The sequence below is a fragment of the Zingiber officinale genome, chromosome 3A (genome assembly GCF_018446385.1).
Source record: "Zingiber officinale cultivar Zhangliang chromosome 3A, Zo_v1.1, whole genome shotgun sequence".
NCBI classification, from domain to species: Eukaryota; Viridiplantae; Streptophyta; class Magnoliopsida; order Zingiberales; family Zingiberaceae; genus Zingiber; species Zingiber officinale.
In genome coordinates this window covers 117,521,500-117,593,588 of record NC_055990.1, presented here as the reverse complement: position 1 = coordinate 117,593,588, position 72,089 = coordinate 117,521,500, and the positions used below count along the sequence as shown (strand labels likewise).

Here is a 72,089-nt window from a genome sequence, read left to right as displayed (position 1 = left end):
GCTTAACGAAAATCTACATACTAACTTAACAAAAATCTGCATACTATGCTAATCAAAATTCTGCATACTATGCTAACAAAATTCTGCATACTATGCTAATCAAAATTCTGCATACTATGCTAACAAAAATCTGCATACTAAATAAAATTCTGCATACTATGCTAATCAAAATTCTGCACTATAAGCTCCACAAAAATTTGCACAATAAACTCTAAAGGGTTGTTCATGCCCTTTTACAACACAAACCAAAATCATCCATCCTTCTGTTCAGTGTCACGGTAAGGAAACAAAAGCACTCAAAATGCTACACATCATTCGTCCTGTTCAATGCTATGGCTACATAAGGATATTCACATCTATTGACCAAATTAAATAATTTGGGTCTGCATACTAAAGAGAAGAAAATCATCCATACTAAGCTTCATGGTTGTTCTTGTTCGGGTTTAACAGGAAACCTATAGCAGAAATGCTATAACACATACAGTAAGTTCAAAACCGCATGTATGAGGAAACTAATAGCAAAAGATAACTACATATCAAACCTAAACAACTTCCCTTTCATTTCCTTAATGAAACTCACGGCAGAACATCAAGTACTAAGCTTCCTACATCATACTTCAGAAAAACAAGAAGAATCAACTTCCAAAAGCTACCCTTACCGCAGGTGAGAAGCACTTACCTTCGTGCTTGGACTTACAACCCGGAAACAGCTTCTAGGGTTTCAGATAACTCGAATTTCCAGCGACTCCTCGCGCCCATGCGTTCTCCTCACCGAGAGGATCGTAAGGAGGTGAAGAGCTCTCGGATTGGACCCTTGGCTGGCCACCGGAGACAAGCCCTAACTTCTCTTTGTTTTTCGCCCGAGCATAACCGTCGCACGCAGAAGAGGAGAAGAGATTAGGTTTTGGGAAAACTAATTCTAACTCCTCTCTTAATACCTAAAAATTCTTGTTAACTATTACCACATAAATATATTTCACTATCTATTTTATCAGCACAGCCCTGCTGGGTTCTTGGTCATCACGCTTCACTTAAGACTCGGGTTGGGTTGGAGGTTACAGGTTCGAACCTCGGCCGAACCTTTTTATTTTTTGAAACTTCTTTCTTTTGGTAAAAATACTAAACGAACTCCAAAACTTACATAAAAATACTCTAAAAATTTCTAAAAATCTCTAGAATATTTCTAAAGCATTTCTAAATATTTTTAAGCACTATTAGGACTCATAATGAGGAAATTTGGGTTGTTACATATGCAGGAAGCTCTATTAATATGGATGAGCATACACACAAATTGGTAATTTTTTAACTCTCTCACTAATTTTTTTAATCTATTTCATTATTTCTAACAATGTTTTTTTAGACCAAGGAAATGGAAAAGAAGCCTACATTCATAGATACTTTCACTAGCACATTTGAAAAAAAAAAACAAGACTTGAAGTGGAAATAAACCTAAAGAAATAAAGGTTGAATTAATCTTTATTTGATCTAAATTTATAACTTAGATTTTATTCATTATGTACCTAGTCTATCTTTAAAATATTGTTATTGTAATTTTATTATAATTTTTCTAATGATAATATAGGATAAATATGATGAGCTAGAGCTAGCATAGAGATATTCACAAGCTAGTGATGATATTGAGGGATTTGAGCCCTCTGTTGACAATAATATGAGTTTATAGCTGGAGGATAGTGGGAGAGTGAAAGGGGGAAGGATATTAGGAATGAGTTCCTTGAGCAAAACCCATAGAGTTACTGGTATATCTTCTTTCATCACACCAACAGTAAGGACCCAAATAAATAGCTTGACTAAAGAGGATAGCCATTTGAAGGGGATAATATTGCAAAGGGATCAACAAATGTTGCAAATGGATCATGAAATTAGTGATTTGCGCTGACAACAAGACTTCATAATGTGACACTTTCAGTTGAACTCTACTCTAAGTCAGATTCCTCCTCATTCTGGTGATGATGGTGGCGATGACCATGACGATGGTGGTGATGGTTGTTCATGACTTTATTTATGTATATGAATATTATTTATCTCATAATTAGTATTTTTGAATACTAATTATTTAATTGTGAACTTTTCATTTTTGTATTTTTGATTAATAATGTTAATTTGTTTCGAACAGGGTTGGTGAGGCCAAGGAAGATGGTACAAATTGAAAATCCATGTCGGAAGAAGTATTAAGTTTTGTGTTAGTTTATAGTATTTTCTTTCTTTTATAAAAATGATACTTTTTGTTTTTTGTTTTGATGCAGGAAAAGAAGAATAATGAATGGAGAAGAAAGTGTTTGTCATGGAAGAAGAAGATGATTTAGTGATGTAACCTATTGACTTGTATGGATTTGATATGTAACCTATTGACTTGTTTGTATGGATTTGATATGTAAGATGTTTGTTTGTATGGATCTTGTTTATTTGGTTTCATTTTGACAATTTTTAACTTGTACAATTGTAGATTTGGTTTAGAATATAAATAAAATGTGTATATTGTGAAACAGAATGTGTTGGATGTATATATTAAATAGGATGTGTTATATAAACAAGTTTGGAAATGGTTGATGTGTTGTATTAAAATGATAAAATGGAGAAATGACTAGGTTGTTACCAAAATTTTAGCGTTTTGGGACGAATTTGAAAATGAATTATTTTAGTCACCAAATTATTATAAATTTACTATGTATCACAAATTTGTGATGAATCCATGGATTCATCATAAATTTGGAAAATTAGCATATTGGTGATAAATTAGTATTTGTTACAAATATGCGACGAAAATAGTATTCATCGCCAAATCTAGGGCACAATAGAGATTCATTACAAACCAAATTTGATGATAAATACTATTTTCATTACCAAATCTGCGATGAAAACCAGATTAGTTACCAAATTTGGGACAAAAACATAATTTCATCACACATTTGCATTTGGTAATTTTATTACAATATTTATTTTTTGTTGCAAATTTGCAACAAATTTATGATGAAAATAAAATTCATCGCAAATTTTACTAGGAGTTTACATATCGTCGCAAAATTTGGCGCTGCTTAATTTGCAAATTTGCAATGAAAAATTTTTCATCACAGAATTCATCACAAATTAATTTTGCAATGATTTTTTAAAAAAAATCATTGCAAAATTTGTCTCAAAAAGCCTAATTTTTTTTATGATTGGCGCAAACAATTAGGGAGGTCCTTCGATTTAGTTTTAAAAAGATATATGGCTTCTTTCTTTTTGATTTGTGTCAAAGGGGAGAAGAAAGGTTTAAGTTAGAAATCTTTATTCTTTGATTTTAGTATAAGATGCGAGAAATTAGGATAAGTGATTAGCCTAACTTAAATATGTTGGTGCAGGAAGCACTAGACGATTGAACTTGTGTTTTGATAATGGCAAATGGTTCAAAGTTAAGTTATCTTGTGACCTAACAAATGTTGAACCAAGTGTACAAGAAAGTACTAAGTGTACTTAGGTAAAAATCCTAGTGGATTCGAGGTAGTGGAAAACCTTAGGGGGAGATAACCCTAGGTCCTAGGGGCTGGTAACCCTAGGTTATGCAAAATCTTGGTGGGTCATGTATTTTACGTGAAATCCTAGAGTCGGGGACTCTATGTGAAAATCCTGGTGGTTGGAGACTAGGTGAAAGACTGGATGGGTTGGGGATCAAACGTCCAGCAGAAAAGTCTTGAAGTCTTGGGCGCTAAGCAAAACACCAGTCGGTCTAGACGACCAATCTAGCGAAAGGTTTTAGCTAGAGCCCTAGAGCCAATCATTTGATGATTGTATTTTGGACTTATTGAATCATATTCTATATAAATAAAGGCATTTGGATTTTGATTATTATACTTACTTGTATTGGTGCCAAATAAACTAAGTATAATAACGTCCTTGAGTAGATGGTTCTCACCTATATCAATCGGTTAGTTGAACCGATAGTGAGATGATATAGGGAACGCTACTTTTAATCATTCCTAGTCGAGTATTAACATTCAGGGACAATATTAATGCAATAAGACTAGCATGTAGGTCAACTCGATGACTTGATCTCACAAGTCATGGATATAGAGTATCAAGTTGACACATGGGTATACATTAGAAAATGTATACTGAATGACCCGCCATGAGAAAGTATCATGGATCGTTATATGAGTGTCATATACTTTCTCATGTGGCTATTAGTATGACTACTAGTCCTTAGACCTGAAGTCACCATAGATCCCTACATAAGGAGTTATGTACTTTGGTTTCGTCAAACGTCACCCGTAACTGGGTGGACTATAAAGGCGATTACTGGGTATATAACAAATTATGCAGAGGGATGTGAGTGATGTAGATGGGATCTATCCCTCCTATATGACGGGAGAGACATCGGTATACTTGATAGAGTGAGACCACGAAGTGCATGGCCATGCCCAAATGAGTCAATATAGGATATTGAGCTCATTTGATTTAGTGAGTCTACTTGGAGTTCAAGATTTAGATTGGTCAGAGGATGACACGGTCTATGCCTCACATTGACCAATCTAGATGTCTAGGATAGAAGGACACTTGTCATATATTGTGAGGAGTCACAATTAGTAGTCACAAGGTGATGTTGTATCTCAACATTCTTGTAACTTGGGTAGTAATGATGTGTTGCTAGATACCGCTCATTGCTTATGCTCCTAAATGGGTTTAGGGGCATTGCCAACGTTACAAGAACCTATAGGGTCACACACTAAGGGCAATTAGATGGAGACTAGGTTCATTTGATGAACCTAAATGATTAGGTTCATATAATGAACCAAATTGGATTAAGAGTAATCCAAAGTAGGTTAATTGAGTTGGACTCAAGTTGGTTCATGTGTTACGTGAGTCTAATTTGGACTTAGACTCATTTAATTAATTTAATTCAATGAATAGAGATTCATTAAATTAAAATTGGCTTGGACCAATGGTTAGATTAGATCAACCAAGGGATAGAAGTGGTCAAGTTTGACTTGACTTAAGTAGGAAGATGAAGAGTCAAGTTTTAACTTAACTTTGACTTGACCAATGCCACATCATCAAGGCTTCTTCATTTGGTCAAGTTTGACTTGACCAAATGCCACCTCATGGGAGTTACCAAGAGTTGTGACTCTTGATATTCCATGGGGGTTACTAGTCTTAATGTGGCCAGCCACTTTTAGTGTGGATGAAAGTTTTATTTTCATTCAAGGCTAATTGATTTCATCTTCTTCCTCTTGCTCACAATTCTTCTCTCCCTCTCCTCCTTCTTGCCGAGACCTTGCTTGAGTGCTAGAACACTCTAAAGGTTTCTTCTCCATCTCTTGCTTGTGTGGATACACATAGAGAAGTGTCTACTTTGACACTTTCGAGATCCGGCGAACCGAGGAGAAGCGGGATTGCGAAGGGCTTCGCTACAAAGGTATAAAAAGGTTTATCCTTATATAGATCTACTGTAGATTAACGTCAACGTTTAAACTCGTACTCGTATTTTTCGAATGTTTTCTTCGCACGAGATCCAGTGGCTAGGGGGTTTGGGGGTTTCCGCGACGCGGAAAAGTGGTTTTCGCGGCCCGAAAATCCCAACAAAAGGTAACTCTCCTAAAAAGAGTAGGTAAGGACGCATTCCCCAAAGAGGGAACAGTAGGCATCGATTCGACCAAGAGTTTCAGAGAAATCTAAAAGTCAGAACCGGACAGTCCGAAAATTTTCAAAAGTTATCATTTATATTGCTTTTTTATTTGCTATTATTCTAACTTTATTTTACATGAGACTAACACCTTTTGCAGGGCTAGATTCGACCTTGATCGGTTGACTGAACGTCCGGGTTGGTCGACTGAACCTCCAATCAGTAAGATCAGATTTCCAGTGAGTGGACCGAGTTCTACTAGGGGATTGGTCGATCGAACCTCGAGTTCAATCGACCAAATCGATGATAAGGGTTGGCGTGATCAAACCGGGTTGATTGGGTCTGCCAGCAAGGTCAAAGGGATCGGTCGATCGAATAGCATGATCAATGAACCATACGAAGACTTATCTGAGTAGCAGAACCTAGATTGGAAGCCGGGCCAATTTAGACAAAATCGGTCGACCGAACAATGGGATCAGCCGATCGATCAACGACAAGTCAAACCTGATCCCAAGATCAGTGGATCTGGATCAGGTCTGAGGTGGCTATAAAAAGGGATCTCGGCTAGCACTTCAAAACAACAAATTGAGAACAACTTTTGCGCTGCTCCGAGATGATTTGCCAACATCCAAACACTGCTCTGACAATCGACGAACAACTGCTATTCATTTGTTGTCGGTATACTTTATTTTCTTTAAAACTTATACTTGCATATTTGTAAAGAATTTTTAGATCTATAGTGATTGCACAACAAAAGTTATCAATGATCGCAAGCCTTGGAGTAGGAGTCGTCATAGGCTCCAAACCAAGTAAAAGAAACCTTGTTATCATTGCTTTTGTTTTCTCTCTTTATTATGCTGTGTTATTCTGTGTTTTCTAAAACTAGTAAAAAAATTCATGAGGGCTATTCACCCCCCTAGCATGCATCGATCATACAATTGGTATTAGAGCGGAGACGCTTTGAATCGATGAAACCACCATTCAAGCATAATTTTTTTTCATGGTATTAGTTTTTAATTTTTCTGAGTCGATCGGAATCAGTACAACTGCCTCTTTCCGATCAAGTTTTTTTTCGCAATCGAGCTTTCTTCTCAAAGTCGATGCAACACCACTCGAGTATGTTTATTTCTTTTTCTCTCACACTACTAATCCAAGACTCAGTCTTGGAACATTCATTATTTTTATTGTGTACTAGATTTCTCTCTAACAATGGCCCCCCAAGAAGGCTACAGCACACCACTCCCGCCTCTTTTCTCCATCAAAGATTTCAGCTACTAGAAGGGTCGAATGGAGTACCACCTCAAGACACAAGTCGAGATGTGGATGATTATCCAAACAGGCCTTGTGCTCCCACTCAACAACACTGGAAAACCGGAATCATGCAAGAACTAGGACACAAATTTGATGAAAAAGATCGAGGCTGACACGAAAGCAACATGCACTCTACAATGTGGCCTAACAAAAGAGAAGCTAAACCGAGTCAGTCCATTTTCAAGCGCCAAAGACCTATGGGAGAAGCTAATCGAACTACATGAAGGAACTTCTGACACTAAGGTAAGTAAGTGTGACTTGATTTTAAATAAACTCTATAATATAAAAATGCAGGAAGGTGAATCGACGAGTCAACTACACGCACGCATCGTAGACCTTCTCAATAGTCTCCACGTAATTGATCAAAAGGTGGAGAATCACGATGTCATCGGGTATGCACTAAATGCATTTCCAAGGAACACTTTGTGGGCATCTATGGTAGATGCTTACAAAGTTTCTAAGGATCTTTCCTCAATTAGAATAGATGAATTATATTCAGAATTCGAATTACATGAACAGACTAATACACCTTCGGTCGAGAAAAGTATTGCCTTTTTCGTAGGTACAAACAGAACAAAGGAACCAAGAGTCAAGCACCGAACCGAACCTGAGACCGAAGATGAATCAGAGTCAGAAGATGACGATGAGATCACCACTGAGCTCGTCAATCTTGTACAAAAATTATGCAAGAAAAAAGAAGGGCTTCACAAAACACGAGATCAAAAAGGTGATCCAGTTAAAGACGATGCAACCAAGCTCAAACTCAAAAACGACATTTGAAGTCACCTGCTATGGCTGCAACAAAAAGGGACACATTAAGACAAACTATCCAAATCAGAAGGAAGCAATGAAAAAAGAAGGCACTACAAGCAACATGGGACGAATCATCAACGGAAGACTCCAACGAAGATCTCGAACAAACAAACTTCCTCACACTTCTAGCCCGAGAGCAAGTCATCAAATTCGAGTCCAGAACTGAATCAGAAGTTGAATTCGAGCAAAGCCACAGATCCGTATCCGATTCAGAAGGTTCCCAAACCAATGTAAGTATCTCTTTAATTAGATTACATAACTTAATTTCTTACTTGTCGAGAAAGTTAGCTAAGTCCAATCTCCGGGTCAAGTCACTCTAAGAGGAGGTCAAAGCCCTCAAGGAAGTAACTAACCCAAACTCCTTGACTGAATTGGGTCAGACTAGAACCTCAACTCAAGTCCACAAGCTTGAAGAAGAAAATTTCAGCCTGAAAAGCCAAGTCAAGGAACTGAAGGAGGCATTAGAACAGTTAATCATGGGTTCTAAGAATCTTGATTTGATTCTTGGAAAATAAAGAGTCGTATACAATTAATCTAGACTTAGATATAAGGCTAACCATAAGTTTAGATCTTATTTGTCACTTATTAACCGAACAATAGAAAAAATATCCAAACATGGGTCCCCAACTCTAACTTGATTAATCAAGTTAGACTTGGTCAATATTAGATCCCCAAGGGTCAAATCCATTACCTTGATTGACCCTATCGAGGCTATGATCCAGGGGGAGCTAATAGAAAGACCATATTTATTAGATAAATTTGTGTGATGTTTACATTACTGCTTTTTATTATTCATGCTTAGATTAGGATAGATAAGGACTTAGGCCTGATTCACACTTAACTAGTTAGACCTAGGAATTTTAGAAAGAAACTTAAATATTATATTTCTTTAAAAGGCTTTGTCTAGAAGTGGTTGATGATCCAATACCCAAGAAGGCCTAGTGCCTCGCTACAGCCTGGAAATCAATTATTGAAATGAATATTTAATTGACTAACTGTTAAACTGTAGCCTAACTCAAATGTGAATCAATCCTTAGACTTCAATTTAAACTAAAGATAAAATTACCATCTCACAAAAACTTATAAAGCTCCCTGATTGATAATCTAGAAAAGGGTGAGATGGATTTAGGTAAAAATTAGTTAAACTAAAACTTAATCACTTAATCAATTAACCTAATTACTTAATCAATTAACCTAATTACTTAATCAATAAACTTAACTCAAATTTAACCAATTAACTTAAAATAAACTTAACTTAAATCTAACCAATTAACTTAAAAATAATCTTAACTTAAATCTAACCAATTAACTTAAAATAAACTTAACTCAAATCTAACCAATTAACTTAAAATAAAATTAACTCAAATTTAACCAACTAACTTAAAAATAAACTTAACTCAAATCTAACCAATTAACTTAACTCAAATCTAACCAATTTAAACTCAATCAACCATCTCACAATCACCCATAGGTATAATATGATTGACAACTTAGATTGGGTGAGATGAAAAATAAGGGGTTAAACTCAATCAATCTATCTTATCTGTTTTAAATTGGATCCAAATCAAATGCTTTATGTGTAGGAACATAAAGATTTAGATTAATGGATGTTAGATAGTGGATTCTCTAGACACATGATTGGAGATCAATTGAAGTTCACCAAGCTAAAACTCAAAAATCTAGGGTCAGTTGCGTTCGGCAACGACGAAAAACTTAAGATAATCAGAACAGGTAATTTCAAACTAAGTTCTAATTTTATTATTTGAAAAGTCCTATTAGTTGATAAATTCGATTTTAACTTACTTAGCATAAGTCAACTATGTGACTCTAGTTATTTAGTTATCTTTTCTAACTCTGAGTGTGTAATTAGAAATGTTGAATATCCTGAAATCACACTTAAGGGAATTAGAAAAAATAATGTTTATACAATTGACCTATCAATCTCCTCACTAAAGTGTCTTCTAACACAACAAGAAGTAAATAAGTTGTGGCACAGAAGACTGGGTTACACGCATATCAGACTCATTTCAAAAATGAGTCAAAATGGCTTAGTTAGAGGTTTACCTAAATTAAAAAAAATTAGAAAATACAGTTTGTAATGCTTGCCAACAAGATAAACAAACCAAGTCAACACACAAACCAACAAACTTAAATCGAACCAACTCGATACTTGAGCTCCTACACTTAGACATATTTGATTCACATGGAGCCAAATCACTAAGCAGAAACCAATACTGCTTGGTTATAATTGATTATTACTCAAGATTTACTTGGGTAAAATTTCTAAAAAACAAAGACAAAACCTTTGAAATCTTTAATAATTTTTGTAAATTAATAGAAAATGAAAAAGATACCAAAATTAAAAGAATTTAAGTGATCATGGAGGAGAATTGAAAAATCATAAGTTTACTGAATTTTATAAAAGTAATGGATATAATCATGAGTTTTCATGCCCTAGAACTCTCCAACAAAATAGACTAGTAGGACAGAAAAATAGAATGTTACAAGAAGCTGCTAGAACCATGTTAAATGAATATAACCTAAGTAACCAATTTTAGGCTGAAGCAATAACCACAGCATGTTATATTCAAAATAAAATATTAATTAATAAATTTTACAATAAAACCTCTTATGAAATATATTACAATAAAATATCCAATCTAAATTATCTAAAGGTTTTTGGATGTAAAGTCCACATACTAAATACTAAGGACTATTTAGGTAAATTTACATCAAAATCAACAATAGGAATCTTTTTAGGGTATTCCATAACTAGTAGAGATTATAGAGTCTATAATAAAAATACTCTAAAAGTTGAAGAAACAACCAATGTAATTTTTTATGAAGAAAATAATTTACCTAACTCAATCAATGAAAATATTAATCAAAATACAAGAAAATAGAAGATGATGAAAATATTCAAATTAAAACTAAACCTAGTGAATCAGAGGAACCAATTGTTGACACTAACATAAGACCTTCCAGAATAAGGCCCAATCATCCAATTGACTAAACTTTGGGTGATCCAACCCTAGTAGTTCAAACTCGATCATCATATAGAAATCTAAGTCAAATAGCTCTAATTTCCAAAATTAAATCCAAGACTATAGAAGAAGTCCTACCTGACCCAGAATTGATAATGGCAATGTAAGAGGAACTAGCTCAATTGGAAAGAAACCAAGTCTAGGAACTTGCACCTAAACCCACAAATAAATCCATAATTAACACTAAGTGAGTATTTAGAAATAAACTAGATGATAAGGGTGAAATAGTAAGAAATAAGGCTAGACTAGTAGCTAAGGGGCTCAGCCAAGTAGAAGGATTAGATTATGATGAAACCTATGCACCTGTGGCAAGACTTGAATCCATCGGGATGTTGCTAGCATATGCAGCATATAAAGGATTCTAGTTATACCAAATGAATGTAAAATCTGTATTCCTAAATAGGTTCATCAAAGAAAAGTTTATGTAAATCAACCCCAAGGATTTGAGGATTTAGATCACCCAAACCATGTCTTTAGGTTAAAGGAAGCCTTATATGGAGTAAAACAAGTACCTAGGGCTTGGTATGGATGACTATCAACCTACCTAATATCCAAAAGGTTTAACCAAGGTCAAATAGATCAAATCTTATTTTTTTAAAACCTTAGAAAAAGATATTATTATAGCTCAAATTTATGTAGATGACATAATTTTTGGTTTAACTAATACTAAAATTTTAAAAGAATTTACCAAATTAATGAAAAATGAATTTGAAATGAGCCAAGTAGGAGAACTTAATTTTTTTCTTAGGCTTACAAATAAAACAAAAGAAGAAGGAATTTATATATTTTTTTAAACCAAATATGCTAAGGAATTAATTAAAAATTTAGAATAGAAAATTGAAAAAATATAAATACCCCAATGATAACTAATGTTAAAATTGACTCTAATTTAGAAGGAAAACTAGTAGACTTAAAATACTATAGAAGTGCAATAGGAAGTCTACTATACCTAACTACAAGTCAACCTGATATTTTATTTGCAGTAGATATGTGTGCTAGGTATCAATCTTGTGCAAAAGAATCACACTTAACTAATGTAAAAAAAGAATACTTAGATACATTAAGGGAACCTTACGTGTAGGACTTTGGTACCCTAGGGCTAGCACGTTTGACTTAGTTGGATATTTTGACTCAGACTATGCTGGGTGCAAACTAGATAAAAAAAATACAAGTGAAAGATACCAACTTCTAGGTCAGTAAGCTGGTCAAGTAGAAAATAATACTGTGTTGCTTTGCCCACTACTGAAGCAGAGTATATAACCATGAGAGAATGTGCATCTCAATTACTATAGATGATGCACACTTTAAAAGATTATCAATTAGAATATAAAAATATAAAAATTTCAATTGATAATATAAGCTCAATTAATTTAACTAAAAATTCAATTCTCCACCCAAGGATTAAACACATAGAAGTCAAACATCAATTACTTTGTAAGGGATCATATAGCTAACAGTGACAGTATACTTGTCTACATTGAGTTCAAGTCAAACTTAGCTGATATTTTCATAAAACTTACATGAACTTGAGTTCAGTGCACTTAGAAGACAATTAGGTCTATGCTTAGTAGAATAGATTCTAAAACTTTCAAATTATTTCATTTATAGTATTATTTTTTCAAAAGTTTTGTTTTTTTTTTGGGTTTTAAAATTCTAGGAAAAATTAATTACTAATTTTAACTAGTATTTTCAAAAGATTGGACTTAGCCTAGGTATCTACCCCCTAGAAAGCATGTACCCATAGGTTTCAGCTAGAACATCTCACAAGCACACTAGGAATACCTTGCTTCTGTATGAAAAATACTTAAAATAGAGTGAGATGCATAGGGTACTTCCTGGACTTTAGAATGCTTATGTCCGTTCATCAACATAAGTTTGGGCAATAAATACCAAATTAAATTGATCAAGTTAAGTTATCCACTTTAGTCAATCTAACTGGAATACTTGTTTAACTTGACTAACCAAGTTAAAGCTTTATCTCATGGTAAATAGCTAGTAGCTAAAGGTTAGACACTTGTTTAAGGAAAGTAGATATCTGTTTTGAAGATTTTTACTTTAAACTCTCATGCTTGGACTCTAGGACCCTAAAAATTAAAGTATTTAAGCATTATTCAAGGGGGAGTGAAAGGACTTAAGTTCAGTTAATTTTTTTTACTATTTTTTAAAATATCAAAATTTAATATATCTTTAAGTAAAAGTATTTTTCAAAATTTTAAAGTCATTTTAAGTATTTTTTGAAAATGCAATTTAAGTTTTTAATGATTAACTATTTTAAAAAATAAATAAATAAAATTTTAACTATTTTTGAAAAGCAACTTTAAATATTTTATTTGAAAAAAGAAGGTTTTTCTAAAGCTAAGCATTTAGTTAAATTTTTTAAAAGAAAATCTTTCTAAAGCTAAGTATTTAGTTAAAAAAAAATTTAAAGAAAATATTTCTAAAGCTAAGAACCTAACCAAACTTTTATCAAAATATTTTTAAGCCAAGTTTTTATCAAAATTTTTCCAAAAGCTAATTAAGATGTATCCAATTTTTTTGTAGGTTAAGTTGTAATGACCCAAAATTCCTCATTACAAGTCCTAATAGTACGTAAAAATATTTAGAAATGCTTTAGAAAAAATTCTAGAGATTTTTAGAAATTTTTAGAGTATTTTTATGCAATTTTTGGAGGTCGTTTGGTATTTTTACTAAACGAAAGAAGTTTCGACAAAAATAATATCCAAGCCGAGATTCGAACCAGAGACCCCCGACCGAGCCAACTCTTAAGCGAATCCAGCTGACCAAGTGTCCCAGCAAGCGTTGCTGATTAAAAAAGGAACAAAAATCTGTTTAAGTAGTAGTTGAGGAATAGGAAATAAATTGAAATAAAAAGGGGCAACTGAGAAATCAAACCCGCGACCTCTGACCCGGTCAAGATTTAGCAAAACGCGGCTGACCAGGTGGCCCAGCGAGCGTTGCCAATTAAAAAGGGGAATGAAATTTATTTAAGTAATAGTTAATAGGAAACAGAAAATAAATGGGAATAAAAGGGGCGGCTGAGGAATCGAACCCGTGACCTCTGACCCAATCAGAGGTTTCAGCGAATCCAGTAGACCAAGAATCCAAGCAGACGGATCTGTTTAGAAAAGATAGAAAAATTTATTTAAGGAGTTAACAGAAATATTAAGTTATAAAAAGGGATAAGTTGATGCTCTGTTTTCCCGTGACCTAAACCATTCTCTCCTCTTCTACGTACGATGGCGTAGCTCGGGCAAAAAACAAAAGGGAGTTAGGGCATCATCTCTGACGACCGACCAAGGTCCTAGAAGCCCTTCTTGTTCGGTTGTGAGTCCAAGAAGCAAGGTAAGTGCTCTCACCTGTAGTAAGAGTAGTTCCGAGATTTCCTTTACTTGCTTCCATGAATTGAGGTTTCGGATTCTTGCTTCCTTCTTGATTTCGTAGCATGTTGTATGGGCAGTGCTCTTGATGTCTGCTGTCAAGAATCTCAAAGAAAGAAATGAATTGTTTAGTTAGGCATATGGTTTAGATTTCTACAGATTTCGGATTATGCTGTAAAGATTTGTTGATTGAGGTTTTGCTGCTGTGAGTTTTATAAAGAAGATGAGAAGGGGTTTTAATGGATTTGGCATGTAGGTTAGACTTCTCAATTCTTATAATTAGCAACTCATAATTGGATTTTTGTTAATTATTGTTACCTCAATGGACACAGTCGGCTCATATGGAGCCTTGCAAGTTCGATTTGTGCTAAGGAAAGGGCATGAATAATTTTAGTTCCGAGGTGTTCAATGGATTGTTGTGGCACAGTGTATGAGGAATGATTGTTCAGTATTACAGATTTTGATTTGTTTAGCATTACAGATTTTGAATTGTTTAGCATTGCAGTTTTGATGGTTTAGCATTGGAAGATCCAATTTGATCTCTAGTAGCTTAATCAGATTTGTAGATCTTTGATTGTTTAGCATGAAGTTTGGTTGGAGCAATGAAAAGGGGCACAAGTAGTTTCCTTGGGGTTTGCTGTGCAATCCGGTCATTCTTGGCTATTAGGCAATGAACATGAGATAGTATAGATTGGTTGTTGAGCATGTAAGTTTCGGTTAAGATTCTCTTAAGATTTTTGATGGAACTTGTAGTGCAGATTTTTGGTGGAATTTATAGTGCAGATTTTTATTTAAGCTTATAGTGCAGATTTTAATTAAGCCTATAGTGCAGATTTTAATTAAGCTTATAGTGCAGATTTTTATTTAAGCTTATAGTGCAGATTTTTATTTAAGCTTATAGTGCAGATTTTAATTAAGCCTATAGTGCAGATTTTAATTAAGCTTATAGTGCAGATTTTAATTAAGCTTATAGTGTAGATTTTTTTTAATTAATCTACAATTCTTATATATAGCATGCTTAGTCTTGCTTCAGTTTATATGGGACTACGGTCCAATGGGTGGGCTCCCATAGTCGCCCCTAGGTTCAGATAACCTAGCTCTAGGTTTAGATAACCTAGTAAGTGCGAGATAATATAAATCAGCTTATGAATCAGTATTTTACTTTTATCAGTGGCACTGTGCTGGACTCTTAGTTGTCCTTGGGTTGGGCTCCCATAGTTGTCCCTAGGTTTAGATAACCTAGTAAACCACTAGATTCAAGACTAGCTACCTCAGGTCAAGTTAGGGATGCGCACATAGCAAGTACAGTTGCTGGGCCCATCAGCAGCTTGATTATTATTTTTATCTATTATGAAAATAGTTTTCAAAACTTCACAAATCAGTTACGTGAATACAGTTCAGATTTAGCATTAGCCTAGCATCAGTTTAGCTCAGCTTATGTATCAGTTCAGTTAAACTTATTATTCTGAAGTATAAAAGTATAAGTTTTGAACAAGTGAAATAAGCTTTACATGTTTAGCATTTCAGCATGTCTTATTTCTTTTGCTATTAGATGAGCATGTGTAGTATTTCCTTTAAAGCATTCAGTTTTAGATTTATTTTATTCACATGCATATTCGAGTTTTGTGAGTTAGATAACGCTTACTAAGTAATTTTACTTATAGTTACATTTCCTCTTACTGCAGATAAAGGAAAGGAAAAGTTATAACAAAGGAAGGTGACAAGGAGGTGTGGATGGATGTGTGATGCCTGGACTATAGAAGCCTTGGGATTTAGCATAAGAATTTATTATAGATGAGTCATTTAGTCTTTCGCTGCCAGTTAATTGCATGTTTAGAGAGTTTATGTATTGATCTTTACATGTGAATAACAATAACTAAGATAAGTTAGTAGTCCAGTAGCGCTCCGCCCTCATAGACGAGTAGTGAGGAGGGTGGGGTGTTACATAAGTACTTAACTAAAAGGTTTATCATATTTTTTCTCCATTTTCTTCTAAAAAACTAAGTGTCTTTCAAGGCTTTCAAAATATGGTCTGTTTGAAATTATTGTTAACTCTCTCAAAATTATTTTTGATATATGTCAAACAGGGAGAGAAGCTAGAATATTCTAAAGTTAAGGAGAAAAGAAAGTTAAGTGATTAAGGGGGAGATAACAAATTAAATGAATGAATCCCTTAACTTATCTCTTAACTTGTTGCATTTCTTTCGTAATTTATTTCGTAATTATTACTATATGTTTTACTTAACTTTGAAGTGTATTACCATAATAAAAAATTGGGAGATTGTTGGTGCAGGAAGCACTAGACGATCGAACCTGTGTTTTGATAATGGCAAAGGGTTCAAAATTAAGTTATCTTGTGATCTAACAAGTGTTGAACTAAGTATGCAGGAAAGTCCTAAGTGTACTTAGGCAAAAGTCCTAGTGGATTTTCGATAGTGGAAAACCCTAGGGAGAGGTAACTCTAGGTCCTAGGGGTGGTAAACCTAGGTTCTGGAAAGTCTTACCGGGTCGTGTACTTTGGGTGAAATCCTAGAGTTAGGGACTCTAGGTGAAAATCCTGGTGGTTGCGAACCAGGTGAAAGACTGGATGGGTCAGGGATTGGACGTCCAGTAGGAAAGTCCTGAAGTCTCGGACACTGAGCAAAAGACCAATCAATCTGGAGGACCGATCTGAAAAAAGGTAAACTCTCCTTAGAGGAGTAGGTGAGAACGCATTCCCTGAAGAGGGAACAGTAGGTATCGGTTTGACCTAGAGTTTCAGAGAAATCTGAAAGTCAGAATCGGACAGTCCGACGACTGTCAAAAGTTATTGCTTATATCGATTTATTATTTGCTATTATCATAACTCTATTATGCAGAAGACTAACACCTTTTGTAGGGCTAGATTCAACCTTGATCGATCAACCGAACGTTCGAATTGGTTGACTGAACCTCTAATCAGTAAGATCAGATTTCCAACTAGTGGACCAAGTTCAACCAGGGGATTGGTCGACTGAACCGGTGTAGGCGTCGGCATGATCGGACCGGGTTGATTGGGTCAGCCAGCGAGGTCAACGGGATCGGTCGATCAAACGGCGTGATCAATCGACCGAATGAAGACTTATTCGAGCAGCAGAACCTAGACTAGAAGTCGGGTCAATTCAAATAGGATAGGTCAAGTGAACAATGGGATCGGTCGATCGATCAGCGATGAGTCAAACCTAATCCTAAGATCAGTGGATGTTGATCAGGTTTGAGGTGGCTATAAAAAGGGATCTTGGTGAGCACTTCGAAACAACAAACTGAGAACAGCTTTTGTGCTGCTCCGAGATGATTTGCCAACATCCAAATGCTGCTCCAACAATCGACGAACAACTGCTATTCATTTGTTGTCGATATACTTTATTTTCTTTAAAACTTGTACTTGCACATTTGTAAAGAATTTTCAGATCTATAGTGATTGCCCAACGAAAGTGATCGAGGATCACGGGCCTTTGAGTAGGAGTCGTCACAAGCTCTGAATCAAGTAAAAGAAACCTTGTTAGCATTGTTTTTGTTTTCTCTCTTTATTTCACTGTGTTATTTTATGTTTTTCGAAACGAGTGAAAAGCCACGAGTGTTAAATAAGACACCTAAATAATAATTAAATAATAAGATTATTTGATAGATAATCTTATTGGATTTTTCAGGATTTTTTAGAAATTTTCTAGGATTTAAACGGAGTTCATATGAGCCGTTTAAGGGGATAAAGTTATCCAGCGTAGAGAAAGTCTGTTTGGAATACCCAAAAAATAGGAGTTTATTGAGGAGTGTACTTAAGATATGATTAAACAAAACCTAAGTTCAATTGCTATTTTTATTTTCCTCACCTCTCATCACCGCACACATCTTCGCCCAAGCTCTCCTCTCTCATTTCCTCTTCCTCTTGCCTCTGCCCACTGCCGTCGACGCCGCCCTACTCCGCACCGCCTGACGGACGCCGCACCACCGCCGGTGACCTTTGTCATTCTGGTAGAAGCTACGCTGGGATGCTAGTGTTGCCGATCCTCCGTGCCCTAGCTATCCTCACCGCCCGATCTCCTTCGCCCTCTCCTTTCTCCTCTCAGGGTCGCCGTTGACTTCCACGGTCGACGCCGACCATCAGCTGCCAACCGCCAGCTGCCATGAGACTTGACAGTAGAACACTGACACCCTAGGTTTTCAGCTACCTCGCCTAATTACATTGCCAACGCTGGGAGAAAACGAATCGACAAGGGGATTAGGACAATCCTATCCCCTTTGCTCGTGGAATCGGGAAGAGCCATCACCTCTTCTTCCCGACTATAGTCGTAGGCCACATCTCCCTCCACCTTTCTACATCATCGCTGACTACCACACCCTACGCTTTTCTTCTCCGATTATCCTCTGGTCAGTGCATACGCTTGTTGGTATGATTCGGGTACATGAATCAGATTATGTGAAATTGCTTTGAAATGCTTGTAGCTTTTAGATCAACCACCTTTCTTTCGGCAGCAGCTTCACAGTAGCTCTAATCAGCCTACCTCTGTGAACCACCACCGCTGTGTGTTACTGCCATTGAAGTGACCATTATCGGCCAAAATCTAACGCCGAGCTAGGGCTATCATTAGCCCATGCATTTTCGACACAAATCTATGGTAAGGATATAGATTTAAGCTTTATTTAGATTACAAGACTAATTAATGGATTCATGATGGTTACTATTTTGATTTAGGGTTTAGGGTTGATGTAGATTGAGGTTTGAGGTGGTTTGGGAATGTTTGTGGTCGTTGGAGCAGCCCTTGTAGCAGGCCGTCACTGTTTGTAGTTGATCCACAGCTTCAAACATCTTTTCGGATGTGAACCCCTTCGGCCATGAGCCACTAGTGACCATCATAAGAATTTGCTGAGTACTGTTTGAAATGCTAGTTTAAATGGAGTTATTTATGGTATAATTTAATCTATGAAAAAGAATCTGGATTAATCCTTGGAAATAATTAATTGATACGAGGTGAGATTTGAAGTTATTTCCAGTTGTAGTTTGGTTTATTAGTGGATTGGTTAATTTAGAGGAGTACATGAATGTTGTCGGAATCATTAGATCGATATTGCGATTAGTGGTGATGGGTTGGATTTATACAGTTTTCTTGTTGGCAGTATTGAATGGATTGTAATTAAGGATTTATGGTTGAGAGTAATTGACATTAATCATTGATTAAAGATAATTAATGATCGATTTGAATAGGGTATCTCTACGGGATTGGATCTTTTGATTTAGTTGGTTGTTACTTATCTGATTAGCTAAATTGTACAATATATGATTTGCAGGACATTGATTGATATGAGCGTCTAGACGTGGGGATTATTTATCATGATCGTCAGATAAAGACGGGTATTTCTTGCTTTATCACTTTAGCACATTGATCTTGGTGCATGAGCTAAATGTTCAGATAGTTACTGTGTTCATCTTGACTCCACTTTTATTTTTCCTGCATTTGATACTTCCACTCAATCTTTGAGCTACTTATTTCTGTATCTATATAGTCTCTTGTTGTTATCTCTAATATTTAGCAGATACCGGATACCAGATACTAGATAGTAGATATTGGATATATGGATACTGGATACCATGTTTACTTGCTTTGAATGTTGTATGTTTACATACCTTACTGAGCATGCTGGCTTCATGTAGCACACCTGTTTTCTGTTTATATATATATAATGACTGTTACATTTTATGCATCATGTCATTGCATGCATGTCGGTGACCATGTCTCCCTTGTGATTGAGAGGGTCGTTGGCCAGGGTCGCACGCTCGGCCACTCATGGGTAGTGGTAGCTGAAGCATACCGCTTGTCTTGTCATGCTCCCACTCACTTACTCATGGGTAGTGATGGCTGGAGTTGTGAGCAGCAGGGACTCCATCACAGATGTAGCTAGTTAGCTACATGCACCTGTCCACTAGGTCACCCGAGAGTAGTGGCGGCCTTTGAGTGGTACAATTGTCATCGATCCGGCCTCTTGACCATACAGGGGTCGTGGTGCAGAGAGGTAGGCGAGGTGACCATCCCTGGATACGCTATTATTATTATTTATGCTACTGTTGTTTACTTATGCTGCTATTACTTATTTATGCTGCTATTGCTTACTTATGCTGATATGCTCACATAGGTTGAGAGATATACCTGAGGTATGAGTTTAGAGATTGGTTTACTTATTGGTAATATGTATATACCTCACATGTTACCCATATAGTTATGAGCAATACTGTAGTAGGGTCTTTGCTACACCTGACCTTCTATTACTAGCCTAGGATATGGTTTTAGGTATGCACACTTATTATGATATCACGTGTATCTGCTATTTATCCCTACGAGACTGTATACCTTTGTATCTCTAGTTCTTTATTATATTCATGCACTATCTATCTATTATCACCTGAGTCTTAGTACTCACCACCCCATAATCTGCTTTATTTTGTCAGGTAGCAGGTAAAGGATTTATGGAGTAGCCTGGAGATCCTGTCCGCTAGTCCCATGTCACATTGAGCATCTCCTTTCGTTAGTGTTTCCTTTCGTATTGTTGGTTTTGTACTTGTTCTTGTATTTGTGTATTCTTTTTATATGGAGTTTTGTTTTGTGGCATCTTGTATTTGGTTGGGTGATGATGTGTCAAGCCGAGCCAACTTGCAGTGACTTATTTTGTTCGTTTCATGTTCATTATTTTTGGATTTCCACTGTGCTAAGTTTTAGCCGAGTGGGCTGCATTATTAACTACGTGGTTATTCTATGTTTCAGCCGTGTGGGCTGCATTATTAACTACGTAGTTGTGTGTATATTTCAGTCGTATGTGGCTGATGTATTTTGTATGTATGTATGCCTCAGATTGTCACCAATACAAGGAAGATCTTGTCAAAATTTTTCGATAGAGACTCCTCTGGGGTGTGACAATTTATTGGTATCAGAGTCAGGTTTACGAGGCCTATTTTCTTTATTTTGGTATTCCATGATTTGGTTTCTCGATGTGACTTTTCGAGTTTTGGGACCAGGAAGCGACAGGAATCTCCAAGCTATAGGAGTAATGTTTACATATTGTTATCTTACATTTTTGTTTGTACATGCATAGTTGTGCTGATAGTTATGTCATGTATTAGTACTCTTTTGTTAGTATCTGTCTAGTTGTTTGTAGCATACATCACATGTGTTGGGTCAATCACTAATTATGATTGACCCTACTGGAGATCAAGGATTACAGTCTTATGGGATTTCTTTTAACATACCACCGGTATTATTAGTTTCTGTTATCACTAGTTTGGTAGTGGATAGTATTTGCTAAATATCATGTTGGCTTGGTCAATAGAGTATCGATTTACTCGTGTTGGTTCGGTCAGTAGAGGGCCAATTTATTTTTGACAGTTTGGTCAGTAGAGGACCAATTTACTCTTGTTGCTTTAGTTAGTAGAGACCCGATTTACCTTTGTTGACTTGGGGTAGTAAAGGATTGGTTTATCCTAGTTGCTTCAGTCTGTAGAGGTTTGATTTACCTTTGTTGACTTGGTTAGTAGAGGACTAATCCATTCTTATTGGAGTAGTTAGTAGAGTACTGAGTTATTTTTATTAGTTTGGTTAGTAGAAGACCGACTTACTCTATTTTATGAAGATTTTGACCTTTAGGTTATTTGTGTTTGGTTAGATAACCTAGAAGGCATATTTGAATTCATGACTTGCACAGACGTAGAATTGACTGAGTTAGTCGCATATCGTTGTTGGCTTGACTAGTCTGTAGATGATCGATGTATCATGTTCCATAGGTACTTTGACCATGGATTGTCTGTACCTGGTTGGATAGCTTTGAAGGTACATTGAGATAGATGACCTCCACTGATGTGGAAAAGTGCAGAGCTAGCTGCTTAACATTTACGAGATACAATCGTTATATAGTTGTATAACTTGGTGAGTACATTCAGATATATAACTTGTACGGGTATGGAGAATATGATGTTAGCTGCATATCCTTTGCGTGATCAGGCACCACATGAAGGAAGATACAGAAGACAAATTTTGGGAACAAAATATCCCTTGGTGATGTTGTGAGAGTGTACTCCTCTATCTCCTTTAGTAGCATAATGAATTATAAGGCGATGACCAGTCGATTCACCTAATGTTGTTCCATGGGAGATCTTGACTCATGGACTGATCACGGATATCCTTGATGGTACTTAGGGATTTATGACCCACAGTGATACAAAGGTGGTGTTAGATGATTAATACCTAGGAAGTTCCACCATCACTGAGTGGAAATATCATATGATGATTTACGAGGAGCAGAGCGTCGATTGACAGTTATGTCAGTTAGCTATTAGTTGATAGTGCTTCTCTACCCTTGTGTGCATTTCACTAGGGGTTACTGAACCTCAGCTGGGGCAATCATAGTATGATGTGTTACAAGACAATGGTTAGTCGACTCAACTATCATTGTCTCTATAAGTAGCTCAAGACTTTAACCACACAATCATTTACTAAAGGTCTTGAAGTTTATATGTTAGATTAGGAGGTTTGAGATTTTATCGACATTTGTAGGAAGACATTTACGGGTATGATTATGAGATATGTGGTGATATTCTCTGATGGGTAGAGTTTTTATACTCATATCTTTTGGATGGATCGTATCTCTACCGCTTGGAGAGTTGTTGATTATCGATCAGGAAGTCAAGGGATATCCCTTGGACTTCAATAGTTATACACCATTGGTAGGATGATGATATACTTCTACATCTTGATAGTGTACCAAGATGAGAATTGATTACAAGAAAATTATTAGGTTTAATTGATGTTGAGAATTGTTTGAGATTGATGGATATTGTGATATCAGATGTTGTGGTAAGTTGTTTTCTGATATTCTGTTAGAGGATATTGGATTTGGTAGTCTATTATTTGGTGCTTGATGTTAATAGTGATATGAGGAGTAGAATGTCTTGATATTTATGGAGTTGGTGATTTTAATTGATGATCATATTACAGACTTGTTGCTAGTGATCTTTCTTTTGAATATGTCTGTTGTATGGATGCATTGAGTCATTGATATTATCATGTAGGTTTACAGTGCTTTAGATGTTTTCATGATCTCGATGTATTTGGTATTTCTAGGGTGTTTAGATCAGTTTTCATTGTCTTCATTGACGATATTATGATCTATTCCCGATCCGAGGTGGATCACGTACATGATCTTCACATAGTTCTAGAGATGTTTCGATGGAAACATCTATATGTGAAGTTCAGTAGTGCGTATTTTGATTGTCTTCTGTGAGATTTCTGGAACACATGATCACCAGTAGGGGTACACCTATGGATCCACAGAAGATAGAAGTTGTTAGCAGTTGGGAGTAGTTGAAGTCTGTACAGGAGACTCGCAACTACCTTGGTTTGGCTATATATTATCAGAGATTGGTTGAGGGTTTCTCCAGCATTGTTATATCATTAACTTGACTGTCTAGGAAGAGTGTGGAATTTTCCTGGACATATGCTTTTGAGACTAGTTTCATGAATTGAAACAAAACGTTGATAACTGCACCATCTTAGTTTCACCTTCTTGTCTAGACAGATTTATATTCTACACAGAAGTATCATACTAGGGGTTAGGTGCAGTTATGAAACATCATGGTTGAGTAGACCACATTTTTCTCGACAGCTGAAAGATCATAAGAAAAATTATCCGGCTCATGATTTGGAGTTTGCAACCATCATTTTCATGATGAAAATGTGGTGACATCTTCTATACGGGATTCATTATTTCCATGAGAGATTATGTGTATTCCTGAGTTAGATCCTATCCGAGAGGAGTTACTTCAGGAAGCACATCGACCCAGATTTATGATACATGTGGGTGATACCGATATACAGAGTCTGGAGGCGTTCCCATTTTTAGTGGAACGACATGAATAGAGACATCATGTATACGATTGATTCAGATACTAGAATGAGAATGAGAGCATGATATAATGGACTTTGTTATGAGATTAACCAGGACATAGAAAAGGATATGATTCGATTTAGGTAATCGTTGATTGGTTGATTAGCTTTGTTCACTCTCTACCGATCCATAGGGTGGACCCTTTGGATTGCTTAGCAAGGTTATACTGTAGAGATATTACCGGACTTTATAGTATATCTCTGAGTATTGTATCGGATTAAAATGCGTGATTCACCTTATGTTTTTGGCTGATTTTACTGCAGACCATGAGTATAGAGCTATGTTTTGGTATAGCTCTCTACCCTCATACAGACGGATAGTATGAGTGCACTATATAGATGTTGGTGGATCTGTTGATAGTGTGTGTGATGTATTTCGGAAGTAGTTGATTTACCCATAGTTGGCTAGGTAGCAGTGTGGAGTAGTGGAAGCAGAGTGAACTCATAACCCACAGAATCATCTCTTACGGTTGGAGATTTGTTGTGATCTTGGATGGAGGGGTTTATGAGTTTGTTGTTTGTTTGTAACTCTTGCATGAGGTTCCCGAGTTGAGCAGGAAATTTGGGGACCAAATTTTTATTAGTGGGGGAGAATATTTTTAGAAATTTTTTGAGATTTAAACGGAGTTCATATGAACCGTTTAAGGGGATAAAGCTATCCGGCATAGAGAAAGCCTGTTTGGAATACCCAAAAATGAGAGTTGATTGAGGAGTGTACTTAGGGTTTGATTAAACAAAACCTAAGTTCATTTGCTATTTTTATTTTCCTCACCTCTCATCGCTGCACACATCTTCGCCCGAGCTCTCCTCTTCCATTTCCTCTTCCTCTCGCCTCTGCCTACCGCCGTAGACGCCGCCCGACGAATGCCGCACCACCACCGGTGACCCTTGTCATTCCAGTAGAAGCTACACTAGGATGCTAGAGTTGCCAATCCTTCGTGCCCTTGCTATCCTCACCGCCCGTCTCCTTCGCCCTCTCCTTTCTCCTCTCCGGATCACCCCCGAATGCCAATCGACGCCGACCGTCAGGTGCTAGCCGCCAGCCGCCGTGAGACTTGACAGTAGAACACCGACGCCCTAGGTTTTCAGCTACCTCGCCTAATTGCGTTGTTGATGCTGGGAGAAAATGAATCAACAAGGGAATTAGGGAAATCCTATCCCCTTTGCTCGTGGAATCGGGAAGAGCCATCACCTCTTCTTCCCAACTATAGTCGCAGGCCACATCTCCCTCCACCTTTCTGCATCATCGCTGACCACCACACCCGACACTTTCCTTCTCCGATTATCCTCTGGTCAGTGCATACGCTGTTGGATCGTAAGCATTCGATAGGGGGGTGAATATCGATTAAAAACTTGTTAAAAAAGTACACAGTGGAAAAGTAAATGCAAAAAGAAAGAATAAAACAATGCTAACAAGAATCATTTTTTACTTGGTTCGGAGCCTTTGTCGACTCCTACTCCAAGGCTCGCAGCAAGGGTACTTTCGATGGACAATCCACTAGCAATTCGAATATTTGATTACAAACTAAATTATAGGAATGCTAATAGAAAAACAATACCGACAAAAGGAAGAAAACAAAAGAACAACTCGTGGTCGGAGTAGCTTCGCAACGTCGCAGAAGCACAGGAGAGTAGATTGTCAGTTGTTGTTAGAGCTTCAGCCTTGATCCTCCTTATATAGGAGGTTCAAGGCACCTGGAACCTTCAGGGCGCCCTGGATGTGACGTAGCCGAACCAATCAGTGAGCTCCATGCGGCGAAATGACGTTGAGGATAATTTTTCACCTCCGGGCGCCCTGAACCATCCCGGACGCCTGGACCCTCAGTTTTCAATAGATTCCTTCCTGCAAGAAAACGTTAGTCCGAAGACAAATATAAGATATATCATACAACACAGAGTATTAGCAAAATTTTAAAATTAAGCAGAATATTAATTAGATTCCGTCTCTCCGAGATCAGAATCTAGTTAAGATCTCGACTTAGAGTTCCGAAATGGTTCTAAGTCGGATCGGCGCCTAAGCTCCCTTCCTGGGAACGCGTCCTCATAGTCACTCCCCTCTAGTGACTTACCTTCACTTACTTGTCAGACATCCGGTCAGCTCTTCGACCCATCTGGGTTTCATGCCAGCTATCCGATCAACCCGTCGACCTAGTTGGACTTTGTGCCAAACGTCTGGTCAACCCATCGACCCGTTTGGATTTCGTGCTAGCTATCCAGTCTGCCCGTCGACCTAGTTGGGCTTCGTGCCAGACATCAGCTTAGCCCGTCGACCTATCTGGGCTTCTCTTGCACACTCGACCAGAGTGTTAGATAACAACGAAATTAACTTAACCTACTTTGTCATTCATCAAAACTTGAGTTAGACCGTTAGTGCTAACCGTTCCAACATACGCTTGTTGGTATGATTTAGGTATATGAATCAGATTATGTGAAATTGGTTTGAAATGCTTGTAGCCTTTAGATCAGCCACCTTTCTTCCGGCAGTAGCTTCACAGTAGCTCCGATCAACCTACCTCTGTGAACCACCACCGCTGTGTGTTGCTACCATTGAAGCGACCACAATCGGCCAAAATCTGTCACCGAGCTAGGGCTATCGTTAGCCCGGGCATTTCCGACACAAATATGTGGTAAGGATATAGATTTAAGCTTGATTTGAATTACAAGACTAATTAATGGATTCATGATCGTTACTGTTTTGATTTAGGGTTGATGTAGATTGAGGTTTGTGGTGGTTTGGGAATATTTGTGGTCGCTGGGACAACCCTTGTAGCAAGAAGTCATTGTTTGTAGTTGATCCAGAGCTTCAAACATCTTTTCAGATGTGAACCCCTTCATCCATGAGCCACTAGTGACCATCATAAGAATTTGCTGAGTACTATTTGAAATGCTAGTTTAAATGGAGTTATTTATGGTATGATTTAATCTATGAAAAAGAATCTAGATTAATCCTTGGAAATAATTAATTGATACGAGGTGAGATTTGATGTTATTTCCAGTTGTAGTTTGGTTGATTAGCAGATTGGTTAATTTAGAGGAGTACATGAATGTTGTCGGAATCATTAGATCGATATTGTGATTAGTGGTGATGGGTTGGATTTATACAGTTTTCTTGTTGGTAGTATTGAATGGATTGTAATTAAGGATTCATGGTTGAGAGTAATCGACGTTAATCATTAATTAAAGATAATTAATGATCAATTTGAATAGGGTTCCTCTATGGGATGGGATCTTTTGATTTAGCTGGTTGTTGCTTATCTGATTAGCTAAATTGTACAATATATGATTTGTACGACGTTGATTGAGACAAGCGTCTCGACATGGGGATTATTTATCACGATCGTGAGATAAAGGCGGATATTTCTTGCTTTATCTCTTTAGCACATTGATCTTGGTGCATGAGCTAAATGTTCAGATAGTTATTGTGTTCATCTTGACTCCACTCTTATTTTTCCTGCGTTTGATACTTCGACTCAATCTTTGAGCTACTCATTTATGTATCTATATAGTCTCTTGTTGCTATCTATGATATTTAACAGATATCGGATACTAGATACCAGATACTAGATAGTAGATATTGGATATATGGATACTGGATACCATGTTTACTTGCTTTGAATGTTGTATGTTTACATACCTTACTGAGCATGCTGGCTTCATGTAGCATACCTGTTTTCTGTTTATATATAAATGATGATTGTTGCATTTTACGCATCATGTCATTGTATGCATGCCGGCGACCATGTCTCCCTTGTGGTTGAGAGGGTCGTTGTCCATGGCCGCACGCTCGGCCACTCATGGGTAGTGGTAGCTGGAGCGTGCCCACTCGGTCACTCGAGAGTAGTGGCGGCCTTTGAGTGGTATAGTTGTCATTGATCCGGCTTCTCGACCATACAGGGGTCGTGGTGCAGAGAGGTAGGCGGGGTGACCATCTGTGCATACGTTGTTATTATTGTTTATGATGCTGTTGTTTACTTATGTTGCTATTGCTTATTTATGCTTGTTTACTTATGCTGCTATTGTTTATTTATGCTACTGTTGCTTACTTATGCTGATATGCTCACATAGGTTGAGATATATACCTGAGGTATGGGTTTAGACACTGGTTTGCTTATTGGTAATATGTATATACCTCCACTACAAGAAAAAAGCTAATAGACAACGCTTTTAAAGCGTTGTCTTTTTGCCTGAAAAAACGTTGTTAAAGGCACTGTTGTAAAAAGTCTGCTCAACGACAACGCTTTTAAAACGTTGTCGTTTGTACCAAAGACAACGCTTTTGCAACGCTTTAAAAGCGTTGTCGTTTTATGCAGAGGCAACGTTTTGCAACGCTTTTAAAGCGTTGTTTTTGGTAGAAAAGACAACGCTTTAAAAGCTTTAAAGCGTTGTCGTTTTAAAGAAAAAAATAAAAAAAAATATTTAAAAATCATTATTTTTATATTTACGAAACTATTATTTTTCTTTTACCATGTCTAGATTCGAATTTTACATATAATCAACTCAGTTAATGATTTCAAACTCATAAAAATAATAGAAATATGACGTTGAAGTAATATTAATTACATGAAAAGCTAGTAAATATCAAAATTTACACTAATTCAGTTTCAAAATATATAGTGATATTCACATATAAAACAAAAGAGCACAAAAAATCTGTTTTGAACAGCTACAATCTGTTTAGCCAACAATCTGTTTACTGAATACTTAATACTTAATATTGAAGTAGCCAACAATTTGTTTACTCAAAATAGTACAGTAGTTACTGAATCCATACGCTTAGTGTACTGATCAATTACTGAATCCAGACGATCCTTAGTGTACTGATCTCGACTGTCCTGTATTCACCTACAAAAGTAGCAATAATATGTTTCAAGTTCATATATGAGCATTACTGATGGCTCTCAAAAGAAACAAAACAATCATCATGACTTTCTACCAAAAGAAACAAAATTTACACTAATCTTAATGAAGATTTTCAGATCCTTGATGTAAAATAGTTTTCAAATTGCATGCAGCTATCTGACTGCTTTATTAAACTGATCTCATGCAGCTTGTTCTTTGCTCTCCCAAGTTTTCAACTTTTTAGTTATACAATTTACAGCGAAGATACAAATTTACTGGACTTTTCAATTTTCTTTTTCTCAGGTAATAAAATCAACTTTTTAAACACCAGCCACAAGTTGATCTTAACTGGAACAGTTTACGAAGTTATATTCCATAGTGAAAACAGGCTTTACAAGCATCAAACTCATAATTCCTAATTCATGTGGATTGATGTACTTGGTTATAAACAATATAAGATGACACTTAATTTGGAGCAAATTTGGAGAACTTGGCTCATCCAAACTCCAAAAGGTTGAAGATCTGACACAACAACAAATGATCTTAATCCAAATAGCTTGTGGCTTTAACAATAAACTACCCATGTAAATAATACTAACCTTAGATGCTTATCTTATTCTTACAAGATGTACCCATGAATCCAAGATACAACTCACACGTACTCCTAAGGTAACAACCGCTTCACATTGGCTTCATATTTTCATTAAATTCATTTGTTCAAACACGTAGCTGATAAACTACAAATAGATATTAGAATTGCAAATGTAATACAAGGCCATTAGCTCAAACCATTTGACTTAAAAAACTACTGACAACTATTATAACAATGTGATAAATCTAACCATAACCTTACTCATGAATCTCAGATGCAACTCACACGTACTCCTAAGGTAACAACCGCTTCACATTGGCTTCATATTTTCATTAAATTCATTTGTTCAAACACGTAGATGATAAACTACAAATAGATATTAGAATTGCAAATGTAATACAAGGCCATTAGCTCAAACCATTTGACTTAAAAAACTACTGACAACTATTATAACAATGTGATAAATCTAACCATAACCTTACTCATGAATCCCAGATGCAACTCACACGTACTCCTAAGGTAACAACCGCTTCACATTTGCTTCATATTTTCATTAAACTCATTTGTTCAAACTCAATGTGATAAATCTAACCATAATGGAAGAACCAATATTCTCCAACCTTACTACTGCAGATGTCTAGTTGGTCAATACACGTTATCTACATAACTACCTATACATGCATTTTGATTCATCAAATTACATGTAGTTCAAAATAGCTCTTTTGACCTTTTATTATTTCTACATCTTTAAAAAATTAAATTTGCAAGATGGTTTTGTAAGCACAATGCAAAGCTGACACCTTTTTTTTATTAAAAAACAATTATAGAAAAAGTGCTTTGATTGTATATGTTTTGGTAAATTCCATAGAAATAAAGCACATATATGTCTATGCTATTTGTATCCATAAATAAGACTCAATATTTTATGTAGTGAAACTAAACGCTGTAAGTAATCAAAATATGGGCACAAACATTGTTTGTTATCCTTTCAAAGTGACTAAAACATAGAAAATTTTGTAGTAATCATTGAAATCGATAGATCTAAGGATTCATGTGGGATCTGCATATGAAACTACAAGCATCTCAGTAAATATTCCAATTTTTTTAGTCAATGACTAGCTCTCTCAATAACAACAACAACAAGCTAAGGCACGATCCCTCCAGGACTCCTATATAGATAGATAGTGCAAAGAATGGATGAAAGACACATACACAATAGGAATACGACTGTAAATAAATTTTACACACATGACCTAGAAAAATAAATTGCTCTTTTATGAAAGGACTATCAGAGGAAAAATGGACTAAATATGCGATAACAGAAGACAAGGTTAGAGAATTCGTAGTCAATAATTAGACAAAAAAAAAAAAAAAGAGGAATAGAGAGCACTATCGAATCTAGAAAGGATCTCAAACAACAACTACCTGACTCCAGCATCTCCCACGATGCCAATGGCCATACCAGCTGAAAGTCCTGCAAGACCACAAGCCAAGCCAGAAGAGAGATGGGCATACCCATCAAAAAGGTATTACGACTTGGCCTTGGGGTTGATCCCGGTGCTTATGATCACCGCAATGATGAGACCGTAAATCCCCAGGACTCCGGCCATGACAACGGGAACTATCGACTTCATCATGAACTCCGGCCGCATCACACCCATGGACGCCACCTCGACGCCGCTCTTCGCCGTGCCGTACGCCGCCCCCATGCTTGCAAAAGAATGAAAAACATTTCAAGAAACGAACCTTTTGATTCGAACGGAATAGGAGTCCGAGATAAAGGTCGCCGAAATTGGGGGAAATTACAGGAGAAGATGAGGGCTGCGGCCGCGCCGAGGAATCCGAAGAAAGGGGCAGTTTCGTCGCCGCTGAAGCTAGACATCGTGGCGGAGGAGTCTCGATGAAACCCTAGTTCCTGCGAAGGAGGAAGAAGAGGCAGGCGTGCAAAGGTCAGATCCGAAGAAAAAATGTGATCGAGATTTTATTCCGTTGCCACAAACAAAGATAATATCCCTAAAATCCAGCCAAAAAAGTTCGAAAAAATGTTCCCTTTGATGAGGAACAGCGCAAAGGGGAGTGGAGAAAAGCGAAGATGCGAGGAATTGGACATAAAGCAAACTATACCGTTGCACAAGCCTATGCTGGATTCCTCGGTGTTGATGCTGTAGAGGATGCCCTCGTATCTGATCTCGCTCTTAGATGGAGAAGGCTGCGCGAGATGAGGAGTACTTGGGAGAAGGGTTCGGGACTTGAAAATGATCGGAAGATAGAAGTTGGGAGTAGGGTTTGGGTTTTCTACTCCTTACCTAGATCCAACGGTTTGTATTAATCAAGATTTAGATCCAACGGTTTGTATTAATCAAGAATTAGATGAGATTTTAAACATAGACAACACTTTTAAAAAAGCGTTGTCGTAGACACTAAAAATCAGTCTAATAGACAACGCTTTTTACAAAGCGTTGTCTTTGACCCGTAAAAATCACTAATAGACAACGGTTTTTAGAAAAGCGTTGTCTATTAATAAGAAAATAATGAAATAGACAACGCTTTTCACTAAAAGCGTTGTTAAAACAAAATAGACAACGCTTTTTATAAAAAGCGTTGTCGTTTAAATGTTGTAGAATCCCAATTTTCTTGTAGTGCTCATATGTTACCCATGTAGTTATGAGCAGTACTGTAGGAGGTCTTTGCTACACTTGACCTTCTATTACTAGCCTAGGATATGATTTCAGGTATGGACACTTATTATGATATCACTGTTGTATCTGTTATTTATCCCTATGAGACTGTATACCTTTGTATCTCTAGTTCTTTATTATGTTCATGCACTATCTGTCTATTACCCGCTGAGTCTTAGTACTCACCACCCCGAAAACTGGTTTATTTCGTCAGGTAGCAGGTAAAGGATTTATTGAGTAGCCTGGAGATCCTGTCCGCCAGTCCCATGTCACATCGAGCTTCTCCTTTCGTTAGTGTTTCCTTTCGTATTGTTTGTTTTGTACTTGTTCTTGTATTTGTGTATTCTTTTATATGGAGTTTTGTTTTGTGGTATCTTGTATTTGGTTGGGTGATGATGTGTCAAGCCGAGTCGGCTCGCAGTGAGTTGTTTTGTTTGTTTCATGTTCGTTATTTTGGGATTTCCACTATGCTATGTTTCAGCCGAGTGGGCTGCATTATTAACTGCGTGGTTATGCTATGTTTCAGCCTTGTGGGCTGCATTATTAACTACATGGTTGTGTGTATATTCTAGCCGTATGTGGCTGATGCATTTTGTATGTATGTATGCCTTAGATTGTCACCAGTACAAGGGAGATGCTGTCGAAAGTTTCGGTAGGGACTCCTCTGGGGCGTGACAACGAGTGCTATTCCCCCCCCCCCCCTCTAGCATGCATCCATTCTACAAAATATATTGTCAAATATCAAAAAGAGAGAAATTATTGATGCAATCAACCTCCAAGGCTTTGGTGTTTGATAATATATTCATGTCTAATTAAGATTGACCAAGTAAATATGTTTAGTTAGGAGATTATTAGTATAATTCTCAGGGTTTAATGAGTTTAGTCAAGGTTGACAAAGGGTTGATCAACACAGGTTAAGGTTGACTGAATGTTTAGAAATAAGTGGGTAAAAGTTCTAGCAAGTCAAGAGCGATAAGATATTTGGTAGTTGGGTAGAAATCCTAACAAGTTAAAGTTAACCTAGGTAAGAGTGAGAAGTCTTTATAGGTCAAGGTTGGCCTAGGAAAAAGTGAGAAGTCATGATACGTTAAGGGTGACCTTGGTAAGGAAAAGTCTAAACAAGTCAAGGATGACAGAATGTCTAGCAAGAAAAAAATCCAAGCTGACTAAGGGGACCAAATACTTGGCGAAAGAAAATCCTAAAGGAGTGAACCCTATATAGTGAGAAATCTTGGATGAGTAAACTCCAAGTAAGTAAGAAATCTTGAAGGAGTGAATTCCAAGTAAGTGAGAAAACGTAGTAGGTCAAGTATATCAGATACTAGGTAACACATATGTTGGTCCCATGAGACCGGCAAGAGGGGGTGAATTTCCTGTCAAATAAAAATAACCCTTTTCTCGATCTTTCAACTTAGTTAGATATCATAATTAAAATAAAGAAGAAATAAATTGAACAATTAAAGAAAGTAAGACAGTTGTTCACTTGGTTATAACATAATCTAAGGAGTTGAAGAATGCTCCACTAGAAGTTACTCCTTTACTGAAAGCGGAGAAACCTCTTACACAGTTTCTAAGCTAAAAAATAACTAGAAAATTGAATATAATTATAGTAGTTCAGTTGTTGTTGAATTCCTAGGTCTTGGGGCATTTTTATGGCTCTTGGAAAATGTTATTTGTAGCTTAAAGGCACCTTCAAGGTGGTTCAAGGTGCCTTCAATGAGATAAGTTTTATCGCCAAAGATAAAACTTTATCTTCGGCTAATGGTCATTTGAAGGTGCCTTCAACATGCTTGAAGGTGCCTTCCATGAGGGCTTGAAGGCACCTTTCATGAGCTTGAAAGTGCCTTCCTCTAGCATCTACTAGCAGACTCCAGCAACTTCGTGTGAGTGATTTCAGCCATCCAGAATTGGAATCACCCGAACCCATCTTTCGGCCTTCTCCTTAAGCAGACTTCCACTCTAGCTTCTCGTCCCTAGGAAGCACTGCACGCGTCCTTCTCGTCTACCAGTGTACTCTTCCACAGCTTCTCGCCGCTCAGATGCACTGAGCCCATCAGCTCCTTTTCAGCTCTATCCTTCTCATCTGCTATGTCTTCCGCTCGACTTCTTGTGCTCCTAAGTTCCTACACACTTAGACACAAGACATCAAATATCAACAGAACCTAACTTTGCTCAGTTGTGTTGCGGTTGCAAAGTTACAAACATAGTCCCACATTGAAAACACATAGGAAAGATCATGGGTTTATAAGAAAAAGATATCTCTATTGGTATGAAGTCTTTTGGGTAGAGCTCAAGAGCAAAATAATGAGGGCTTAGGTCCAAAGTGGATAATATTATATTATTGTAGAGATATCTAAATTCCTTTAGTCTTAATAATTGGTATCAGAGTGAGGTTACTCTTCACCGGACTAACAGCTAGAAGAAGCACAAGCTAGAGCCATAATCTAAGATCGAACCATGTGGGTGAAACCTTGAATGAAGTAGGGGAGCCCTAAGCAGGTCAAGAGTGGCCTGATGCTCGAGGGGAAGTCCTAAGCAGGTCAAGAGTGACTCAATGCTTGAGAAGGAACCCTGTGGTCCTTTGTTTAAGGGGGATTGTTGGGTTGCAAAGTTATAAATATATTCCTATATTGAAAATACATGGAAAAGATTATGGGTTTATAAAAAAAAGATATCTCCATTGGTATGAGACCTTTTAGATAGAACCCAAGAACAAAACCATGAGGGCTTAGACTTAAAGTGGATAATATTATATCATTTTAGAGATATCTAAATTCATTTAGTCCTAATAGGTTGATCACATCAAAACTATCTCGTGATACTTACAATCTCCCCCTTTTAAATGTACAACAACCCGAGCTAAATTTAGGATAAAACAAAATGCAATATTCTAACTAGTGAATGAAAATTATAATTTAACACTAATTATGCAATGAACACTAAGTATTTAGCAAATATAGAAATAAATTTTCAATTATTCCAACTCCCTCTTAACTTATATCTCTTTCTCCCCCTTAGATCACATCAAAAAATTGGGAAGAATAAAAGAAACAGTTACAAAAATTTGAAATACTTTTCTAGAGGTACAAAACACGAATTACTAGTAGACTAATATTTTTCAGAAATAATTTTTAAAAATATTCTATATTTACTAATTAATCTTCTATTTTGATAAAAAATAATTTTAAAATTACTTTTTGACTTTAAAAAATCTTAAAATTTTTTATCAAATTTAAATAGAATAATCTATATCAGTAAAAAAAAATTCACAGTAAAATATTATTTAATCGAATAGAAATTATTTATTTCAATAGAACAACCTACTTTTCAAAAATAAGTCTTTGAAAAATATTTTTTCAACTTTAAAAATTCTGTTAATTTTTTTAGATATGTAAAGAAGCTAGTTTAATGCCAAAAAAATCAAAGCTTCTAAAATTATATTTTCTTGAATTTTTAATATTAAAAATTAACTTTTCAGAAAATCATTCATAATAATTTAGATAATATTCAAAAAATATCAAAAAAATTTATTATGACAAAGAACATCATATTTTATCGTAAAAAATAAAATATTTCAAAAATTAATTTGTAAAATATTTTCAGTTTTCATAATACAATTTTAGTTAAGAAAATTCATAGAAAATATCTTAATATAAACAAAAAATTAAAAGTTTTTCGGTTAGTAGATAATACATCTATTTTTCACATATAAAATTTTGAGCAATAATATGATCAGAAAATTAAAAATATATATATATTTTAACAAAAAATATAATGTTCTATCAGTATAAAAATTTTGAGAAAAGAATACAAATAAAAAGATTACTCAAAAAATAGTTTTCTTTTTGAAATAATTTCTATCCTAATAAATTAAAAATTAAGAAATTTAATCTAAAAAAGATTTTGGAACATAATATAGGTTTCTTCCTACTAGATTGACTAAAAATTTTGATAGTACATAATCCCTAGAGACTTTCCTAATTTGGTCTGGGTGATTTCTAATGTACCAGTTGATTCTATCATAATTTCTAAATTTTAATTTTTGAAAATTGGTTGAACATGCTTGGTCATTTTCCATTTTCTTTATTTTTGCTTTTAGGTTTTCAATTTATATTTTTAAATTCTCATACATATCTAAGGGGCATGAATTTGCTAAGTTTAATTTTAACCTAGAATTATCTTTTTCTAATTTTAACATATTTTTAGGCAACATCTTAATGAATTCGTAAGATTGTCTAAGAGATAGTATGCGTACCTCACTTACCTAGTGGTTTGTTTCTCCCCCTTCATTACTGCTTTCTTATGAAGATCCTCTGCTTTCGTCACTACTTTCCTTTGAGGATTCTCCTCCTTCGTCGATGCTCATCTCTAAGGAACTTTTAGCATTCCTCTGGTGATATGCCATCAGGGCTAATCCGACGTATTCTTCTAGATTCGATTCTAATGACGATGATTCGTCCCACATCACCTTTAATTTTTGTGCTTTGTTCTTGTTGGTCTTTTACCTTTATCTTTCTCCTTCTTCTTCAATTTGGGGAAGTCATCCTTGATATGCCCCTCTTCTTGACAATTATACCATCGAACCTTCCTTTTGCTCTAAAAGTACTTTTTTGCCTGCGACTTATTAAATTTAATTAACTTACTAAATTTTCTTACCATTAGGGCGACTTCTTCTTCATCGATTAAAGCTTCAGAGTCTTATTTGTCCTTCTAGAATTTTAGGGCAAGGTTGTTGTTCGACTTCTCAATTTCTTTGGGATCTTCACATCTAGTTTCGTGAAGTTTGAAAGTTCAAAATAAATTTTCTAGTGTACTTACCTCAAAGTTCTTAGAGATAATGTAGTATGCATCTACTAAGGATAATCATTCAGGAGTTCTGGAAAAGCATTGAGTGCATACCAGATAGAATCATGGTTCGTTACCAATTCTCCGAGATTAATGAGTTGAGTGATGAATTCTTTGATCCTTGCTTAGAGTTGAGCTACCTTCTCTCCATTGTCCATCCGGATATTCCTTAGCTGAGTTCGGAGGATGCCCCATCTTGCTAACTTGGCTTCTGAAGTACCTTCATGTAGTTCCAGAAATTTCTCCTAGAGCTCCTTGGTAGAGTTGTAGCTGCCGATCTGATTGACCTCCTGGGGCGGAAGAATGTTCATCAGATGGAACTCTACTTTGTAGTTCACCACGAAATTAGCTTTTTCTTTCTTTGTATATAAGTACTCTAATTTTTCAATTCCTTGTTAGTCCTTCGGAGCTACAAAATCATATTTCATGATTAGAAGAATTTCAAAGTTTATTTTTAAAAATATCTCCATCCGATACTTCCATTACGTGAAATCTCCCTCGAACTTCGGTAGATGAATACTTGAACCGGCCATCATTTTGTTGCTTTAGAGGAGATTAGTCCTTTTGAAGTGGTTTGGCTTTGATACCACTTGTTAGTCCCATGTGGTGTGTAAGAGAGGAGTGAATTGCTTGTTAAATAAAAATAACCCCTTTCTCAATCTTTCAACTTAATTAGATAGCACAATTAAAATAAAGCAGAAATAAACAAAACAACTAAAGAAAGTAAGACGGATGTTCACTTAGTTACAACATAGGTAGTTATTAATCCAAGGCGTTGAAGAATGCTCCACTAGAAGTTACTCCTTTGCTGAAGGTGGAGAAGTCTTTTACACACTTTCTAAGCCCAGAAATCACTAGGAAATTGAATACAATTATTGTAGTTTAGTTGTTGTTGAATTCCTAGGTCCAAGGGTCTTTTTATAACTCCTGGAAAATGTTATCTATAGCTTAAAGGCACCTTCAAGGTGGCCCAAGGCGCCGAAATAAGTTTTATTGTTGAAGATAAAACTTTATCTTCGGCTAACGATCATTTGAAGGTGCCTTCAACATGATCGAAGGCGCCTTCCATGAGGGATCGAAGGCGCCTTCCATGAGGGATCGAAGGCGCCTTCCATGAGCTTGAAGGTACTTCCATGAGTAGCTACTGGCAAATTCTAGCAGCTTTATTTAAGTGATTTCGACCATCCGAAATTAGGCTCACCTAAACTCATCTTCCAGCCTTCTCCTCAAGCAGACTTCCGCTCCGGATTCTCGTCCCGGAAGCACCGTGAGCATTCTTCTCATCCATTGGTATATTCTTCCACAACTTCTCGTTCCTCAGGTGCATCGAGCATATCGGTTCCTTTCCTGCGCCATCCTTCTCATCCCCTATGTCTTCCATTCGACTTCTTGTGTTCCTAAGTTCCTGTACACTTAGACACAATGTATCAAACACTAACATGACCTAACTTAACTCGGTTGACCACATCAAAAGTATCCTGGAGTACTTACAACATATTGTATGGTGCTTAACTCTATGTTATAGGAAGCAGGAGTTGATGGAGGATGCTTATAGGATCTGAGCGACTGAAGGTGGTTTGGTTGACCTAAAGGTTAGGGAGATTGGAACTATCCTAGACACCTGGAAAGGACAAAGCGAGATCAAATCCAAGATCTGAGTGACGCGGCCAAAAATTGGAGTTGATCATGTTCCAAGCGACTGATGTGTGATTTTTGCAAGTGTACTATTGTCATCAAGTAATAAATTATCATCCTTTCATACCGTAAGGTTGAATATCAGTCCAAATACAAAGTAGGCTATGTAAATGAATCAAAATCAAGAGAATTTATTAAGAAAGCAAACAAATTTAGAAAGAAAAGAGAGAAGTTGTGAGAAAATCAAATTTTAAGATAATTTTAGGACTTCAATTTCACCACAATGATCGTTGATATTCTAATAGTAATTTCCTCTTTTACCTTAGTGTTTGATATGCTTGAAGGTAGTCTGTCCCAAGGTAACCCATATCTCCTCTTAGAAAATACCGCTATATCTACCCAAATCTACTTTAGTAGTAGTCATATTAAAGCAACTGCTTTCTCAGGGAGACTCATGTCACGATGTCACATGATTCCCTAGACTTCTATCCCTTACTTCGTGAGCTCAAATCGGAGTAAACCCTTTACGTTCTATAATAGTCAATGGTATCCTCGAGAGGTTTTAAACTACTTTTGTGAATACACACTCTAGCATCGATAGCATGTCAGCATACTAAAACCAAATCAAGCATAAACACATCATGCGATAAAAGTGTTGGTGTAGGGTGTACTAGATCGAACTTGAGTTTTGATGTTGTCAAAAATTCAAGTTAAGTCTTATTGTAATCCAACAAGTTTACTAAGTGTACAGGATGTTTACTCAACCGAAAAAGTCTTAGCAGATCGTGGAAGCCAGGCAAGAAGTCCAAGTGAGTCGAGAGAACCCGACACTTGGTAGGGAAGTTCGATAGGTCTGGAGGACCTGGTATCGAGAGGAAGCCCTGGTGAGACTATCTGATACTAAGCGGTAAAGTCTAAACAAGTCTGGAGGACCAATGTTTGACAAGTGGATTGAGGTAAGCAACTGGAGAGGAGTGGTAGTGAGGTCGTGTTCTGAAAAGGAACAACCTTAAGTTGCACATCCAACTGAAGAAACTGGGAATGTTTTTAAGTTGAGATCAAGACAATTTTACTGTCAATTACTACTCATGCATATTACTACTCATGCATCATATATTATCACTGTGCTAACTTTGTTTTGCAGGAGTATTTGTTTTAACTCTGTTTTGTAAGAACCAAAGTCATCGGTTGACCGAACAACAGGATGTTGATCGAACCAAGTTGATACCGAATAGAGATCAGTTTAAGGCAAAGTTTGGTAAAGTGACTAATCGGTCGACCGAACGAAAGTGACATGGAAGAGATCAAATGAAGCCACAACAAACATGGAAGTCAGGCCGATCAATCGACCGAACCTTGGGATTGGTCAACCGAACAATCAAAGAATTAATGGCGAATCTCGACAAATAGAAAAACTGCATAGATCGATCGACCGATCAAGGGGTTCAGTCGACCAAACCATAAATGCTCATAAATGGGCGGAGATTGGATCTTGTCAGAGAAGGGAAGCAAGGGGTTTAGTCGATTGATAGGAGGATCCGTTGACTGAAAGGATCAATCGATCAAACAACTTTTCGGTCAACCGAACCAAGCTTATATAAGGGAAGCTCAAGGTCTAAGGCAAGGGATCAATTCTCAGTTCATCTCTATGCAAAACTACTATTCGTGCTCTTACTCTGCGCTTCATCTTCACAAGCAAGTTGCTCCATTAAGAAGTGTCGACAGAGCTTCATCTTCTACCTATTACCGGTATAATTTTAATTAGCTTGCATTGTTTTAATTTCAAGAAGATAGTAGTGTGTTACTATCTTCTAGTTTTATTTGTATGAATTGCTTCTTTTGAAGATTTTGGAAAGAAGAAATCTAGTGGATTATCCATCGGTGCGATCAAGAATCACAGGTATTGGAGTAGGAGTTGTCATAAACTCTAAACCAAGTAACTAAATTTGTCTTATCATTTTTCGTTACACTCTGATTGTTTTTACGATACAAAAGAAAAAGTTTTAACAAGCGATATTTACTCCTGCCCCCCATCCTCTCCACTCTATCGCTTCTGTTTGATCCATCAAAAAGTGGAGATTAATAAAACACAAGTGCCAACTCTACATCGGATTACTCCTTAATTCTAGAATTAAATAAACTACTCCATAGAGATGGAGAGATAAAAGCCGAAGACATAGAATTAAGCATTCTACAACTCATAAGAAAGAGAGAAGAGTAAGGACACTCAGCCATAGATGTCGATGTTGTCTTCGGAAGATGTCTATTCTTTTTAGTGGATGGAATCCTTGCGGCGGCTCCTTGAAAAACAACTCTTCCCAAGGATTTCTTGTCATGAGAAACCCTTTAATCCCTTAAATAGATACCCTTTGGTTCTTTTATGGCATCAAGAGATTACTAAGTTTAGTACCACTTTCCTAAAAAAAAATAGAGGTGTCACCACCATACTACGATTGTGTTAAGAAGCATGACCATACAGTGTGGGCCACTGGATGTCAGTAGTTATCGAACACAGTTATGTCAGATGACATGATCAGAGTGTGTTTGATGCTAGAATTCTCCTTGTCAAGTGGTAGTGAGGGACACAGTCTTGACCATGTATCATATTGGAATGCATATTTTCAAGGCTTTTCGTCAATTTGAGCTCCAACTTTACGTCCTATTAATAAAAGAAAATATGCAAGCTAAATAGTGAGGTACACAAAAGAATACTTTTTGAAGAATAGTTTTTTTAACTAAAAAGATAAAAAATATATAAAATGTATGAAACTATAGAAAATATGCTCATGTAATAAAATAAATGCATGCTAAATAGTAATGAAAACATACGTATGAATCACACACCAGCGACTAAAGTTGGTCCAAGCAATTGAAGGTTACCAAGTCAATTGGCACTGAGTCAACAGTCCAAGCACCGTGAAGGCTTCTAGATAACTGGATAAGTATTATCGAGTTCTATAAAAAGAAGGCTGAAGCTCAAGGTTCAATATAAAAAATCAACATCAAATCAATTAATCTCATGCTCATATTTTGTACGGCTAAAGTTCTGCTCGATTGCTCCAGGAAGTGATTCGACGAGTGTAGTGGTACACAAGGCTTCTAGACAGGATGTGCTCTTCATTTTTTTTTTTTTCTAAATTTTTCATTTTTATATCATGACTTAAAACCCTATTTTTTGAATTTTTTTAGATTTAAAAACTACTTTTCTGAATTAAATTTTTTTTGAAACTTTTAAATTTTTAAAAAAAAAATTCTAAATTTATGTAATTCAGATTTTTTTAATAATTTTGATTTTTTTATTTTTAAATAATTCTGATTAATGTGATTATTTCTATTAATCTGATTATTCTAATTAATCTGATTATTTTGATTAATTTATTTAATTAAATTTAAACTCTGATTTTTTGAATTTAATTATGTGTTTTTTAAAATTTAATTAATTTAATTTAGAATCCTTTAAATTTCTATCACCTAATTTTCTAAAATAATTTGAATTTAAACTAGCAGAACCATAATCAACTAAATTATCATACATTTCATCAATATTGAAAAAAGAATTTGTATAAATACTAAAATTGGTTAATTACCTAATAAGCTCCAATCCTTAGATTTCTTCCACACACGCTGGTTCTTGTAATAACTTCTTGCGTCCTCTCGGATGGATCTAATGGCTAACACATGAGGTATTGTCACAATGAGATCTGGGGTTCAAATCTCGATAAAGCCGAGGTAAATACCTCCCTTATGTGCTAGTCACTATTCCAAAAGCTAGTAGCCGTCTGTAATTTATCTACTCCGTATTAATCTTGGGACAGATTGACGAGAGCACTGGGACGAATGTATTCACATTTTATCATAATTGTAATAACTTCTTGCACCTTAAGCACTCCTTCCCCTTTCAAACCTCAAGCAATATATAGTTTGAGTTGTGTAAAAATAAATAAATTAAAACAGGGCACTTATTTTTTATTGTTCTTTTTCCCTGCATTTAAAATTTTGAATTTACACCTATATATTGAGCCATTGGTAGGGTTATTCTCCATAATACCTAGCAACATAGATTCCGGTACAACTCGTTCGTTGAGCTAATCCACTCGGAGCTTATCTTCTAGTCCCGAGAGATTCTCGTGGAGCTCGATTAACTGCAAGTAGAGGTCATATGCATTTTTGTATTTACCTATCCTGCACGTGATATCAGTAGGTGAATCATCTAGTAATGTGTCTGCCTCTGATTTTCTAACGTGGTCCTTTGTCCATTTGTATTTTTGGAGAATTTTTTTCATTTTCGTATTGTGGTATTTTGAACTCTTTCTTAAAGCGACCTAACTCATCAGGATGAAAATTTTCATTACTAGCTTACAATAAGTGAACTCTTTTTTTCTTGAATGACGGTGGGTCGTAGATGTTGCAGTTGAGTTTTCTTCGAATTCTATTTTCCTATTCTTTTACGACAACAAAAAATAAAAATAAAAATAAAAAATTGTAAAACTTAAAATTTAAACCTCTAGTTGTGTTGCTCCATTTAGCGGTGAGCCCAATCAAAAGTCCATCAGGATCTAATACTAATGGTAGGTGATCCCGTCCGGAAACTGAGTCGGACGAAGGCGGATCGCGCTGTTGCTGGTGTTGACGGAAAGTCACTGTGAAGCCTGGTCAATCTAGCACCCGCAAGAAAAGCTTACATGAGCAGATGACGGGGGGTGATGACGAAGAAAGGATCCTGCGTGTTGGTGCGGTTAGCATTCACTACAAAAAAAACTGCCTTTTGCGACAAATTTGGCGACGAATTTTTAAAAAAATTCGTCGCAAATTTGGTTTGCGACGAAATCAGCGACGAATATATTTCGTCGCAAAGATCTCGTCGCAAAATATTTTGCGACAAAAAAAAAGAATTTGTTGCAAAATCTGCAACGAAAATAAAATTCGTCACACTATTCGTCGCAAATAATTTACGACGAACATATATTTTGTCGCCGATTTTGCAACGAATTATTATTTTCGTTGCTGATAATTGCGACAAAACTAAAATTCGTCGCAAAGTTTGCAACGAATTATATTTTCGTCGCAAGTTAGTTGGAAGATCATAAACCTTGACCAATTCAATTTGCAACGAATTTTGAATTTTGCAATGATTTCACGTTCGTCACAAAAATCGTCGCAGAATTTGCGACAAATTATCAAATTTGTCGCAGATATTTGCGACGAATATAGGAATTTATCGCAGATTCTGCAACGAATCTGAAAATTCGTCGCGGAATCTAAGTCATGTTGCGAAGTTTTTTTGTTGCAGAATTCGTCGCAAATTCTGCAACGAATTCTGTGACAATTCGCAACATTTACATATCTTAAATTCTGCGACGAATTTGAAAATTCGTCGCAGAATTTGCAACAAATCTGATAATTCGTCGCAGATTTCTGCGACGAATCTGAAAATTTGTTGCAAAATTTAGTACTGTTTTTTTCGATATATTACGATAGGCTTGCAACAAAAATATTTTCGTCGCAAAGTTTGTCGCAAAACTAAACAACCGCCATCCTAAATTTTATTATTTCTATATTTAACCTGATTAATACACAAATATGCATCTAATAAATAGACATTATATCTAACAATAAAATTATACATAAACCAAATCACATCAAATCCAAATATCACAAAAAATCCAAGCATTCCATAAATTAAAATGCAAACATCATCTAATATACTTACAATCCAAACATATGATACATCAAAATACAAACATGATCTAATATCCTTGCAAGCCAAACATATAATACATCAAAATATAAACATCACAAAAGATCTAATATCCATACAATCCAAACATCATAAGTTCTAAACCATCCATATTTCAACAAAATCCGAAATATGACTAAATCTTCTCTATCTTCTTCATCTTCTTCCTGCATAATATAAACAATATCAATAATTACAATAAAGAAATTACTATATATGAACAAAAAAATAATTTTTTAGTTACTCCCAACATTGATTTTCATTGTGTCTGACCAATCCTGTTTCAAAAAAATTAGTATTATTAACAAAAAAATAAACATCTACAATAGAACAACTAACATTCCAAAATACTAATTATGAGATAAATAAAATTCATACAAGAAGATCCATCGCCACCATCGTCGCCATCGTCACCAAAATCGGAAGGAGCGGAACTTAACTGAAGATGTTTCATAATTAAATTTTGTTGTTGACGGAGAGCTCTCATTTCTGCATCTCTAGCTCTTCTTTCTTCATCTCTTTCTAATATTATGCCCTTTAAATGTGAAACCTCTTCAGTCAAGGAATTGATCTGAGTCGTGACTGCTGTTGGGGTGGAAAATGATTTACGGGAAACTCTATGATTTTTGCTTAAAGAACTCATTCCCAATATCCTTCCCCCTTTCTGTCCTCCACTAGCCTCCAACCACAAATCCAAATTTTTACCAACAGATGACTCAGTTTCCTCACTAGCACATGAACTTCTATGTGCTATCTCGAGCTCATCGTATTTGTCCTATATAATTATAAAATTAAAATAAATTTATTGTAACAATAATTTAGAAACACATATTTTTAATTAATCCAAACCTTTATTGCTTTTGCTCTAGCCCCACTCCAAGACTTATCCTTTTTTGTAAAAGTTTTGGTGAAAGTTTCAATGAATGAAGGTTCTTTCCCCATATCTTTGGTCTAAAAAAAAGGATTAGAAATAAAAAAATAATGACGGATTAAAAAACAATTGAGAGAGTTAAAAATTAGTAGAAGAGTTAAATATTTACCATTCTAGGTCGATGCTCATCGATATTAATTGAACCTCCCGCATATGTAGCAGAGAAGTCTCCAGAATTATAAGATTGATTTAATTTATTCTGTTGACTTCGTTGTTTGCTTTCGTTGGTTGACTAAAAATTGTTGATCTTAGTCCAATTATCCTCTGTGATACAAAGTGGTTTTTTACCCCTTTGTTTAGCATGACTAAGAGTATGACGAATGTGATCGCCACATTTTTTCTTGAAGTTATTCTTAATTTCGAATTCATATGCAGGGTCCCAATTATATATCCGCTGAATAGGAAATAAAATAATTAAGTATATAGATTTAATTTTTAGATATAAAATGAATCATTTATACCTTAAACTCGCTCCACCATAACTCTTTCATTGATGATGGAGTGCTTGAATAAGACATAGAATCCCCCATCCAATGATTATTCATGATTTGATTAATTTCGTGAACAACACGTACCGAATTTTCGAACCTATAGTTAATGAAGAATATTAAATATAATAGTAATAAGAAAAGTCTAAAAAATATAAGATAGGAGTAACCATATTTTTAAGATCCCTAAACTAGTAATGTTAATTGACTGTCTTGTAACTACCATAATCCATTCTAGTCCAACGGTTAAATAGTCTAATTATTTAATATATTAAATATATGAAGAGTATCATTGCTAATTAAACATTGTTCAGAGTTGTTCAAAAATGCAAGAATGACCAATGATCATACACTATTCTAATGGTCTAATTGATTAAAAAAAAGGTTGCACATCAAACCACTATTAGAACTTTTCATTATTGAGAATAAGGATGTGTAATTGAAAATAAAATAGCACATCAAAAAATTTTCAGAGTTTATCAAATAATGAGAGGATGATTAAAGATAGAATTAAGTAATCTCATGATATGATTGAAAATAAAGTAAATCAATTATACTATTAGAGCAAGGAATAGAATGAAGTAATGCATATCAGAACTTAAATATTACATTTAAATAAACTTGCTAAAGAAAAGACAATTGAAGTGATGAAACTAAGTTTTAATCCTACTTTATAATCATACTTAAAAAATATAGAATAAAAAATTAAGATATTAATTTTATACTTACGAATCTCCGGAGGGGACAATAAATATTCGAACATCTTGGGTCTCAGAAAATGAGTATCTGGTAGGAACCGGATCTGCCAAATTTTGCGGTGAAGGTACTGGCGAAGGAGAATGTGATGGTCCTGCATGTATTGGCGACGGCAAATGTGAAGGTCCTGCATGTACTCGCGAAGGGGAATGTGATGGTCCTGCCTGAACTGGCGTAGAGAGATGTGATGGTCCTGGCTGTACTGGCGAAGGTGAATTTGATAGTCGTACAGGCTGATCAGGGATAGGCGTAGGTGCACTGCTAGGTGCTGCATGGCCATGTGAACTTCGTTTACGTCCCCCCCGTCTAAAGATGTTCTGAAATTCAAAAATAGGATAAAGTTAAAAAAATAATGATGCATAATAAATAACATAAAAAAAACTTACCATATTTATTAAAAGAGATTGTGTGAGATTCCTTTGACGATAGATATCACCTCTACTCACCTATAACATATAGCAAGAAATACAGAGCATTAACAAATAATATATATAAGTTTAAGAATGAGATATTAGATATATAGCAAGAAATACACTAATCACTAATATGTTTCAAGCGCACATACAAATGAAAATAAATAACATAAAATTGTATACTAATGCTATCATTATTAATTAAAGTCAAGGGTGTAGGTATACCAAACAGAGGTCAACAAAGACGTTGAGTGTCTCTCAAACACATCTACTATACACCTGCATAAACAATGTACACAGTCAATTATATAGGTCAAATAACACAAATAAGGTCGCTATAAACAAGACTATATGGTTGGTTTAGCCAATAAGTCTTGGCCGTCTTGGCCATGGCAAGGGCAGCAAGTGCCGGGTAAGGGCTGACCAACGACATCAAGGGCCACCTGCGGTCGGGCCAGCCGCTGCCGGACAGTGGTAGCCACTGTCGGACAGGGCCAGGGCCGTGGCCGGCCAGGACCAGCCGCTGACTCGCGCGACCGACAATGGCCAACCTCGGCCTCTTCCGCCAGACCATGGCCATGATCTAGCTCGAGTGTCCGGCCAGGGCAAGGAGCTGCCCCACGCGTCCGGCCAGGGCCAGCAACTCACTCCCGAGGCCGGCCAGCGCCAGGCGCGGCCTCCCAGCAGCGGGACAGCACCCGCGGCCAGCCAGCGGCAGCCGCGACCACCCGCGGCCAGCCAGAGGCAGGCGCGAGCACCTGCGACCGCCCAGCGCGAACTGCCACCGGAGTTGGAAGAGAGGGAGACAAGTTTACCTGGACTGAAATCGCCCTAACCGACGTCCTCCGTCCTCGGATCGCAGCTTCTGCGTCACCACCAAAGCTAGGGCAAAAGGAGGGATCGAACCGCCACCAAAGTTAGGGCAAAGGGGCTGTCATGGAGTGGTTAAAGTTAGGTCTTTTGCGACAAAAGGATAACTCGTTGCAAATTTCATTGCTGATTCAGCGACGAATTTTGAAATTCGTTGCGGATTCTGTGACGAATTTTAAAATTCGTTGCAGATTCTGCGACGAACTTTTAAATTCGTCGCAAAATTTCATTTTTTTTATATATAAAATAAATTTTCCGGGGCGATTTAGATATTTAGAGAGCTCGGAATGAGATGAAATCTGATCCTATGGATTACTAAAAATCCCTTGATCATGGAAATGCCATCAAAAAAAAATTTTGACATAATAAATTGATATTTTTGGTCTTATGAAGGTGAATACCGTTTTTCGGAGATCTTCGACTTAAAAAAATCATCGGTAGCATAAAATTAGATGTTGTGGACAATTATAAAATTATGGAATTTATAGAAACCCATATGAACTGGTTTCATCTCATTCTGGCATCTCTATGTACCTCAATCGTCTTCGGACATTTCAAAATACGTGTGACTTGTAAATGTACACATTCGTATAAAAAATTTAACTAAGTCCAAAAATGCTCATAATTGATTAAGCAAATTAGGAATAAGTATAATGGGTAAATTTATTTTTTGATGATACTCCCATGATCAAGGGATTTTAAGGAACCCATAGGATCTGATTTGATCTCATTCCGAGCTCTCTAGGTACCTCAATCGGCCCCGGAAAATTTAATATTACATATAAAAAAAAGTGCAATTCTGCGACGAATTCAAAAATTCGTCGCTGTTTCAGCGACGAATTTTAAAATTCGTTGCTGAATCTGCGACGAATTTTGGAATTCGTTGCAGATTCTGCGACGAATTTTGGAATTCGTCGCAAATTTGCATTTTTTTATATGTAAAATAAATTTTCCGTGGCCGATTGAAATACCTAGAGAGCTCGGAATAAGATGAAATCAGATCCTATGGGTTCCTAAAAATCCCTTGATCATGGAAATGTCATCAAAAAATAAATTTGATATATTAAATTGATATTTTTGGTCTTATGAAGGTGAATACCGTTTTCCGGGCCTCTTTGATGTAAAAAAATTCACCGGTAGCATAAAATTAGAGGTTGTGGACAATTATAAAATCAGGGAATTTATAGAAACTCATAGGAACCGGTTTCATCTCATTCTGACATCTCTATATACTTCAACCGTCTTCGGATATTTCAAAATACATGTGACTTGTAAATCTACATATTCGTATACAAAATTTAACTAAAGTACAATTGGTAAATTTATTTTTTGATGATACTCCCATGATCAGGGGATTTTTAGGAACCCATAGGATCTGATTTCATCTCATTCCAAGCTCTCTAGGTACCTCAATCGGCCCCGGAAAATTTAATATTACATATAAAAAAAATGCAATTCTGCGACAAATTTTGAAATTCGTTGCGGATTCTGCGACAAATTTTGGAATTCGTTGCAGATTCTGCGACGAATTTAAAAATTCGTTGCAAAATTTTATTTTTTTTATATGTAAAATAATCTTTCCGGGGCCGATTGAGGTACCTAGAGAACTTGGAATGAGATGAAATCAGATCCTACGGGTTCCTAAAAATCCCTTGATCATGGAAATGTCATCAAAAAATAAATTTGATATATTAAATTGATATTTTTGGTCTTATGAAGGTGAAGACCGTTTTCAGGACCTCTTTGATGTAAAAAAATTCACCGGTAGCATAAAATTAGAGGTTGTGGACAATTATAAAATCAGGGAATTTATAGAAACTCATAGGAACCGGTTTCATCTCATTCTGACATCTCTATATACCTCAAAGTTTAATTTTACCTATAAAAATAAAAATACAATTCTGAGACGAATTTTGAAATTCGTCGCAGATTCAACAACAAATTTTGTAATTCGTTGCGGATTCTGCAACGAATTTAAAATTCGTTGCGGATTCTGCGACGAATATTTAAATTCGTCGCAGATTTCAGTTTTTTTAAATATATAAATTTTGAATTTTTGATGCTGCTTGGGAATTAAATGATTTTTTGCATCGAATCCTGAGTTCGTCGCAAATATTGCGACGAACCCTAAGTTCGTTGCAAAAATTGCAACGATTCCCTAATTTTGTCGCAATTTCTGCAACAAATTATTTTGTTCGTCGCTAATTTTAATTAAATTTGCGACAAATATTGTTTTGTTGCTAATTGGCAATAAAATATTTTTTGTCGCACATTTTGTTGCTAATAAGCGACAAGTGTGTTTTGTCGCAAAAATTGTCGCAAATCTGCGACGAATATATTTTGTCGCAAATATTTGTCGCTAAATTACAGTTTTTTTGTAGTGACTAACGATTTAACTTAGGTTTTGATGAATGACAAATCAGGTTAAGTTAGTTTGTTGTTGTCTGACACTTTGATCGAGTGTGCAGGAGAAGTCCAGACAGGTCGACGGGCTGACCGGATGTATGGAACGAAGCCCAGCTAGGTCGACGGGCTGACCGGATAGCTGGCACGAAGTCCAAGCGGGTCGACGGGCTGACCGGACGCTTAGGCACGAAGTCCAGCTAGGTCGACGGGCTGACCGGATAGCTAGCACGAAGTCCAGACGGGTCGATGGGCTGACCGGACGTCTGGCAGGTAAGTGAGGTAAGTCACTAGAGGGGAGTAACTGCGAGGACGCATTCCCGGGAAGGGAACATTAGGCGTCGATCCGACTTAGATTCATTTTGGATATCTAAGTCGAGATCGTGACTAGATTCCGGTCTCGGAAAGACGGAATCTAAGTCATACTCTGTTTCTATTACTTTGTTGAACTTTAACGGTGCTAACAATCTGTTTTACAGGATATATATTTGCCTCGGACTAACTCTATTTTACAGGAGAAGGAGTTCCTGGAAATAGGAGGTCCGGGCGCCCGGAAGGGATCCAGGCGCCCGGAGGTAAGTTTTATCCAAACTCGCGCGTCGCCACGTGGAGCTTACTGGTTGGACCTGCCACGTCCCACCAGGGCGCCCGGAAGGGATCCGGGGCGCCCCGAGCCTCATATAAAAGAAGGGTCAGAGGGGAGCTTCAGAACAACAACGAAAAGAAGGTTTTCTACTGCTTGCTCTACTGCTCTGCGCTCCAGTGACACTAACAAAGATCCGACAATACGCTCCTTTCCTTTTCTTTAATTTTTGTCGGTATTTTCTTTATTTTGCTAGCATTCCTGTACTTTAAATTGTAATCATTTTCGAACTGCTAGTGATTCCCCAACGAAAGTACTCACGGAGTACGGGCCTTCGAGTAGGAGTCATCACAGGCTCCGAACGAAGTAAAAAACACCGTGTTCAGTTTGTCTAAGTTTTTTTTTATTATTCCGCTGCGCTTAACTCTTATTAACATTTTTTTTTCGAATCGATATTCACCCCCCCCCCTCTATCGACGTTTCACAATCCAACAAGTGGTATCAGAGCAGATACCGCTCTGATTTGGTGCAACCACCAATCAGACAGGGGGTGAAAAGATTTTTTTCTTTTTTTTTTTTACGCTTAATTCTAAGTTGATATTATTATTAATTTGGGAATTTTTTTCTCGTTGCAATTAAATCTAAATTGGTGCAACACCAACTTAGACACAGCTATTATTTTTTCCCGCACTACTAATCCAAGACCAAGTCTTGGAACATTTTTTTTCGTTATTTACTTGTGTGCAGAATGTCTCAACTAGAAGGCTTTAGCACAGTACGCCCTCCCCTATTCAACGGGGATGACTTCTCCTACTAGAAGAAAAGAATGGAAGTGTACCTAAAGACGGATTACGATCAGTGGTTCAACGTTATAAAGGCCTACCGAGCTCCAACCGACAACTCCGGAAATCCACTAGACACGGAACAGTGGACTCCGGACATGAGGAAAAAGGCGTCTACAGAAAACAAAGCAATCAATACGCTACACTGCTGCCTAACACGAGAAGAGCTGAACAGGGTCGGACCGCATCAGAATGCTAAAGAATTGTGGGACAAATTGATCGAGCTGCACGAAGGAACGAGCGACGCAAAGGTAACAAAAAGAGATTTATTTTTAAATAAAATATTTAATATAAAAATGCAGGAAGGGGAAACGGCAAGTCAAATGCACGCGAGAATCAAGGACATCCTCAACGGACTCCACGCGATAGGCCATCAGATGGAAAACAGAGATTTAATAAGGTACGCACTAAATGCCTTTCCTCGTAATAGCTTATGCGCATCAATCGTAGATGCCTATAAAATTTCGAAAAATCTATCTAAGTTAAAATTAGACGAGCTTTTCTGTGAGTTAGACTTACATGAACAAACTAATGCTAGAGCCGAGAAAGGTATTGCTTTATTTGCAGGACCATCCAAAGAAAAGAAGAGCAAGTCTGAATCTGAAGAGGATTCCAGTCAAGATTCAGAAGACGAAGAATACCTGGTGAACTTGGTAAGAAAAATGTTCACCAGGAGAAAAAAAAGCTTCAGCAAAAAGGACCTTCAAAAGATCAGTCCTCCCGCGGAACAAAAGAATGTGACTTGCTTCGGATGCAACAAAAAGGAGCACTACAAGAGCGAATGTCCAAGACTGAAGTTCGACAACCCGAAGCCAACCAAAAAGAAGGCCCTCAAAGCAACGTGGGATGACTCCTCGGACGAATCAGAGGTAGAAGAGCAGAAACACCAGAGCCACCTCGCGCTGATGGCCCGCGAAGCTAAAACGGAAGATGAGTCAGGAGATGAATCGGAAGACGGGTCGGAACCCGAATCAAGCCACGAGTCCGTACTCGTTTCCGAAGGCCCGGATGAGGTATATTTTAATTTAAACAAAAAATTCTTTAAAATTATTTCTTGCTTAAATAGTAAGTTAATTAAAATAGAAAATAAAAAAAAAATCACTCCTTGAGGAAAATCAAGACTTCAAGGAACAAATAAAAAATTCAAATCCAACTCAAGATCTAATACTTGAAGAGAATTCATCATTAAAATCAGAAATTAATAACTTAAAAGAAATACTAGAAAAATTCACTACAGGATCAAAAAAATCTAGACTTAATCCTGAACAATCAAAAAACATGTTATAATAAAACCGGACTTGGATACCAGTCGAACTCAAATAAAACCTTTAAGTCATTAATAACCCAATACAAATCAACTAATCAAGCTTGGGTTCCGAAAGCGTGTTTGACCACGCAAGTAGGAATGAATCAATATTACATACCTAAAGAAAAAATATATTATATAAACTCGAATAAACCAAATCAAAAACCAAAATACAAGTAAAAGAAATCAAAAACTCAACAAAATATAAATTATCACCAAGTTAATTATAATTATAAAAGAAATCGACACAAACCTAAAGCGAAAATTTAAATTAAAGGCCAATAATTCAGGGGGAGGCTCCAGAATAGCTGGCACCTCCAAAACTAACTTACCCGACAGGGTAACCTAAACAAACTAATCCGGTAGGGTAATTAGGATTAGTTAAAAAGAGACCAAGTTTAACTTGAATCATGGTACTGGTGAAGTTTTTAGATGATAGTACGTTAGGCAAGCTTGGGCATCGCATGTCTAGAAAGATATGGTTTCGATCTGGTGCATTTGGCCAAGTGGAACTGACCGAAGCTACCCTTAAATAGATCCTAACTAGTTAGACCAAGATTTAGTACTAAACTCTGTGGATAGGACTATTCGGAAAACCTCGAAAGGTTGGTTACTTCTAATGACGTCCATGTGACTCACCAAGCTTAGAAGTTTATCCGAATAATGCCTATTTGTAGAGACCAAAGCTAAACCTGAATATAACACAAGTTAAACCAAACTCCATAATTAAAATCCAACCCATCTCACAAAATTATAGGATTCCCTGATTGAAAACTTAAATTGGGTGAGATGACTAAGGATCAAAATTATATTTCAAATTAAAATTAAATTTCAAATTTTAAATTAAAATTAAATTTCAAATTTCAAATTAAATTAAATTTCAAATTTCAAATTTAAATTAAATTTCGAATTAAAACTAAACTTCTTTTAAATTTATTTTAAACTTTAAAAATTATTTTAACTTTAACTTTAAAAATTATTTTAACTTTAAAAATTATTTTAAAAATTTATTTTAACTTTAAAATTTATTTTAAACTTTAAAAATTATTTTAACTTTAACTCTAAAAATTATTTTAAAAATTATTTTAACTTTAAAAATTATTTTTAAAAAAATTATTTTAAAAAAAATTATTTTAACTTTAAAAATTATTTTAAAAATTATTTTAACTTTAAAAAATTATTTTAACTTTAAAAATTATTTTAAAAATTATTTTAACTTTAAAAATTATTTTAAAAATTACTTTAACTTTAAAAATTATTTTTAATTAACTTTAAAAAAAAAATTTAACCCATTGTAGGAAACCAAGTGGATTTTGGACAGTGGTTGCTCCAAACACATGACTGGAGATCACACCAAGTTCACTCAACTCACTTACAAAAGCTTAGGAACAGTTGCCTTTGGAAACAACGGCAAACTCAAGGTAATTGGGATAGGTAATATTGAATTAAAAATAGATTTCATAATTACAAATGTTCTTCTTGTTGAGAATTTTAAATAAAATCTTCTGATTATAAGTCAATTGTGTGATACTAGGTATAAGGTTAAATTTCTATCCACAGAGTGTTTAATCAAACATCTAGATAATCCTACTATAAGCCTAAAAGGTTTTAGAAAAGACAACATCTATGCTATCAACTTAACCACCTCTTCAATTAAGTGTTATTTAACACAAAAAGAAGAAACTTGGTTATGGTATAGGAGAATGTCTCACACCAACTTTAGAAATATAAGCAAATTAAATGGACTAGTGAGAGGCTTACCAAAATTACCTAACCTAGATTCAACCATATGTAATGCTTGTCAACAAGGTAAACAAACAAAATCCACTCACAAACCAACCAATCAGCCACAAACCGACTCAATATTAGAACTTCTACATTTAGACCTTTTTGACTCCCATGGAGTCAAATTCATAAATGGAAACTTATACTGTTTAGTAATAATAGATGATTATTCTAGGTTTACTTGGGTAAAATTTATAAAACATAAAAACGAAACTTTTGAAATCTTTACAAACTTTTGCAAACAAATTGAAAACGAAAAAGATCTTAAAATTAAAAGAATTAGGAGTGACAACGGGGGAGAATTTAAAAATCATAATTTTAACAAGTTCTGTCTTGAGAATGGCTACCATCACGAATTTTCGTGTCCTAAAACCCCCCAACAAAATGGAATTGTAGAAAGAAAAAATAGAATCTTACTGGAAGCCTCTAGAACTATGTTAAATGAATATAACTTACCTAAATATTTTTGGGCAAAAGCTGTTAGTACAACCTGCTATGTGTAAAATAGAATGACATTAAATAAAAGACATAATAAAACCTTCTTTGAAATATTTTATAACAAACAACCCAACATAAAATATTTTAAAGTATTTGGGTGTCCAGCCTACATCTTAAATACCATAGAACACTTAGGAAAATTTACCTCTAAAGTAGAAAATGGAATTTTTGTAGGATATTCTCTAAACAGTAGGGGTTATAGAATATATAATAAAATTACATTAAAAATCGAGGAAACCACAAATGCAAAGTTTGAAGAACCCCAAGGACAAACTCAACTTCAACCTATTGAAAATAATAATCCTGAAGAAACCAATCAATCCCTAGATCATGAAGAAGATGAACACACTCAAGTAAATCAACCCCCTAGAACTATAAGAATCAACCCTAACCATCCAACTGATCAAATAATTGGTGACCCAGACCTAAGGGTTCAGACTAGATCATCCTTTAGGAATTTAAGTCAAATTTCCCTGATTTTAAAAATTGAACCCAAAACTGTAGCTGAATCCCTACTTGATCCAGATTGGATCATCGCTATGCAAGAGGAACTAGCTCAATTTGAGCGTAATGAAGTTTGGGATCTAGTACCACCACCTAAAGATAAGAAAATAATCGAAACAAAATGGGTATTCAGAAATAAATTAAGTGAAACTGGGGAAATTACTAGGAATAAAGCTAGGCTAGTTGTCAAAGGGTTCAGTCAAGTTGAAGGACTTGACTACGATGAAACCTATGCCCCAGTAGCCAGATTAGAATCCATTAGAATGTTACTAAGTTATGCAGCCCATAAGGGATTCAAACTATATCAAATGGATGTTAAGTTAGCTTTTCTCAATGGACTGATAAAAGAAGAAGTTTATGTAGGTCAGCCTCCTGGATTTGAAGATCTAGAACATCCTGATTATGTTTTTAAATTAAAAAAAGCATTATATGGACTTAAACAAGCACCCAGGGCATGGTATGAAAGGCTAACATCTTACTTAACATCCAAAGGATTCAACCAAGGTCAAATTGACCCAACCTTGTTTGTTAAATTACTAAATAATGACATATTTATATCACAAATATATGTAGATGATATAATATTTGGTTCAACTAACTCAGACTTTTTAGAAGAATTTATCAACCTAATGGAACAAGAATTTGAAATGAGTTTAGTAGGAAAATTGATATATTTTCTAGGATTACAAATTAAACAAACAAATAAAGGAAATTACATTTATCAACATAAATACACTAAAGAATTACTTAAAAAATTCGGAATGGAAAATACAAAAGAAATAAAAACACCCATGGCAGTAAACACAATCTTAGACAATGACCCAAATGGAAAACCAGTGGATCTAAAATATTATAGAAGTGCAATATTAATAGGTAGTCTACTTTACTTAACTGCAAGCCGACCTGATATCTTATTTGCAGTTAGTATGTGTGCTAGATACCAAACCTGTGCTAAAGAATCCCATTTGACTCAAGTCAAAAGGATTTTTAGATATCTTAAGGGAACAACAAACGTAGGAATTTGGTATCCTAGGACCAATGACTTTGAATTAATAGGATATTCTGATTCAGATTATGCTGGATGCAAATTAGACCGCAAAAGCACAAGTGGTGGATGCCAACTACTAGGCCCATCACTTGTTAGTTGGTTTAGTAGAAAGCAATATTGTGTTGCACTATCTACAACTGAGTCAGAATACATAGCCATAGGAGAATGTGTAGCCCAATTATTATGGATGATGCACACTTTAAAAGATTTCAACTTAAAAATCACAAATGTCAAAGTTTTAATTGACAATATTAGCTCAATAAATTTAACAAAAAATCCAGTGCATCATTCAAGAACCAAACACATTGAAATCAGGCACCACTTTATCAGGGATCATGTTACTAAGGGTGACATTGAACTCAAATACGTTGAGTCCAAGTCAAACTTAGCTGACATATTCACTAAACCACTCCCTGAAAGTGAATTTAGCAATTTGCATAGAAAACTAGGAATGTGCTTAATAGACTAGGAGTTTAAAATTTCAAAAATACTTTTCAAAAATGGTTATTCTCAAATTATAGGTTAAAACATATTTCATTTTCAAAACTTTCCTAATTTTAGATTTTTAAATATATTTTCAGCCTTAGACTAGTTCAAAATCCTTAGAAAGCATGTACCCATAGGACTAGTTTTGAGCATCTCACCAAAACTCTAGGCTTACCTTGCTTGTGATTGACGAACATAGAAAGGGGTGAAATGTATAGGCCACTTTCCTAAGACTTAAGATGCTTATTTCAGTGCATCGATATAAGTCTAGGCGTTAAATACAAAATATACATTAATCAAGTTAAGGTTGAACTTAACTTGACTAACCAAGTGAAAGCTGCTATCTTCTGATAAGTCAGTCAGTAACAAACTGGTTAGACATTTGGGTTAATGTCAGGTTCAGGAGGAGAAATAAAACTACTTCAGTATTTCAAATTGACTTGTTAGACTTATCTTTGAAAATCAAAGTCTAAACTCAACTTGGTTAAAAATGTGCAATTTTTTAATTATTTTTGAAAATTTGATTCTGAAAAAGAATTTTACAAAATTATTTTAAAAACTCCTTTATTTAAAAAAAAAAAATATTCTGCTTTGAATATTTTTTATGCTTACTTAATCCATGCTTATTTTTGATGAATGCCAAAGGGGGAGGGTTAGGTGGTTAAGTTATCTAAACCAATTTGAAAATACAAACTAACCTTTAAAACCACATAAATGCATGTTATTTCTTGCATATGTTTTCACTAACTTAACCAGGTTGTCATTCCATCAAAAAGGGGGAGATTGTTGGTGCGGTTAGCACTAACGATTTAACCCAGGTTTTGATGAATGACAAATCAGGTTAAGTTAGTTTGTTGTTGTCTGACACTTTGATCGAGTGTGCAGGAGAAGTCCAGACAGGTCGACGGGCTGACCGGATGTCTGGCACGAAGCCCAGCTCGGTCGACGGGCTGACCGGATAGCTGGCACGAAGTCCAAGCGGGTCAACGGGCTGACCGGACGCTTAGGCACGAAGTCCAGCTAGGTCGACGGGCTGACCGGATAGCTGGCACGAAGTCCAGACGGGTCGACGGGCTGACCGGGCGTCTGGCAGGTATGTGAGGTAAGTCACTAGAGGGGAGTGACTGCGAGGACGCGTTCCCGGGAAGGGAACATTAGGCGTCGATCCGACTTAGATCAATTTCGGATATCTAAGTCGAGATCGTGACTAGATTCCGGTCTCGGAAAGACGGAATCTAAGTCATACTCTGTTTCTATTACTTTGTTGAACTTTAACTGTGCTAATAATCTGTTTTACAGGATATATATTTGCCTCGGACTAACTCTATTTTGCAGGAGAAGGAGTTCCTGGAAATAGGAGGTCCGGGCGCCCGGAGGTAAGTTTTATCCAAACTCGCGTGTCGCCACGTGGAGCTTGTTGATTAGACCTGCCACGTCCCACCAGGGCGCCCGGAAGGGATCCGGGGCGCCCCGAGCCTCATATAAAAGAAGGGTCAGAGGGGAGCTTCAGAACAACAACGAAAAGAAGGTCTTCTACTGCTTGCTCTACTGCTCTGCACTCCAGCGACGCTAACAAAGATCCGACAATACGCTCCTTTCCTTTTCTTTAATTCTTGTCGGTATTTTCTTTATTTTGCTAGCATTCCTCTACTTTAAATTGTAATCATTTTCGAACTGCTAGTAATTGCCCAACGAAAGTACTCACGGAGTACGGGCCTTCGAGTAGGAGTCGTCATAGGCTCCGAACGAAGTAAAAAACACCGTGTTCAGTTTGTCTAAGTTTTTTTTATTATTCCGCTGCGCTTAACTCTTATTAACGCTTTTTTTCGAATCAATATTCACCCCCCCCTCTATCGACGTTTCACGATCCAACACTGCGCACATTCGGACGAGCCCACGAATCGTTAGAGACCAAAAACCAGGGGAAAAGTCCCCGAGTCAGGCCCTCCGACGCTCAAGTCAGATACTTTTTCCCTAGAAACACAGAGAAAGGACGAAAAGTAATGACGAGAATGAAATGACGGGTGAGCGTACCTGCATAAGGACGAAGCCTCCCTTTTTATACTGTTGTGGACGTTTCTGGAGTCTGACGAGTGTTAGGGAATGTCGAGTGTCAGTACTTGTCTGGCGGTGATTGACACGGGGCATCTTCTTATAAGTCGAAAGAGGAATCTGGGGGTAACGAGCCCTGGACCGTTAGTATATTCCCTGACAAACTGTGATTATTCTCTGACGGGCGGTTACGATTCTCTGGCTTGCTTGTCGTGTAGTGTATGCTTGCCTCGACTTGTTAATCCTGGACTGGGTCTTCGTACTTGCCCACCTCGACCTGTGGGTACAGACCTGTAGCCAACTTGTACCTGCCTTGTGAGCTACTGCCCTGCCTTGCCTTGTATAGCGACCTATACGCTTTAGTCTGGTTTTGATTATTCTGCCCCCAGACCTATATGCCTCAATTTACTTCTGCTTATCTCGAGTCCTGATCTGTACACGTCTGTTGTGACCTATATGCCTTGCTCTGTAGTTCACGACCTGTACACATTGGTCCATGTGTCTTATGTCGCAGGGCTATAAGTCCCGACCTGTATCCTTGGCTCGTATATTCTGACCTGTACGCGTTGATCCATGTATCCTGAGTCGTAAGTGTTAGGATCGGTTGAGCTAGAGGGGGGGTGAATGGCTCACTTCGTTTTCTTGATTTTGATTTTGCACAGCGGAAACTCGAAGCCAATGCTAACTCCATTATTTACTTGGTATCCACCTCCTCAAGGAGGTGACTAGTCCAAGGATCCACGCCACTCACCACTCTTCCACTATCCAAAAACCCTCCTTCTCGGAATCACATCGAAGGTGGAGAAACCTTACAACACTTACAATACTTCCTCTCCAAAAGGAAATAGCTCACACTCACTACAATGAGGAAGAGAAAAGATTTACACTTGGAATAGCTTCTTCCTTGTGGCGTGAGATTTGAAAGCTTGGAGAGATTGAGATCTTTTACTTCCAACACTTGAGAGATCTTGAGCACTTTAAGGATTCTTCACACCAGAGCAATAGAACAGTATTTTTCGTTGATAGGTGCTTATTCCTCTTTCTTCCAGCGTTTTAAACATCAAGAAAACTAGTCGTTTCTCACGTTGCCGTCGCCATGAATCGATTGAGATTATGTCCCAATCGATTCACAAGTATCCGTTGGAGGCCATCGCATCAAGATCAACGGTACAGATTCTTTTATTTGACTTGGATCGATTGGGGCAGAGTTTGAATCGATTCAGCCGCTTGCTCATGAAATCGCAGCTTTGTGGATCGATCGGCCGATTGATTCAATACCTTGAATCGATCAGTTGATCGATTCAGGATGATTCTGTGCTTCGCACAGAATGTTTATGGATCGATCGGTCGATCGATTCAATACCTTGAATCGATCGGTTGATCGATTCAGGATGATTCTATGCTTCGCACAGAATGTTCATGGATCGATCGGCCGATCAATTCAATGCCTTGAATCGATCGGCTGATCAATTCAGAAGGGTTCTGTGCTTCGCGCAGATCCTTTCTGATCGATCGGCCGATCGATTGACTTACCTTCAATCGATCGGCTGATCGATTCAAAGGCATTCTGCCTCACAGCCATGTCTGAATCGATTCACCAATCGATCTCTGATAGTGAGCCTAAACACACATATAATCTTGTGACCCGCAGGAGCTTCTTTTGCCAAGAATCCGGTCCTCGACCTTCTCGGACTTCTCTTGCATCTGGTCTTCTAACCTGCAAGAAACCTTTTTACCAAGAATCCAGTCCTCGACCTTCTTGGACTTCTCTTGCATCTGGTCTTCCGACCTGCAAGAAACTCCTCCTGCAAACTCACAATGCATGTTAGTTCCAACGTATTAACCTAAACTTAAATAATTGTCAACACATTGAAACTTCCAGGCCATGATTGCACCAACAATCTCCCCCTTTTTGATATTTGACAATCTATTTAAGTTTAGGCTAACTTCCAAAATATCATAATGATACAATGATAAATAATGATTGCAACAACGCTGAAAATCATCTAAATTAAACATAAGCAATAAACATGAACATATTTAAGCAGTAAGCTTGATTTTAATTATCTTAAGTGTAAACGTCAACATATATCTCCCCCTTTGTCAAAAATAAAAAAATAGAACTCCCCCTCAATAAGTGCACGAGGCAAATACGATAAATCCGAGGGGTGCTCCCCCTAAAACACATATATCCACAAAATAGAACAACATGGAAATAGAGACATATATATATATAAACAAAATGAAATACTTCATAAGGAGTATATCATACATTCAAAAATAGACGAAGTTCACACAGGGACTCCATAACAACAACCATCCCTATAGCATACAATAACATGTCATAGCGGGACATAGAACTCGATAAGATCATCGCCCGAAGGAGGGGGATCAGCAACAGCAGCAGGAGAAGGAACCGAAGTAGTAGCTGGAGTAGGAACCGCCTCAGTGTCAGCACCAGCAGCATCCTCAGCCTAGGGAACGGGAGCAGTGGAGGGAGCAGACTGAGACGGATTACCCGTCACCCAGGAGCTCACTAAATCCACTAATGTATCCATGGTCGCCTGCATCGAAGTCTGTCGATGGACCATGGTCTCCATCATGGAACGCAGGTCAGCTACCTCCATGGACAGCTCTTCCAGTCGAGTGTCGACAGTCTCCTCGAATGTCAGAGAAGCCGGCTCGGGAATATCCTCCTCAGCATCATCCGCCGCAGGGACCAAGGCCTGTGCATCCCCCCTGCGGCGAGCCCGGGGTCCCTCACCAAAAGCACGACCATCGAGCCATCGAACTCCTGCTGGACCACCAATCAAGGCCGTCTTCTTGAAAGAGCGGGAAGAAATCCTAGAATAAGCCAAGGTCATATGCTCTAGCCGTCCCCGGGAAACATCTACCTTCTGGGACTCCAGCCAATCTGTGATAAGATGCCCGAAAGGCATATGTATCGTCTGCTGCACGGGCTGGGTAAAATGAATGATGCAATGAAAGATGTTCAGAGCGATGTTGATGTCAAGGGAATGACGAATGGCATAGAGGGCAAACATGTGAGGAGGTCATAGAGCAGCTAAGGCACGAGAGACAATGGGGAAAAGGCAATTGATGATCACTTTAAACAAGGCATTGTTTTCAGCCGACAACTCAAGCGAAGAAAATTTTATGATTTGAGCATTTGGCCCATCCGGACGAGAACGACCAAAGAGGAACTGATGCATGGATGCAATGCTAATATGATCAAAAGGTGGAGGCAGCTCATCGAGAAGATTGGGATAAAAGACAAAATCATTGTTTGAAGGTAGACATTCGAGATAAGATCGAAGAATCTCATAGGAGAAATCCAAGCTTCGTTTGCAACACGAGTGCGATAATTTACACCATCTGAAGTGTGTAAATTATTATAAAATTCGGAGACAAGACCTACATTGATATCCCTCTCACAGGTCAACAAAGAGTCAAGTTTATAGTGCTTGAAACGGTTATAGGTATCAAAACAGGATGCCCTATAGTATTGCAAATCAACTGATCTAGGGGTTATGAGTTTGAAGGCATGTTTGCTAAAGGCGTGCTGCATTACAGCATTAGGAAATCTTGGATCAGTAGGAGGTTGAGGACGGGAAGGAGGAACCGACGATCCTTCGCCCGATTCACAAACCTTTTGTTTCTTTCTGTGGGATAGAAAACAAACACAAGAGATGGCACACAGTTTGACAGTGAACGGGAAGGATACGCAAAAATTCAAGGGCAATGCAGATAATGCAATGCACGAGGGATAATGCAATGCACAAAGACACACAAGAACCATATAGATTAGGTCAAATATAGGAGCAAAAAGAACAAAACAAAAAAAATAAGAGTAGAGCAAAGGAATTTACTTAGGGTTAGGATTTTGAGCCCGCATGTTGTGTGAGGACGCGGAGACGAAGAAAAGAGCTGCCCAGTGCGTTGAGAGAGAACTGGAAGAGAAGTGGAAGAGCTCCCCTTCACCGGAGAAGCACGCCGGAGTGAACGATCGAGGCAGATGAAAGAGTCGCCTGGGAAGTCGCCTAGGGCAAGACAGCGTCAAGAGAGAAAAAAGGAAAAGATAGAATAACTTGATTGATTAGGATTTAGGGGTTTAACACGGGATTTAAGGTCTCGATCGATCGACCGATCAATTGAGAATAAGTGAATCGATCGGTCGATCGATTCACGACGCTTCTGTGAGAATGTGAACAGGTGTCTCAATCGATCCAACGATCGATTCAAACAGGATGAATCGATCCATTGATCGATTAAAATGCCTTCTGTGAAAATCGAATAACGTTATCCAATCGATCCATTGATTGATTGAAATGGTCTGAATCGATCCATTGATCGATTCAGATGCCTTCTGAAAAAAATTCGAGTACGCGTTCTGTAGTTAAACGAAAAAAGAGTTGTAATCGATCCATTGATCGATTCAGACGATCTGAATCGATCCATTGATCGATTTAGATGCTCTCTGGAGTGAAACGTGAACCTCCCAATCGATCGACCGATCGATTGGAAAGTCTGATATTTCTGCATTTCAGAAAACCTTTCAGATCTAAGATTTGGAAATGCACAAATAATTTTATATTCCTCTAAAAATCATGAAATTTGGTGTAAATACTATTCATGTCTCATATTATCAAGAAAAAATAAAGGTTGACAAAAAGCGACACTCCCTAGACAAGATTTACTCAAAATTAAAAATTGTTGAAAACATCAATGATTCGAGTGAGTCTTATCAAGGTTTCAAAAATAAGTATGGTGCCTATGGTGATTTTAAAAAAATTTCCAATCATAATCGTAGGGCAACGTGCACATGATTTGTACACGTGCTTTCCCTATGATTGTACAAATGAATGTTTCATATGAAAATCATTTTTCTTGACCAAAATAATGCATCATAACAAGCATTAAGATCAAAATAAATGTCCCTAACCTCTCACCCCCATCTAAATCACATTAAGAGGACAATCCTATGTTTTTGTGAGAGGCAAAACTTAAGGTGAATAAAACTTAAGGAGCTTTACTTATGAAGTGATCATGGAGGATATGATTTAATCAATACAACACATTCCCAACTCCCTTCTAAGAAAGCTAAATTCAACTTCGGGAAGAGGTTTGGTGAAGATATCGGCTAAGTTTGATTTTGATCCAACATAATTTAAAATGATATCACCTTGAGTTACATGATCACGAATAAAATGATGTTTAACCTCTATGTGTTTCGTTCTTGAATGATGAACGGGATTTTTGGTTAAGTTGATTGTACTCACATTATCACAAAGAACTTGAACATTGTTATAGGTAAGTTTATAGTCTTCTAGAGTATGAGTCATCCACAATAATTGTGATACACACTCTCCCATGGCAATATATTCCGCTTCGGTTGTGGAGAGAGCTACACAATGTTGTTTTTTACTTGACCAACTTACCAAAGAGGACCCTAGAAATTGACAACTACCACTAGTGCTTTTGCGATCCAATTTACATCCGGCATAATCAGAATCGGTATAGCCCACTAGGTCAAAAGTTTCGGTTCTAGGATACCAAAGACCAACATTTTGAGTCCCCTTGAGATAACGAAGAATTCGCTTAACGGCACTCAAATGTGACTCCTTGGCACAAGATTGATACCAAGCACATATACCTACGGCGAAAAGTATATCGGGTCTACTAGCCGTGAGATAGAGAAGACTTCCTATAGCACTACGATACACCTTGGAGTCAACTTATTTCCCATCAATGTCTTTATCCAATTTAGTATTTGTGGCCATGGGGGTAGATATTTCCTTTGCATTTTCCATCCCAAATTTCTTAAATAGCTCTTTGACATATTTGGATTGATGAATGTAAATGCCTTCTTTTGTTTGCTTAATTTGTAATCCTAGGAAAAATGTCAACTCACCAACCAAACTCATTTCAAATTCACTCTCCATGTGATTAATGAATTCATTTAAAAAATCTTTATTTGTGGAACCACAAATAATGTCATCTACATATACTTGGGCCACAAACATATCATTACCACTATTTTTCAAGAATAAAGTAGGATTAATTTTTCCTCTATGAAACCCTTTTGATACTAGAAATGTTGACAATCGTTCATACCAAGCCCGAGGAGCTTGTTTTAGTCCATATAAGGCCTGTTTAAGTTTATATACATGGGTTGGACACTCCAAATTCTCAAATCCCGATGGTTGCTCAACATATACTTCTTCTTTTATAACACCATTTAAAAATGCTGATTTTACATCCATTTGGTACAATTTGAAACTCTTGTGGGCGGCAAAGGCCAACATCATTCTAATTGACTCCAATCTTGCTACGGGTGCATAAGTTTCATCATAGTCCAACCCTTCTACTTGATTGAAACCCCTAGTGACCAATCTAGCTTTGTTTCTCACCACTATCCCTTTATCATCAAGTTTGTTCCTAAAAACCCATTTTGTATCAATAATTGATTTGTTGTTAGGCCTAGGAACTAAATCCCAAACTTGACTTCTCTCAAATTGAGATAATTCATCTTGCATTGCTAAAATCCAATCCGGATCAAACAAGGCATCATCAATGGTTTTTGGTTCTATTTGAGATATTAAGGCAACTTGACTTCCTTCATTTCTAAAGTAAGATCGAGTTCTCACTCCTTGAGTAATGTCTCCGACTACTTGATCTAAGGGATGATTTACATGAGTCCTAGTAGGTCTTGAGTCTTGATTTGTTATAATTTCGAGTTCAAGTGGCAAAAGTTCATTTTTCTCATCATCACTTTCTTGATTTTCTTCTCCTTGATGATTTACCTCATTTAGTGTTAGTTTCTCTAACTCAAATTGTAATTCTTCATTGTTTGTTCTTATAGAGTTTAAAGAAGGATTTTCTTCAAATACAACATTTAGAGATTCTTCAACTAGTTTTGATCTTTTGTTGTAAATTCGGTATGCCTTGTTATGACTTGAGTAACCTACAAGAATCCCCTCATCCGCCTTAGCGGAAAACTTTCCCAAGTGATTCTTGGTGTTTAGAATATAGACCTTACACCCAAATACTCTAAGATGCTTAATTGTAAGTTGTTTACCAAACCACAATTCATGAGGTGTTTTTCCTAGAAACCTATGTATTAAAGTTCAATTTTGGACATAACAAGCCGTATTAATTGCTTCGGCCCATAGGAAACTATGTAGTGAATATTCATTTAACATGCTCCTAGCGGCCTCTTGCAAAACCCTATTTTTCCTCTCAACAACTCCATTTTGTTGAGGTGTTCTAGGGGTTGAAAATTCATGTTTATATCCTTTTTCTATACAAAAATTAGTGAATCTATCATTTTCAAACTCACCTCCATGATCACTTCTTATTTTGTTTATCTTATGAGCCTTTTCATTTTCTATTCTATTACAAAAAGCAATCAAGGTATCTAGAGTTTGATCCTTATGTTTCAAGAAAAACGCCCATGTATATCTAGTGTAATCATCCACAATCACAAAGCAATATCTACTACCATTTAAAGAAATATATTTACTACTATCAAATAAATCCATGTGAATGAGCTCCAAAGCATTTGAGGTACTTACAACATTTTTACCTTTATGAGTAGCTTTGGTTTGCTTACCCATTTGACATGCATCACATATTTTGTCTTTTTGAAACTTCAACTTTGGCAATCCGTGCACCAACTCCTTCTTTGAAAGGTTTTTGATATTCTTCATGTTTGTGTGAGTGAGTCTCCGGTGCCAAAGCCACGTCTCCTCTTCTTTGGACATGAGACACTTAGCAAACACATTAGTAGCACCAAATAGTTCAACTTGATAAATATTCTCTCTTCTATGGCCTATGAGAATATTGGTGTTTAGTTCACTATGCTTGATTAGGCATTGAGATGAGTTGAACTCAACTCCATAACCCGAATCACATAGTTGACTAACACTTAAAATATTAAAGACCATGCCTTTCACTAATAACACATTTTTTATTACAAATTTTTCCAAAATTCTAATATCTTCAATTCCTATAACTTTTAACTCACCACTATTATCAAAAGAAACGGTACCTTTACTTTTGTGTCTAAATGATGAAAATTTTGATGAGTCTCCCGTCATATGCTTAGAGCATTCACTATCTACGAACCATGTTGTTGGATGCTCCCCCTTCGCGCATGCCTATTTAAACATGATGAACCAAATGTTTTGGTACCCACACTTTGGGTCCGGTAGCATCAATAACAAATTGCTTGGGTACCCAAGCTTGAACAACCTTAACCCTTGAAGCATGGTTTCTACTAATTAGATACATGAATTTAACTTCCTTATCTTGTGATTTAAAACCTAGTCCCGCTTTGTTGTACACGCCTCTTTGAGCTCCTAGAATCATGTCTAAGTATTTTGAACTTGAAGTAAATTTTTCTAGAGCACATCTAAGATCATCAACTTGTGATTTCAATGATACATTTTCTTTTTCAAGATCATCAACACCATTTTTGTCATTTTCATGAAGCATGCAACTTTCACATGGAACAATTTCATTTTTGAGTGATTTCAATTCATTTTGCAATCTTTTAACCTTCCCTTTTGATTTAGCTAGTGCGTTGGTTAAGCATGCAATGGTGGCATACATCTTATCAAGCTTGGGAGAAATTACCTCATCATCACTAGATGATGACTCACTTGAAGACTCCACATCTTCTCCATGACTATCTTCATCTTCACTATCTTCTACATGGCTTAAGGCCATGAGAGTCATGTGCTTTGAGCTCTTCCTTTCATCTTCTTCCGATGAGCTTGATGACGAGTCATCCCATGTGGCTTTCAACGCATTCTTCTTTTTCTTGATCTTTTCCTCTTGCTTCTTCAACTTTGGACACTCCGTTTTGTAGTGCCCCTTTTTCTTGCATTCATAGCAAATTACATCAGTCTTATTCTTAGAATCCACAAGAGATTTACCTTTTCTCTTCTCATCATTGAAGATTTTCTTAACATCCTTCTTGTCAAACTTCCTTGAATGTCTCATCATTCTTCGAACAAAGTTTGTCATTTCACTTGATGATAGCTCTTCATCACTATCACTATCACTATCTTGTTCGGATTCTGAAGATGACTCCTTCTCCTTTTTCTTTTCCTTGTGCTTCTTTTTGCTCTTTTCACCTGCAACCAAGGCTATACCTTTCTCCTTATGGCTTGTGTTAGCTTGCTCATGCAATTCAAGTTCACAAAATAATTCATCCAATTTCATTATTGACAAATCCCTTGAAACCTTATAAGCATCCACCATGGATGACCATAAAGAGTTTCTTGGGAAAGATTTTAAAGCATACCTTATGAGATCTCGGTTCTCCACACTCTCTCCAACTGAATGAAGACCATTTAGGAGTTCCTTAAATCTCCCATGTAGTGATCTTACCGTTTCTCCATCCTTCATGGTGAAGTTTTGAAGTTAATTTATCAACAAATCTCTCTTTGCAATTCTTGAATCCTTGGTGCCTTCATTTAGTTCAATAAGCTTATCCCACAAATCCTTGGCACTCTTAAAAGGTCCAACCTTGTTGAGTTGTTCCGAGCTTAATCCACATTGAAGAGTCACAATCGCCTTTGCATTTGCTTGAGCCTTCATTTTTTGTTCAACAGTCCACCTTGATGACTCAAGCATTTTTCCGTTTTCAGTTGGCGCCATGAATCCCTGCGTGATTGAGAATTGAGAACCACATATCAATTTCGGTCATGAGATAGTGTTCCATGCGACTCTTCCAATAAGCAAAATTGTTGCCTTCATAGAATGGTGGTCGTGAAGTACTATGCCCCTCCTTCATTGACATCATGTAGCTCTTTAACTTGTGCTTTCTTGACAATGAATCCTCAAAAGCAAACCAACGCTCTGATACCACTTATTAGGATCGGTTGAGCTAGAGGGGGGGGGGGGGTGAATGGCTCACTTCGTTTTCTTGATCTTTGATTTTGCACAGCGGAAACTTGAAGTCAATGCTAACTCCGGTATTTACTTGGTATCCACCTCCTCAAGGAGGTGACTAGTCCAAGGATCCACGCCACTCACCACTCTTCCACTATCCAAAAACCCTCCTTCTCGGAATCACACCGAAGGTGGAGAAACCTTACAACACTTACAATACTTCCTCTCCAAAAGGAAATAGCTCATACTCACTACAATGAGGAAGAGAAAAGATTTACACTTGGAATAGCTTCTTCCTTGTGGCGTGAGATTTGAAAGCTTGGAGAGATTGAGATCTTTTACTTCCAACGCTTGAGAGACCTTGAGCACTTCAAGGATTCTTCACACCAGAGCAATAGAACAGTAGTTTTCGTTGATAGGTGCTTATTCCTCTTTCTTCCAGCGTTTTAAACATCAAGAAAACTAGCCGTTTCTCACACTGCCGTCGCCATGAATCGATTGAGATTATGTCCCAATCGATTCACAAGTATCCATTGGAGGTCATCGCGTCAAGATCAACGATGCAGATTCTTTTATTTGACTTGGATCGATTGGGGCAGAGTTTGAATCGATTCAGCCGCTTGCTCATGAAATCGCAGCTTTGTGGATCGATCGGTTGATCGATTCAGGATGATTCTGTGCTTCGCACAGAATGTTCATGGATCGATCGATCGATCGATTCAATACCTTGAATCGATCGGTTGATCGATTCAGGATGATTCTGTGCTTCGCACAGAATGTTCACGGATCGATCGGCCGATCGATTCAATGCCTTGAATCGATCGGCTGATCGATTCAGAAGGATTCTGTGCTTCGCGCAGATCCTTTCCGATCGATCGGCCGATCGATTGACTTACCTTCAATCGATCGGCTTGTCGATTCAAAGGCATTCTGCCTCACAACCATGTCTGAATCGATTCACCAATCGATCTCTGATAGTGAGCCTAAACACACATATAATCTTGTGACCCGCAGGAGCTTCTTTTTCCAAGAATCCGGTCCCCGACCTTCTCGGACTTCTCTTGCATCTGGTCTTCTGACCTGCAAGAAACCTTTTTACCAAGAATCCAGTCCTCGACCTTCTTGGACTTCTCTTGCATCTGGTCTTCCGACCTGCAAGAAACTCCTCCTGCAAACTCACAATGCATGTTAGTTCCAACATATTAACCTAAACTTAAATAATTATCAACACATTGAAACTTCCAGGGCATGATTGCACCAACAGTAAGGCTATAAGTCCTTACTTGTATCCTGGGTTGGCACATCCTGACCTGTACGCTTCTGTCCATGAGTCATGTGCCGCAAGGCTATAAGACTTGACCTGTATCCTTGGCTCGTGAGTCCTGACCTGTATCCGTGGTTGGCACATCCCGACCTGTATGCTTCTGTCCATGCGTCCTGTGCCGTAAGGCTATAAGTCCCGACCTGTATCCTTGGCTCGTATATTCCGACCTGTATGCGTTGATCCATGTATCCTGAGCCGTAAGGCTATAAGTCCTGATCTGTACCCTTTGGTCCATTTGTCTTATGTCGTAGGATTGTAAGTCCTGACCTGTACGCTTTGGTCCATTTGTCTTGTGCCGCAGGATTGTAAGTCCTGACCTGTATCCTTGGCTGGCACATCCCAACCTGTACGCTTTAGTCCATTTGTCTTGTGTCGCAGAATTGTAAGTCCTGACCTGTATCCTTGGCTGGCACATCCCGACCTGTACGCGTCTGTTCATGCGTCCTGTGCCGCAAGGCTATAAGTCCTGACCTGTGATCCTGGCCTCTAAGTTCTTGACACGTGGGTCTAGCCCCAGGATGCCATTCGTGCCTGACCCAGTCCATCTTGTAACCGAGCCCTTTGAACTACCCATAGTCCGAATTCTTGACCTCCACGTAGGTCAGACTTTTGACCACTATGCAGACCTAACTTCTGACCGCCACGCAAGCTTGACTTCTGACCGCTATGTGAGCTTAACTTTTGACCATCCCACGGGCTTGACCTCTGACCACATCATCTCTCTGACCCCACGATCATGCACCGTATTACAAGCCTCTCCCTCAAGTCTAGTCGAAGGAGGTCCTAGTCCGACTGACTAGACCCAAGTCCCGTTGTCACCCGATCTGGCTCCCTGGCTCCTACGTCTCTCTACTAGCTGACCCTTTTTCCCCATGACTCGCTCAGAATTTATCACTTTTTCTAAAAGATAGGCTGGATTTTACTGTATGCATGTTGATTCTTCAATTTCTGATCATGCCACTTTCTTATAAATGCCGCACTATTTCCCAAACGTCGTTTTAAGTTCCGAGGTGATCCCTTCCCCTTCTCCTTCTTTATAAAGGGTCGAGTATACATCCACCATCTTTTCTTCAAGCGACCCCCTTGTTAAGAAAGTTAACTATCTTCTCATACTCAAGCTTCCATGGAACTTGCAGTGGAATCTGGCAAACTCGCTTCTTTGCGTCAATAGATTGCCCATCTGACGAAGTTATTGGCCCAGAAAGAGGAGGCCTTACTGGAGATGACTGAACGTAGAGACCCTCAAGTTTCCCTGACTCGTGAAATGGAAGGCCTCTGGCTAGCCGCCAAATCCCGAACTCGAGGTGAGTTTGCTCTCAAGCTTAAGGCTCAATCAGACTTCCAGAGCCAGGTTCATTATATTATTTACCTGAAGATGAAACACGAGGACGAGGTGGCTCTCCTGAAAGAGGAAGGTCGGATAAAGGATGAAACTATTGGCCAACTGAAGCACGCCATCGAACTTATC

At 37.1% G+C, this 72,089-nt stretch overlaps 2 protein-coding genes across 7 annotated transcripts; both read right to left on the bottom strand.

The window, feature by feature from the left end:
• Positions 1 to 31,066: 31,066 nt before the first annotated feature.
• On the bottom strand, positions 31,067 to 31,419 carry LOC122050608 (V-type proton ATPase 16 kDa proteolipid subunit-like). The gene is made up of 2 exons (XM_042611500.1): positions 31,298 to 31,419; positions 31,067 to 31,247 (listed from the first exon to the last, which is right to left on the bottom strand). Exons 1-2 carry the CDS (start codon positions 31,417 to 31,419, stop codon positions 31,067 to 31,069), a joined length of 303 nt encoding a protein of 100 aa, XP_042467434.1.
• Positions 31,420 to 44,347: 12,928 nt separating this feature from the next.
• On the bottom strand, positions 44,348 to 47,939 carry LOC122052340. 6 transcript variants are annotated; one of them, XR_006131968.1, is made up of 10 exons: positions 47,836 to 47,939; positions 47,246 to 47,299; positions 46,994 to 47,053; positions 46,581 to 46,924; positions 45,825 to 45,951; positions 45,473 to 45,757; positions 45,282 to 45,383; positions 44,811 to 45,207; positions 44,684 to 44,710; positions 44,348 to 44,599 (listed from the first exon to the last, which is right to left on the bottom strand). XR_006131968.1 is itself a non-coding variant. In XM_042613818.1 (9 exons), coding segments are annotated over exons 3-8 (975 nt in total). In that variant the 5' UTR covers positions 46,997 to 47,053; positions 47,246 to 47,299; positions 47,836 to 47,939; the 3' UTR covers positions 44,348 to 44,599; positions 44,684 to 44,708. The 6 variants fall into 6 exon arrangements, 2 of the variants coding, with proteins under 2 accessions (XP_042469752.1, XP_042469751.1); XM_042613818.1 differs by lacking the exon at positions 45,473 to 45,757; XR_006131967.1 differs by lacking the exon at positions 45,473 to 45,757 and having other exon boundaries at positions 44,684 to 45,207.
• Positions 47,940 to 72,089: the final 24,150 nt, after the last annotated feature.

Coding starts and splice junctions, on each gene's coding strand:
- LOC122050608 (XM_042611500.1), bottom strand. CDS start 31,419: ATGTCTAGCTTCAGCGGCGACGAAACTGCCCCTTTCTTCGGATTCCTC. Junction 31,248..31,297: donor TTATCTCGGACTCCTATTCC/GTTCGAATCAAA, acceptor TTCTTTTGCAAG/CATGGGGGCGGCGTACGGCA.
- LOC122052340 (XM_042613817.1), bottom strand. Junction 45,952..46,580: donor ATTGTCCCCTCCGGAGATTC/GTAAGTATAAAA, acceptor CATTAACTATAG/GTTCGAAAATTCGGTACGTG. Junction 45,208..45,281: donor CTAGAGCAAAAGCAATAAAG/GTTTGGATTAAT, acceptor ATAATTATATAG/GACAAATACGATGAGCTCGA.